Source organism: Panthera uncia, assembly GCF_023721935.1.
Source record: "Panthera uncia isolate 11264 chromosome B3 unlocalized genomic scaffold, Puncia_PCG_1.0 HiC_scaffold_1, whole genome shotgun sequence".
Classification (NCBI taxonomy): domain Eukaryota; kingdom Metazoa; phylum Chordata; class Mammalia; order Carnivora; family Felidae; genus Panthera; species Panthera uncia.
The window spans coordinates 89,263,356-89,335,444 of NW_026057582.1; the positions used below are offsets into that span (position 1 = coordinate 89,263,356).

The 72,089-nt window shown below is 41.3% G+C and overlaps 1 protein-coding gene across 1 annotated transcript; it reads left to right on the top strand.

Moving 5' to 3' along the window:
* Positions 1-21,613: 21,613 nt before the first annotated feature.
* On the top strand, positions 21,614-53,483 carry SEMA6D (semaphorin 6D). Its single transcript, XM_049613584.1, has 19 exons — positions 21,614-28,412; positions 38,782-38,944; positions 39,358-39,469; positions 40,030-40,090; positions 40,190-40,252; positions 40,361-40,462; positions 40,695-40,785; positions 41,456-41,575; positions 42,269-42,357; positions 43,094-43,311; positions 43,421-43,552; positions 43,859-44,014; positions 44,105-44,278; positions 45,076-45,216; positions 45,311-45,388; positions 45,814-45,914; positions 46,277-46,333; positions 47,795-47,962; positions 49,750-53,483. Exons 2-19 carry the CDS (start codon positions 38,836-38,838, stop codon positions 51,036-51,038), a joined length of 3,261 nt encoding a protein of 1,086 aa, XP_049469541.1. The 5' UTR covers positions 21,614-28,412; positions 38,782-38,835; the 3' UTR covers positions 51,039-53,483.
* Positions 53,484-72,089: the final 18,606 nt, after the last annotated feature.

Genomic DNA, 72,089 nt, shown 5'->3' on the forward strand with positions numbered 1-72,089 from the left:
ATAAGGAAGAGTCAATTTTGCATGAGCCCCTTCTCCGGCAGCGAGAGGCGTCCTGCAGCCGGGAGGGAGCCGCCGCTCGCGTCGGCAGGGGGATGGTGAGGAGGAAGGTAGGGAAACTTTTATTTCCCGTCTTGACAGCGATGATGTTTGTTCCTAGTCTGCAGAAACTGATATAGCAGCCGCCTTGGGTAATTTCGAAGGGCTTAAAGCTTGCTCTGTCGTGTGTAAGTGTTGGATTGAAATAAAAGGTCATAAAAGACTTGGTGTGGATGAGAACTGGGTTTTAAGAATTTCTTCTACTAAATCGACTCTCAGGACCACCTCTGTCAGGTGATTGTTTAAATACCGAACTTGTAAAGAGCTGAATGTCATGGAACTAGAGGAAAATGAAGTAGCAGTATTAATTAAGGCATTAAAGGAGCTGAGGGTAGCACTCTCTGTTTCTGAGGTGACCAGTCAGCAACCCCAGTTGCCCTCACCAGTCTCAGGCGGGTGACTTTCACAGAAGGAACAGTAGATCGTTATTATAGATATATAGACTTTGTAAACAGTAATTGGACCTCATGCCCACCACTATGGACGGCTGCTTTCTCTTTAAAATAACGGTAGTGTTTCCAGTTATTTGGGAAAAGAAAGGTCTGGGGCAATTTTCCTAAGAACTTCTGGGTACTAAGAATCTTAAGTCTGCAGTAAAAAGTCTAGGTGCTTTTTTAAGGACTGTCCTTCCCTCTGCTTGTCCTTTGGAGTAGTAAAGTGGATTATTGTGTTTATTTCAAGGCTAAAGTCCTAGGGAAAGGTTTAACACTTTTTTTTCTAAACTGTTTTCGTCTCTGCTCCTCGGAATAGGAGAAATACTTGTTTGGAGAAATTTTTCCAGGTTTCTTCCTTATAGAACTGAGAAAAACCTCAGACAGTTCAAGGTGAGGATTTCACTGTCCTTTTGGTAGTTTAAACAATAGGTTTTGATGGTGGTCTGTTCAAGTTGTTAAAAAATCCTATTGCTCTCTTAGGTGTCTAACTCGGGAAATTAAGTTGTATGTAGTTCTGTTTAACATAGTGAGTGACAGGCATATTCTGTCAGGCTGACAAATATTACACAAACATTTACCCGGCTTAGATAAATAGAAGTTGCCAAGTTAACTCTGAGATTTGGCCCCAGATTATCATGCATTTAAAACATCTTAAGGTAAATAAACTATTTACCTTAAGCCATAGCTGGGTTTTATTTTTTATAGTTAGTGTCTGTGCTTTGATTTAGGTCCCTGGCTTGTGCTGTCAGAAAGACAGTTAAGTAAATCACCCTAGGATCTCCAAAATGTGTTGTTTAGCAAACCATTTTCTTCCATTAGCACGTTTAGTTAGATTAACAGCCAGTTACTGTTTCTTACTGGATTCTGCAGAATATTGCCACCAGTCATCGCTTCTACCAGAGATGCTACATAGATTACCTTTTTTGAGGAACATTTCTGTGATGCAGGACAGTATGCCAGGAATATTGTGACTTCTCCATCACCCAACATCTGGTTAACTCCAGTTTGATTTCGATTTGTGGGCATTCTGCCCTCTTCCTTTTTTTTTCTTTCTGTCTTCTCTCTTTCTTTCGTTTTTTTTTTTTTTCTTTGTTTTTGTTTGTTTTTTGGTTTTTTGGTGGGTTTTTTTGGTGCCCACTAATAGCACCATCTGGTCATGTCTCCCCTGGTTTGATGGATTTGAAAGATGCCTGTGATGTAAACCTATTAGTCCTTAGAGTGAGGGCAACTTAGAAATCCGGTGGACTTCAGTTCACTGGCCGCTTGCAGCGCAGGAAGGATCTGTCCAGTAACTGTGCTCTGGGTAACTGGGCCCCTGCATCCTTGTGTGGTGGTTTCTACTGCTTGAAAGGCACACAGGCAAGTAAGCAGGAACCAGAGCTTTGGTTCACAAAGATGCCCATCATTGTTAAGGACTTCTTGAAACTGGAGAAGTTCTTCACTTCTTGCTGCTCCATCATAATGAACGCTGGTAATTAGCTTAGTCATTGTTCTTGCATGTGAGTTTCACTAAGATACAAAGAGTGAAAAATGCATCTGAAATGGGGTCATTTTTTACCCTTCTGATGCATTTAACACAGACTTAGGAGCCTGGCTGAGTGCCTAACCATTATTGGTGTCACCGTAGGAGGTGAACTCCCTCCCTCCCATATTGCAGGATAAAATATTACCTTTTATTCCAATTAATAGACTTTAAGGCTGAATATTCTAGGTTCATTTCTAGAGGAAGCAAGAGGTACTCGGGGTATGCCAGCCAGTCGGTGTTTATTGAGTACCTGTCATTTGCAAGGAGCTGTGCTAGCCAATGTTTCAACACCAGGTGAGGCAGACATGTTTCTGTATGTTCAACTTAAGTAAGAATGCAAAGAAATAGAGAATGGCAAAATGGATCCCTTGGCAAGAAATGTAAATATGCATCATTTTTTGAACCATGTTGTTTAATCCTAAAGATTCACACTAAGAATTCAACATCCTATTAGTGTAGTTCACGAGTTGAAACTGTCATTAGAGCAGGAGAACTCATGTGAATGGAGACTGAGCATTGAAATCTACCAAAGCCAGTGTCTTAGGTTGCTGCTTATTTCATGAACGGCTGCCTACTTCTCGTTCGGAGGGAAAAAAGTGCTCTTTGATTTGTTCCCATGACACATAGAGAGAATAAAATTCATAGGACTGTGTTAAGCATATCAGAACCCTCTTCAGTTGAGGTGGCTGTTGTTGGGCGGACTTTTTTGTCCTCAGACCTGACAACAGCTAATACGTGCAGCTGATACAAGTGGGGCCGCTTCTACTTCCCCTCGTCCAACAGGAAAACTAGGAAATGTCCTTGCTTTGAAAAGCGACCATTTATGTAACCAAGGGCGATCAAATCAGTGGTCCACATAGATACCACATGAGGTGGACTTATTTCTCAAACTTTTCGTTTCTATTAAGCTTTTGTTAGCTCACCCAGATTAGCATTTTAACAACCCTGAAGTGAACTTCTGCCATTCTCTCTACTTGGACACAGTGTGTAGATCATCCATCATCCTGTCCTTGGCTACAACAGGCTGCTGGCTCCATCACCATTTGGAGCTACACAGAATCCATCCGACTGTGAACAGCACAGCTGGCTACAGCAATTTTTTCTTCCACACCACTGGCAGCATTGTCTGGCTGTGGTAACTAAAGTTAACACCCAGAACGGGAAGTTTCCATTGTTTGGCAACCTGTGCTGGGCCCCTCGTCCAGTTCTGGGCACACACCTGCAGTAAGACTCTGCTGACTTGCAACGGTGCGCTCCACGTGAGCGAGGACGTGCCACAGCCTGGTACAGCCCAGAGCAAAGCCTCTTTGGGCTCGATACAATTACAGCACCAGAATTACAGAATTAGAAGGCTTTCAGACACCATTCTTCATTCACCGTCAGAATGCAGTCTTTTGGAAAAAGGGAAGAACAGAATGAAAGTAGCCTTTAGCCCGTGACTCCAAATGACAGAAAACAGAAAAGGACTTTGTCAAAGTTCTTTGGAGAACTGAACATGTCATTGCTTCCTCCCTTTTCCCAAAGAGCATGTGATGTAACTAAATCTGGGGCCCATGTCTAATAGAACCCAGTGCTTTCTATCACCTTTTTTTTTTTTTTTTGGCTTTCTTCTTTTTTCTAAGAAGATAACCTGTTACAGCAGTAATTGTTTGATAAAACAAGAGTGACATGAGGTGGATACGTTTGTTAAGTTATGTTGCAAAACTTTAAAAACCAACTTTTATAATTGGAAGTACTGCTTTTAGAGTTTGATGTGAGAGGGGGAGACTGCCTGGTATTTTGGTCAGGATAGTCTTCTCGCTTCTCTCCCTGATATTTGCTACTGAAATCAGCCACAGATCAGCTGGGATGATATGACAGTGATGAAGGTGATAGAGAAAGGGGAAGGGGGAAAACAGCAACAACCATAATACCTACCACTTACTGTTAGTCTTGATCTTAATTACATTGTGTAACCTTCAGTCAACTGCACTATGTGGGCTCTGTTATTATTATCACTGCTTTATCTAAAAAGAAAACTCAGGGACCTGAGAAGCCAGGTCATTTTCCTGAGGCTGTACAGCAGGGAGGTAGGAGGTAGAGTCAGGATATGAACTTAGGTCTGCCTCACATGTCAGCCCACACCCTTTAGTCACGACCCTGAATTGTTTCTGGGAACATGGACCATGCTACTATTTTGTGACTCCCTGATATTTCTGACTTTTGTTTTCAATAAAAGAGTCCTACTTTGAGGGAGAATTTTACACTGAATGAAATTATATGTACAGTGTGGCTGTCCTCTTAAATTTTAACCTTGCTCTAAACTAAATCATATTGTTGCACTCTTCTTTCACTTTTATTCCTGGTGGCCAAATAATTATGACACTCTTCTTTTCAAGTGTCCTAGAACAGCATCTTCTTCTCCCGCCATTTTTCTCCATGGTAGGCTTTCCTGTCCAAGATTACAGTGGCATAGGACAAATGGCAATATTCATCACTCTCCACCAAAAAAGTGAGTCTGCATCAGGGTGCAATTGACATTCATTTCCCTGATCTTGGCAGGTGAAGATCCATTATGTATCCCTGTCCCATTTCCCAGGAGTATTTATGGGCCCCATCAGCAAAGACAGTGAGAGGTGCAGCTGTTCACGCATTAGTGGCACCAGGATGGAAAGTGTATTATTGAAGCTTGACTATGTATTATATTGTAATACACATTTTTCTTACTTATGGCTGCAGGAGAGTCCTTTTACCTATACGAGTAATCACACACATTGTTGAGAAATTGTCACTGGTGCCTCAGCATTTCTCTGGTTGCCTTTTTTTTTTTTTTTTTTTCTTATTCAGGATTCCTATGGGAGGGAGAACAACAAATACACATTACCACTACACAGAATGCTGAAATTTAAGGTGTTCAACATATATTTACGGGAAAGAAATACGGGTTTTAAGAAGTTCAGTATGTTGGTACATGTATAATAAGGCCTCGGGAAGATCTGCAATTACTTAGCCTATTACTGGAGTCTGTATTTAAAAATAAAGTCAGGAATTTCTACTCAGACGAAGAACTGGCACATATGAACCAGAGCAGATGAAGCTCTTTGAGAAAATAACACTTCCATTCCCAGGAGCCGGCTGTCAGCAGACCAGAGACTGACTCCCCCCTGCGTCTGCGTTGGCCTAGGCACCACTTGTCATTATAGGGGTCTCTGGAAGCTTTTTTGGTCTGCAGAGTTGTCTACACCTATCAGTAAGTCCCCAAACCTCCTCCCTCTCCTCCTTCTGTAGCTTTTAAACACCTATTTACTTGATCTACCAATTACCCAGGGGAGGAGGAGAAGGAGGGGCAGAAGAAGGAATAAAGAATGTTGCAGTTGTTTCTGTTTTTGTCATTGCTGGGGTAACCATTTGTTCACTCAGTCATCTTTTACCAAGTGTCTGCTCTGACAAAGTAGGTGCCAGGGTGGGGAAATGGTTCAAAGAGGAACTGACACAGAGTTCCAGAGCTCAAGGGTCTTATTGAGTGGTATAGAAAAGACGAGGTGAACACATAGCCAAAATAAAATGGCGAGCATTGTAAGTGCCAGAAAACATGCACACAGACCTATGGAAATTGAGAGGAGTGAGAAGTTATTTCTGGCTAGGGTAGTCAGGGAAAGCTTTATGGAGCCACTGATATTTGAGCTGGTCCTTGAACTAGGTGGGATTTGGACAGGTGGACTGTGAGGGGCAGTGGGGGAGGTGGTGAGAGGGAGGGCATTCCAAGCATAGAGAACAGCTTAGGCAAAGGCCCTGGGGTGAGGGTGGGGGCAGGGATCTAGATCAGTTGTCCACATTTGAGTTATAACCTAGCACAGACTTGTCTTTCAGGTGTGAAGAGGCAGTTTGCCAGGCAATCCACAAATATTTATTGAGTATCTCTGGTCTACTCCTCTTAGTCATTCAGCAGATGGCCCCGAGGCTTAAGCCATCAGAATGAATGGGATCAATCTTGTGGCGATTCAGTAGACTGCTCTGTGATCAGTGCTAAAAACTCCATATCAACTGCCAACTGGTTCAGTGTTGCGCGAGAACATTGCAAGGGAAAATACGATTTTTGCCTCAAGATGGTTCCCCCCACGGGGTTGTGTAGCAGAGCCAAACTAGAAGGCTCCTGCCTCATTGGTTTCATCTTTTTTAACCTGGAATAACTCTAGACATAGACTCTATAAGGAATAGATTGCGTACATCTATGAGGAGGATTGGAGATGGGAAAGGGGGATATGGAGAGAGGAAGCTGAAGAGAGTAGAAATAGCATGAGCTGGACTCTAGGTGCTCAGTCCGCCCTGCAGGTCCCATGAGGCTGGATTGCCTGTTCATCCCTGAAAGGTAGCACAGCGAGTGATGTGCAACAAATATCTTAGTAAATGTGTCTATCGAGTTTAACATTTTATTACACTGCAGATGTAGCCTATCATGCCTGGTAAACTGCAAAAAATGAGGTTGGAGCTGACAGTTTTTTCCCAATAAAATGAAAACGTAGCAGTGAACAACCTGGAAAGTTACTAATGCTTCCTTTTGGAAAATCTCATCCTCCAGAGACCCTGGGGTTTCAGCTCCACTTTCTGGGTCTGAGCTTTCAAGATAAACTCAGCCCCATCGGTGGCTGCCCACAACCCCACCTTTCCAGCTCCCTCCCCACCTCCCTTCTCCCTCCTATGCCCAGCCCTACTCCAAGATAGGCTGTTGGGTATGAGGGTTTCCAAGCCATCGTTAACCCCTCAAGTTAACATAAATTGTAATCAAACCACTTAACCACAGTTAAGTTTAATGGTGGAGGTACTAAGCTTCATGGAAAGAAAGACGGGTCATTCAGTATAGTATAAGCATGCTTATTAGAACGCATAATAAAGGAAAAATAAAATGAAAACAATTACATTAGGGAATGATTAAGCCAATTACTTTGCCAAGAATTGTTCCTGTGGTTCAATTTTCCTTGGTATATTTAAGTTTTTTACAAGCTAATAGTTACGTGACAGACAGTCTGAGAGAAGACTTAGGTCTAAAGAATCACTGCCAATGAAAGATCAATCAGAAATTATAAAATAGGTCAATGGGGAAAAAGGATTAAGCATATACAAGTTCAATATCAGGAACTTTTCAGGAATATTCCAGTGACATAAAGCAAAGAACCTGTTCAGTCAAATAATTAGTCTGGCTCCCACCCAGTTATTTTTTGAAGCCAAGGACACGCTACCTCCCCCTGCATAAAAAGCACAGTTGCCTTCCAGACAGGACCTAAAATAAACTGGCCTGGCTCAACTGCGCTAATAATAGGAGCTAGCGCTTACTGTGTGCCATGGCGCTGTGCCCAGCACTCTAAATATGTTATCTAATTTAATCCTCAGGCTACCCCTGAGAGTATAGGACTGATAGGTAACCTCGAGCTAGCATCTACTGAGTGCTCACTGTGTGCCTGATACACTTTTAAGTGCATATACTAAATGATTTGATCAGCGTGCGTTGAGGGAGGTATGATTATTAATAATATCCTAGTTTTATACAGGAAACTGAAGTCGGGGAGGTTAAGTAATTTTCCTAGGGTCAAACCCCAGGGGACTTAGATCCATGAGAAAGAGCATAGCAGGGTGTTTAACACCTTGAACTCTGGAGCCAGCCTGTAGGGTGTGAGTCCTGGCTGTGAGTCCTGGCTGTTGTGACTGATCAGCTGTGATCTTGAGCAAATTATTTGACCTCTCTGAGCCTCAGTGTCACCACATAAAAGGTGGCTGATGTTGGTAGTCCCCACCTGGAAGGGTTGTTGTGGGACCTAAATGAATTAATAGTTGAACAGCAGTTAGAATAGCGCTTGGCAGGTAGTGAGTGCTATGTATACGTCAGTGTCTGTTAAACAAAAGTAAATGCAGTCTGGCTCCAGAGCCCATGCTTTTAGCCCTTATCCTGTGCTGTCTCTTCACAGGTGACTTTATCATATCTCTTAACTGATACAGAGACCTTGAGGCCAGTTTCACAACCAGCTACCCTCTACCCTCATGCACCATACTTGCTACAAATTCAGCCAGACTGGAAAGGAGAGTTTGGCTGGGGAGGTGCAGCAGCCTGGAGATTTAACCCAGACCTTGATGCCTGGTTGCATATCCCTGACCCTGATGTCAGTCATTTCAGATTCATGATGGCAGAAATCTGGCTTCTACTGTTGACTGTTTTGAAGGCTGATACAGATGATTGGTATGTGTTCTGTGCTGGTTGCCCCCTGGGCTGATGAAAAGCTGAATAACACCCCGAAAATCTAGGCACAGTCCCAGACTATTCCTGTCATTACCCACATCTTCGATCTCTACCAGTGGTCCTCTCATCAGAATCACACATGGTTAAAATGCAGATTCCCAGGGCCCCAGCACTAGGAGCTCTGTTCTGCTGGGTCTGGAGTCTGTGTTTGCAACCAACATCTCAGGTGACTCACACCCTGCAGGCCCTTGACCATGCTTTGGGAAATGATGCTGTGGTGTGCCCAGAGCATGGATCCCCACCCCGACAAAGTGCTAGACTTCAAGTCTAGTGTTGGCAGGCCACTAGGTAGCAGATCTGAAACCTCTCCCCTACAGCACGGGAAGAATGGTGATGAGCCAGAGGCATCCCAGCTAGCTCATGAAAGAGTGAAGAAAGTTATAAAATCTGCTCAAAGCTAAAGAGGCTTTTTTCCCCCTAGTTGGCAAAAAAAAAAAAACAAAAAAAAACAAAAAAACAACTTCACAGTGAGCAGAAATTAAGAAAGAAAAAGGGCACTCACTTATTTCTGCTGACTGGCCTATATCATTTCATAAATGGAGTCCTAGGCCAGTATTCATAGCAACAGTTTTTGATTTAATGATAAACTGAGATAAGGGTAATCAAACTTCATGCTTCAGGGCATAAGGTGATTGCCTGCTGCGGTCAGGATGGAATTTTTTCCCCTGTGCTTTGCACAATTGACTAGATGCATTAGACAGAGTACTCAGGCTGCACTGGAGAGCTGGGGCTGGAGGCCCTAGTGGAAACTGAGCTGGGCGAGATCATATGGGAAATGGGCTGGTATGTGATGAATAACCCCACCATCCTTTGCCTTCATCATTTTTGTTTCATGTGAGGATTCTGCATACCATGACTGTGTATTTCTGTAAACCACATGATGAGATTGGGAGTGTACTATGTTTGGAATCAGATAACCTGTGGCCAACAGAGTGCTCTCTGAGTGACTGAAGAAAGCACTGTCCCCTCGGACCCTCAGTCTCCTCCTCTGTGGACTCACAATTATAATAAGCATCACATAAGACATCAGAGGTGAATGTGCTCCATAAAAGCCAGCTAAATGCTACTCTTATGTAAGGTATTATTATGATAAAATGAATTACATTTTGTGGAATCACCATTTATTATAATCAGCAATATGTGAATCCCTAATCTACATGATGATATCAAATGCATAATCACAGTGTACATTCTTTGAGTTTTTAATCTGCCAAGCACTGAAGTGTTTTATTTATATTCTCTTAATGTAATCACCACATCAGCCCTTTGGGGCACATTATTTTTTATTCCCATTTTATAGATCAGGACACAGATGCTCGAGGAGCATCAGTTAGACTCCTATTGCTGTTATAACAAATGATCACAAATTTAGATGCTTACAACAACACAACTCTATTACCTCACAGTTCTGGAGGTGAGAAGGCCCGGATGGGTTTCACTGGGCTAAAGCAGGACTGTGTTTCTTCGGCAGGCTCTAGGGGAGAAGCCATTTCCTTGTCTTTTCCACCTTCTAGAGGCTGCCTTCATTTCTTCACTTGTGGTCCCTTCCTCCAGCTTCAAAGCCAGCCATCCCTGACTCTGACTTCTCCTTCTATGGTCACATCTCTTTCTTGGATGTATGCCTCCCCCTTCCATCTTTTAAGGACCCTTCTGATTACATTGGGCCCGCCCAGATAATCCAGGAAAATCTCCCTCTTTTAAGATCCTTTGCTTAATCACATATACAAAATCCCTCTTGCCGAGTAAAGCAGCTTCTTCACAGGTTCCAGGGATCAGGGTGTGGACGTCTTTGGGGAGGGGTTGGGACAATATTCTGTCTGCCACAGTTCAGTACCTCACTAGGAGATGGCAGAGGCAGTCAGAATTCATGCCCAAGCCTGTCTGACTTCAAAGCCCACCATCTCAGCCACTCACTATAAAACCTTCTTGAGTCAATCAATGGAAGATACAGTAAAGTCATAGAACATAAGTGCTCAGGAGGGCCCTGTTACTTTTAGAATAATCAATTGGGGGCTTTTAAAAATAATCATTATAGTAGTAACAAAACAAAAGTTAACCATACTGATCTTCATGTCCTACTTTTTACTAAGCGTACTATACATAGTCTTTCATTTATTTTGTGTGAGTTTCAGTATTATTTACCTGATTAACTGCATTTACAGAGTCCCTGAATCAAGGTGTCTTTCATGGGATGATTGAATAAAGAAGAAGAATTTAGGGGACTAGAGGACAATTTTGGAGGATTGTAAGGAAGGTGTTTTAATGGGTTTACCAGACATCTATGGGCAAGGCACTGGCCTTGCTGCCTTTAGTTCTCTCATTAGAACAAAGTGAAGTAGAAATGGGCAGCACAGAGTCTAGAGAATCTCCAAGATTCTTTCTAGTAGCAGGACCTCTTAATGCTATATTAACTTTCATATTTTAATTACCTTGGTAGTAGGATCAAATCTATTGGTGATTTTTAAAAATTTGAATTCACTTCGTAAAGAGACACATTCTAAAAATGTGTCCGCAAAAAGAGACAGACACACAGATAGTCCAACTTGCAAATTTATTATCGCCATTTATATTTTACAACACTTTGCTCTTTTCTTTTGGGATCACTTAAACTTCATCGCTGCTAATATAGTTTTTAGACTCAATTTTCAGGAATACATAGATAGTATTTTCAGTTAGCAGTAATTTCACTCATTCAGCTCTCAGGGGTTGATAAACTACCATTGCACAATTTCCCTGTAATTTCAGTTACATCCCTGAAGAGCCATCCCCCATTGAACATGTAGGACAGATAGGGCAAATGAGTTTCAAAGTAGAGAGCCAAACCTGACGGATTGGTAGTGGCTGTTGCAGCTTGCATTGTAGAAATTTGTGAGACTGCATCCAAGGTCAGAGAGAAAAGGAAAGCCTTGACTGATTAGTAAAATCTTCTGTGAAAAGGGTATGGTGAATGTTAGCCCCTTTACAGCAAATTTGCCGTCTTTGATTCAGTATTTTCTTTAGGGACACATATCTCCCTTGCAACACTCATAGTCACTAATGGTATCCATATAGGTTGATAAGTATTTAGTGCAGATGTCATCTGGCGTGATGTTGATGTCTCAGCTAGCCCCGAGAACAGAGCTTGAATTATCTGACCCATGAGAAGGAAAATAAGTAACTCCCAATGGAAAAGAAAACCTGGTAATGATTACTTTTCCCAGTTCTTGCCATTTGCTTTCTTTTGTTGCATATTCCCTCAGTAATGCCTGTGTGTAACGTTTTATGTTAAACATGTTTATGTTCAGCGTTTTAACATTTCAGACTCCAAAATGTGATAAATGATTGTGCCGCTACAGATAACACCCTCACCATAGGTATATAAACATGGATGTGTATAAAAATGGAACATCACCACACATGTACACAAACACATACAGAGATTTTAAATGATAACTTTCAAAGACACGCAGACTAGGGTTGGAATCCTGCCCTATCTGCTAACTAGATGTGAGTAATTGGGTATATCATTAGTTTCTCTAATTCCTAGTTTCCTTTTGTGTTAAGTGGAGAAAATATCACTTAGCTTAGAGATGTGAAATCAATTAGAGATATTGCATGGAAATTGGCCAGAATAGTCCTTAGAGCATAATAGGTGTTAGTCATGTTGGGTTTGGCAACCAGTAACAGAAAATCCAACTCAAAGTTGCCTCAACAATGAGGACATGTGTATATTAAGTCGCATTATAAGAAATCATGAGACAGAGTGGCTCCAGGACTGGTAACTTCTTTGGTTCAATAATGTCATCAAAGACTCAGGTGCTTTCTGTGTTCTCTGCCATTCTCAGCCTGTCATCTTGTCCTTGGTGAGCTCTTTTCATATTCCCAATAAAACTGACACATTCTATGTGAGTATCCAACAGATCAAGAGACCAAGTCTAACTAAGAAACCTTTCCTAGTAACACATTTCTCCTTGGTCTCTGTGGACAGAATCATTGACATCTTTTCATGGCTGAAGCCCAAAGTAGTCTTGGGCAGGGGGATGGGTCCACCGCAATGGACTTAGATGGGGAAGACTTTCTTATCTACAGACATGTGAACAAAATCAGCATTTTGTTACAAACTGTGTTTGTATGTATACATTGTTATATATGCATAATGTGTACACATAGTGTCTATTACATAAACATGTTCATGAGTGTGCTCAATCTATAAAATTTTGGTGTTTGGCCAAAAATATTTTTCTGCCATTATTTGAAAATTTTGCATATCTAAAGCATATATACAATGAATTTAAGGGGCATCTGAGTGGTTTAGTCAGTTTAGTGTCTGCCTTCAGCTCAATTCATGATCTCACAGCTCTTGAGCTCAAGCCCATGTCAGGCTTTGTGCTGACAGCTCAGAACCTGGAGCCTGCTGTGTCTCCCTCTCTCTCTGCCCCTCTCCCATTCATAGTTAACACCCTCTGTCTGTCTGTCTGTCTGTCTCTCTCTGTCTCAAAAATAAACATTAAAAATTTTTAATAAAAAAATGAATTTGCTTTTGCTATGCTTCTACATTTTTCCTTTATTTTCCCCCGTAGGTTGTTTTAAATAAGAAGTAAGATACCCTTGCCACTTTGAAATGTCATAATAAATACAAGCCATAATTATGAAGGCACCCTTATCACTTGAGAGGTAGATACAGAAACACTAACTGTATTTTCTTCAATTCTGAGACATTTCATGATTTTAAACTCACATTTTCTTATGGTTCCTACTTCAAAAAACCATTAGCCCCTAAATCTCTGTGAAGTTTCACGTGTTTCTGTTACACATTGTAAATCTGTATCTACTGAGGAAAGTTACCCACTTTTTTTTTTTAATCTTTCTTGTCCCTTAATGAAACAAATATACTACAAACTACCTGAGTGGAAATCTTAGCTTGGCTCTGAGCCTCCTTTCACTCTGTACTGTTAACCTCTTTTCCCGGTATAGTAACACAATAAATCAGTCCTAAGGCCCCATAAAATGTGGGCAAGGAGGCTCCTCCTTTACCTGCCTTTGTACAACTGATCTGCCTTTGTAGTAAGCTGAAAATTAACCGCCTAGATTTTCATTTCTGTTCACCAAAGTGAAACTTCACTCAGGCCTTATCAAATAAAAGTCTCATTCTTTCAAGTCAAGCAATAGCTCCTGTTCTGCTCTTCTCGGTATATCCAACCTGCACTATTTTCCTTTCAAAGAACAGTGAGTCTCCAGGAATCCAAATAGTCTAAGGTCAAATTCTGATTCCACCACTCAGCCTCTCAGAGCCTTGTTTTCCTCACTGGAAGATCAGGGTAATATATCTACCTCATAGAGATGTTATAGGGTCTTCTTCAGGAGGAAATATATTCAAAGCACTTGACATGATATCTGACATAATAAAAACTCAATATACTGTAGTAGTTTTATTGTTATTACTATTGTTTTTAAATCAAAGATGCCTGGCAATGTATGAAATATTCATATCTGAAGGGCTTGCAGATTTTGCACATGGGTAGGTTCCATAAAATATATCTGGACGGCTACTTCTAAAAGCAGAAAGAGAAAAAAAGCCAAAACCATCCTGGTAGGAAGTTGGCGTTTCTCGAGCACATAATAGCACGGTAGTGCCACCACATGGGTGCATTGCCATTCACGTCCTGGACATAGATCTGGCAAGTTATCTGTATTGGGACTGGGAAGGTTTATTATGTTATGCGGTATTTTCAGATTATGAATTGTGACACTTAAATAATGGACCAAGCACTCGCAGTGACTTGCTGTATTAACTCAGCCTGACGCTGAGTCTTAGCCGTAGTCTCCAAGATGCATTCCTTCCCTCATTTCCTTATTCACTCATTCACTTACCCACGTGACAGATAATTTTGGAGCATTTCCAGCATTCGAAGAGCCTTTCTTCCCTTTTGCCTTCCATGAGTCCAAGTCCAGTAAACAATTAAATAATCGTACCCAGGTTCAGTTTCCTGGGTGTGTTACCTGTGCAGTCACACTTGGCCCCATGCCAAGAACACTCTGCTGTAGCCATCTTAAAATTCATAATAATTTTTTAATAAGGACCTCCATGTTTTCATTTTGCACCGGACTGGCCCCTGCAGATCATGTAGCCTGTCCTGATGGCTGCTTTTCAACAATGGCATTTGTTTTGTATTGATCTGAGTAGACGGACATGAGTTGTAAAGAGTCCTGGGCTCTGGCTCTGAGTTCCTGCTGCATCATCTACTCAGACAAACCATGTAATTTCCCTGGGCCTTGGTCCTTTCAGTTGTAAACTAAGGCAGAATAGACATGGCCTCCAGGGTCACTGCCGGCAATCCTCACACTTCAGTAGACTAAAATACTAGTATAAAATTATGTCAGGCCTGCATTTGGATTGTAATTGTGATGATTACACTCTCAAGACTTCATATTAAGACATGGGGATTATGGAAGCAAAAGAAACACAAAGTGGAAATCACAACTCCTTTTGAGAATTTGAGCTGTATAGCTGAAACCTTTGACCTCTAGACTAGGCCTACAAGCTTTTGGGTGGTTTTACAACATAAAATCAAATTCATTGAGATGGGCATTATTCTGCTCATTTCATTTGGATCTGTCCTTTCCTCTCTCTAGATTTTTATGCTGATATTCCAGAGGAGACTTAACTAACTCCAGTACTTTGGCTGCACTTAAAAAGAAATCTATATCTAAGGCCTTAAAATTCTAATGCATAAATGCCGGCATCCTTGAGAATTTTCTAATTTACTATCCAAGAAGTTTGGTATATTGCAGGGTGATAGCCAAAATATTTAGCCAGCCCTCTGGCATGGGTACTGGCCAATGAAAACAGACTCCACAACGCGATACCAAGTGAACACCAGCTCAGGGTATATAGCATGTAGTCTGACACTCAGTGTTAACTGTTAGAAAGGTACCACCATACTCAGGGTGGCCTGGATGTCTGCACAGACTCGGCCTCCCCAAGGTGTAAAAAATAAGGTACCGCTATGCAATCTACATTTCCTTAGTGTGAGAACCAAGATATCTTCTGGTTCAGTCATCCTGACATCTCTGAGAGCACAGTTACAAATCCTGTATTAAAGCTTACAGCTATTTAATGGCAAGCACAGACTTAAGATGCACTCGTGTTTGTGTGTTTGTTTTTCATCAAGTTGAGGTCACCAGCAAATTGCAGTGAGTAAAGACATTTCAAAGAAAAACAGCCTTTAAATTAACTGAGATTCAGCGTCCTTGTTTTGAGATACACCTTCAGCTCTACCGGAAGCCACCTTCTACTTTAGTAAATTTTAAATCACAAGACAAGTTGATGCTCCAAGTGTGTCTAATCACCCACCTAAACGTTTGCATCATCAAGTGGGCTTCTCCACTTTATAGGCACGCTGTTGGCCTGTTTGAGCGAAGAGATGGGGTCCGTCTGCAGGGTTAAAAGCCTGCAAACAACTCTGGTGTGTAAGACTAGCAGGAGCCAATTAAGATCAAAGCCATGATGCTTAGTGCCATGGATTTCATCACTTAAATTTTAAGGAATTTTTCCTTTGGCCTTGATCAAGAAGTGTTAATGTAGATTCTTTTAAACAACTGAAATAGTTTAGGGGGTTTGTGTGTGTTTGTAAGAGAGAGAGAGAGGTAATTTTTCTACGTTCAAGAGCTACAACTATCATGTCTTAAGGCCTCCTAAAATGTATCCAGTTTAGGGGGCTGTGTATTTATTTACTTACTCTAATTTAACTTAACCTTATTTAATTTTATTTTCTCCTGATGGAAAACATCTTGACTTCTGCCTATTTTACTGTGTGCAATAGAGTGCTTCACTTAGAAGCCTTGGAACCAAATGGGAGCTCACATTTTAGCTCCCAAGAGATTTCTTCAGTCCTAATGGTTGGTGGAATGATGTGTTTACATTTGCATTAGCATTGAGTGGGCTGATTTGAAAAGGGCTGTAGAGAGAGCTGAAGTCTGACTTCTTGTTGCTCTAACAGCTAGTGACAGAGGTACAGAATTATCCTTATCTGCTGTGGTATTTATTTTATGACTAAGAAAAATGGCTCAGTGTGACGAAATTCTGAAATAGATTCAGTGTTCCAGCAGCCACTTATCTCTAAGGTAAAATATATAAACAGTTCTGCTTGGAAATTAGTTTATAAAAACATGTACTTAATGTTTTGCTACACATTCAAATGAAAGTTAATCTAACGCTTAGATTGTCACTTGGTTGGATCACGGTGAAGGAAGGTGATGACTACACAGTGAGCAAGAAAGCTGGCAGAGAAAGTGTCCTTACTTCCTGCCACTCCACTCACAGGGCTTTAAGTGGAAATTTGGGATTTGAATGAGCCAGGTCTTCCTTCTCCAATTCCCTGTGCATGATTTTAGAGTCGAGAAAGGAGACCGTAATGCCAGTGTTTGAACCGTTGGGGTAAAAATGGTTTTGGCTTTAAATATCCAAGTACTCGATGGCAATCAGTTTTCCACTTGCTTTTGCTGGTGTACATTTGACCACTAAGAAGTCGAAGCCAAGTTTTCTTTCTCCTGTGTGACTGTAATTCTTAATTTTTAATGCAAAAGACAATCACTGTATTACTAGCACCAAGAGAAGAGCAGTGATTTTGAATTGGCATGGATCTTTGTGAAAATTGGATTAAAGTTCACTCTAAAAATAGAAACTGTTGTTGCTGGTTTTATTTTGGCAGTTTATATTTTGAAAGTCTAGGAAGGGAAAAGTAGAAGGTTGGGAGGGGAGAGGAACAAAGCCAAAATTATAATGTGCTAATTTAACTTCAATTTCTGAATTACCTCCATTTTCTCTGACTGAACACCCAGAGTATAAATATGATACAAAATGATAGAGGACTTATTCTCTAGGAAGTTACTGCCTAAAATAAGCTGTTTTTCATGGGATCCAACTATCAGTTCTTGGTTTTATTCAACAGAAGGGCAATAACCATCTTGACCACAATGGTCAATTAACTGCTTAATTGAGTTGGAGGGTAATTTTAATTTGTTTAATGGCTCGTCTCTCCATCCCACCTTCTTTAAATATTAAAAAAAATACAAAGTTTTGTTTTTAAAAGGCAAAAATACTGATACAAGCTATTATATAAAATACCTTCTTTATCTTTTCCATTTTAATATTTGCTTTATATGTATCTCTGTCTTTATAAAGTTGTAGCCAGTAGATTTACAGTTTTATATTCTGATTCTTTCCCCACTTAGTATTATTACATCATAAGCCAAGGATTGCTGGTCTTCCTTACTGTCATCTTAATGGTTGCATAATATTCCACAAGGCTGATGTAATATACTTTTGATATAATTTCTTCTCCATGTTTAGAAATTTAACCTGCTTCCAGTTTTTTCACCGTGATGAATAAGACTACAGTGAACATCTTCCTCGATTAAGTTTCTTTATTTTTCCTTCTTTAGATTATTTACTTAGGATAAATCATTAGAGGTAAAATTACTGAGTCAAAGGTTAGTTTTTTCTAAATAGTTGTGCTAAGTTACCCTGCTATGTGCAATATATTGATTGAGATATATTGCAATCCCAGCTTCACTAGCATTAAATAGTATCCTTTTTTCAAAAAAAAAAAAAGCTAATTTAAGATAGTACCTCATTGATATAATTTGCTTTTCTATGATTAATAACAAGAAGACATTATCTTAAGAGACTGGGACAAAACATCTTAGGGACAAGTTTTGTACTGCTTGACACGTAGAAAAACAATCTGAAAATTGCTGCTGAGGAATTGTCATGGCATCTGCATTCTGACCAAAGGCTCCCTCTGTTTCTGCAATACCGCCAGCAGAATCTTCTGCAATATATCTGACAGCTAGCTAATTTGAGTCTTTTGCTGGTCTAAGAGGAGAAAGCAAAGAAAGCAATATTTCAAGATAGAATACTTAGAAAAGATCCAGGAAGGGATTCTCACCTAAACATGGAGTCTACAAATTATCTAGCTGCATTAGAAACCATCTCAAAACCAGGTGTTTAAAACAAAAACAATCAAGGAGCACCTGGCTGGCTCGGTCGGTGGAGCATTCTCCTCTTGATCTCGGGGTCATGAGTCCCAGCCCCACGTTGGGCACAGCATTGACTAAAAAAAAAAAAAATCATTTATTTGACTCATGGATCTGCTTTTTGGAAGACACTACTCTGCTCCACGTACGATCGTCTGGGATGGCTCAACCAGGGACTGTAGGATCCAGTTCTGAGACAGCCCATTCACATGGGGCCCAGTGGTGTTGCTCTTCAGCAGAGAGTTCAGCAAGGACTGGCCTGAGTTCCTCATTATAGGGGCCTTCTCCACGAGCAGCTTGAGCTTCCTCATACAATGGTGACTGGTCAACATCAAGTATCTGAAGAAATCGGAAGTGGAAGGTGCCCATTTATTACGTCCTGGGCCCAGAAACTGGCACATCACTTCCAGCATATTCCATTATTCAAGTAGTCATATGCCAGATTCAAGGGGAGGATATGGATGGATATATATATATATATATATATATATATCCCACTTCTAAATGGGAACAGTGTAAAAATATTTGGTTGCCATGTTTTTAAAGTGCTATACAGAATTTCTAACCCTTTGAGAGGTTGAAAATCTAGATACTTGGAACATCACGGCCTGGGATGTATTGTAGCAGTAATTCCCACTCCCTACTTTTCAGAATTCCTCAGGAGTGAGATCTCCATTGACCCCATTTACCTTTCCCACAAGGAATTCAGCCCAGCATCTCTTGGACTAACATTTCTGCTACTGGGAATCTAGCAGTATTCCTTCTATTACGCAGCCTTCTTCAGGAAGCCAGGTCTCAGTGCTATTAATCATCGGTTGTCAGGGCTCTTTTCTATTAAGATAGATATTAGAGATGGGCTTGAGTGTGTGATGTGTCTCCAGAAGAATAATGACATTAAATATATTTGGTGCATTTATACTGGCAAAATGCTTAACTTCTAATGTGCCGACAGCCATCTTTATGAGGATCTTGCCTGATTGCTGAGTGGTTGACTTAGGTGTTTCCATTGCTACTACCACGAAAAGGGAAATTTTTTGAAGTCAGTTTCTTTGTCCAGTCTTCCAAAGAATATTACAAGGGAGAATTTGGAACTGAAATCTCTAGAGTTTATATGCAGAAAAGATTAGATTATCACAGGGCAGGGAACAGAGCAGAGAGAAAACAGAGTGATGCTAATAATAATACCAACAGCAATAACCATGCTAATAGCTAGTACTCACTGCGCTTATTCACCAGGCAGTTCTAAAGGTTCGCTGTATATTAAGCCTACAACCCTCAGAACAATCCTTTAGGATAAGTGGAATCATTTTCTATTTTTCAGAGATGCAAGGTTAAGTAATTTTTCCAAGGTCACACATCTAGTGGGTGGTGGAACCAGAATATTTTTCAAATGTGTTTCCTCGTTGGATTGGATAAGAGGATTTCTTCTCAGGAGTGGTGAAAAGATGGACCATCATCCCGTTGCTCTTTCCTTGGGTTCCATGCAGCGACAGCGCATTTCCAGCCATTTTACGGGGCCGAAGTGGGAGGTGGGTGAGAACTTCCCCTTTGATGTCCTCTTATTGGTCCTTGAAGACAGAAACTTGAAAAGCGGACAAGCTCTCTAGAGGCAGAGACTACCTTGCCGCGCGCCTCCCCCTCACATCTGCTCTGCCTGGCCTGCCAGACATTTAAAGGAACAGGTTCCCAAGCCAGGCTTTCTTGAGCTTTGAAGGACCCGGGAGCAAAGAGGCCTTCCACCTTCCATCAGGCCTTCCACCCTAGTCTATGCGTACACAAGAGCACCCAAACAGGGAGATTCCCAGGTCCCGGAGGCGGGTCCCTGCTGCATCCCTGCTGTGGCATCCTTGGAAACAACTGAAAGACTGCTGATTATGTCAAGGATGGTAGGGAAGTGGCCTCTCACTGCTTCAATGGTGGAGACAGGGGGAAAAGGTGGAAGCCAGCCCCCAAGACTTAGGGAGGCAGGATCTTGGCTCTTGTCCTGCATGAAAGACCTCTTACTATTTTATGTTTTTCACAGAACCTTTATTTGCTACCATTACCTGCTATGTCATCAGGCTGAAAGAAGGGATGCAAGGGAACTAATGCAGTCCATATCTTAAAACAACAATGATAAAATCAAGCTAAAGATAGGTATTTTTCTTTTCTTAGCAAATTACAAATGCCTCTTCTCTCCTCTCCTGTCCATTTCTTCTGCCGTACCTTTTCCGGGTGTAGTGATTAAGACCACAGGCATTAGAGTCAAACTGACTTAAGCCCCGCTATTTAGTTTTGGGACTGAAGGCCGACTGCCTCTTTATTTCCTCATCGGCAAATTTGGAGAAATAGCACCAGCAACCTAGGGGGCGCTGAGCACAATGTCTCTTGCCTCCTTAGCATTCATCCATGGCTTGTCATGGATCATTACGGCCTCCACTTCTCCAGCCTCCAGCTTGTGCAGATTACACAGGACCCCAGACGCGTCGCCTGTAAACCGAAGGAGTATGTTATCGATGGCCATCTTTGCTCTCTTAGTGGGGCGGGCGTGGGCAATATCTCACGTACTGGCATACGAGCTTATTTCCACTAAGAAGTCCTACATCCTGCTTCCAGGAACTCACAGTCTAATCAGAAAGGGAGCAAGAAGGTGGCCAGTGCTACCCACCATGGCAAATCCATAGTTGAAATGGATAGGGTGTTGTGAAAGGAGACTAGAGAGAGATGGAAAGCGGCCCGAACCGGTGATGGGCCCTAAGGGATGATTAGGAACTTGCCAGTCAGAGCATCCTCACTCGGAAGGCATTCTAGGTCCAGAGAACAGCAGGAGCAAAGGGCAGGAGGCCCCGAAGGCCGGCCACTCGAGGAGCAGCTGCATCTGTGGAATGAGGAATGTTCATATTGATTTGAGCCAAAGCGTAAGCGATGTCAGTATACCGTGCTGATGCAGACTCCAACTAAATAAAGCACCGATAATAATACTACTTCTTCACACTTGTATAGCACCTTTACAGTCTACAAAGTATTTTTACTTCCATTTTCTCACTTGTCCCTTTAAAAAACTGTGGCGAGGCACTCAGCAGCAATGCTCCCTAATCTCATCTCAGAAGAGGTGACAGATCTGGCCTGGGAGCGTGGGAGGGCACAGAAGCCCACGCTGCTGGGGCCCCTTCTGTCCAGCCCTCAGGTGCTCCACAGCGCCCTTGTTTCCTCCTCTGCCTTGGAAGGTTGGGGGCTCAGAAAGACACAGGAAGCAGAGAAGGTGGTACAGGCTCTTTTGAGATACAGTTTAGGGCCTGGGAACCTTTGATCAGAATGCCTCTGAAAAGCGGTCTCCCCACCCACATTGGAGTGAGGATTGTGCCTGTGTTAATGGCCTCCTCTTCTTGGGTCCCCACTACCCCAAAAGCTCTCTGGGACCTTCAGCATGTGCAACAGGAAAGAGGCAGCGTTCCCTCTCTCCCCAGCTTGGAAGAGACACAACTTGGGAAGAAACCTACAGGTCCCTCCTGTTTGCTTTCCCTCAGTCCTGGTAGAGTTCTTTGCCTATGCTTTTTATAATCCCTCTTTGTCCCTGTATCCTTTACATAAAAGACCCCCAAACCTTCCACCTTCCTGGTTTTATAATTATTTTTACCAAGGAGCTGCAAGTCTGTAATAAGGGTAAGTGGTGAAAAGGAAAGTCAGCCACACTTTTCTCTCCAAAAGTAATTAGACTAATTTCTGTCAATCTTTCTTCTGTAATGTTCAGCCTGTTTGCATGTGGTAAGCAACACTGTGTGTGTGTGTGCGTGTGCGTGCGTGTGTGTGTGTGTGTGTGTGTACCTTCCCAGGGTGCTTCCACTTCCTATATGGCTGGGATGGAATTTGGAGCCGCAGGTCCAAGGCTCAGGTCATTGTAGAAAATGGGCCAGATAATATTACTGGAGCATTGTAACTCCGGTGTATTTATCTCCGCAATTGCAGCAATCACAACATCAGCAGGAGCCTGTGTCTTACTGTGGTCACATTCAGCAGCTATGAGCACGAGTGCCTCCCACACACATGGCCGCATAATTTCATGCCGGTGTGTATTCATTACTGGTGCATATGGGTGACCATTGCTACCGGCTCATCATTAGTGGGAAAAGTGCTCTTTGGAGATTTTTAAACTTTTTTTTTTTTTTATAAGGTACAGGGTTGCACACAACAATTCATTCAACAAACAATTATTAAAAACCTGTATCCCAACCACTTTTTAGGAATTTATTTATGGATATAAGAGACAGTCCCTGAACTCAAGGATCTTACAGCGTGGGGCTGGGGAAAAGAAAGGAAGCTGAGGAAATGAGGAAGCCTAACATTGTGTGGTATGTGTTCTTAACAAAGGCGAACTCAGATTTTGGTGGCAGAAGGCAGGAAAGGGAAAATCTTGGTGGAAAGTGACTTCTGATTAGGAGCTGGTGAGGAAAAGATAGGAAAGACATTCCAAGTGGCAGGCACAGCACATGCAAAGGCAGCGGGGCAGGGGAAGCAGGCTTATTTTGGAATTGGGTGACTCCATACACCCAGAATGTGCATGGCTAAGAGAGGCATCATCCAAATGCTGCCCGCTGCTCCCTCTTAGGCCTCGAATTTGTAAGGTCACTGCTGAATGTCCTTGTGGAACCTAGTTTTTATGTTTGTCTATGCAATTCCATTTTGAGCCTCTCTGAGATTAGCCACTGAGGTGATAGAAGGAGCAACAGACCCGGAGACAGATGATCCAGCAGCCTCTTTTTAACAGCCTAACCTCAAGCAGTTCTTTAACTTCTCATCTGTGTGGTGGAAATTCATGCACTAACTCGGTAAACATTCTGTGAGTAGGTATCTGGTACCAGATACCATGGTGGTTATAAAGATAAAAGCCAAGAACAGAACAGACGTAACTTGTGTCCTCATGAAGCTGACATGAAATTCAGTGGAGGTAATCATTTCTGTCCTAAGCCTTTAAGGACCAAAATAGACAAGGCATTTTTGTTTTAAAAGCATAAAACACAATAAAAGTGAAAGCTTCATTGGCCCAGTCCCTGGAGTAGGATGAATATCCCTGAGACCTGGGGGCTGTTCTCACACACAGAAGTTAATGAAATACCTTTGTCAGCTATGAAGTACATGTGGGGACAGAGAGAGTTGAAGAGACCTAGGGCTTCTGGGTGTATGTGAGCTAAGCTTCCCACAAGTATATCATGAAATATAAAGACATTGGAAGTGATCTGTTGACCTGTGGGAGGGCTTGCACCACCTGATCCCCAGTTCCAAAGAAGCTAGAGACAGCACTTAAAGCTAGTATTTCTCAAAGCCACGTGACAGTGAGGGAAAAAATTTACCCTCTGCCGTTGCATCTGGTACACCATCAGAATGCCACATCCCCATTCACACATGCCAGTGGAGACTCATTCCATGTTCAGCCCATCAGTTTGTACTGCGAAGCCTGTCTGTGGTTTGGCGTTACACGTCAGAGGCAGTGATCACAGCGCTCCCCAGTCCCCGGGATTCAGAAGGAGTACTTGCACTTTGTATCCTAGGCAACATCAGTGCTATAGGAAAAATTCGGAAGTGTGAATTGGGAATCATTTTGCTTTTGGTAAAGAGCCTTTCTCAAACCAGGCACATAAGATCAGAATCATAAAAGCTAATGACTTGGAGGAGTCCGTAGAGACTTTGGACATTCTAGCCCAACCCTCTCATCATCATATAGGTGAGGAAACTGAAGCCAGAGAATGTACGTTAGCTTTCTTGTGGCCTCTCAGCTAGCTCAAGCTGAATCAAAGGTAGAATCCAGGGATGCCTGGGTGGCTCAATCAGTTAAGCATCCGACTTCAGCTCAGGTCATGACCTCCTGGTGAGTTCAAGCCCCGTGTTGAGCTCTGTGCTAACAGCTCAGAGCCTGGAGTCTGCTTCAGATTCTGTGTCTCCCTCTCTCTCTGCCCCTCCCCTGCTCATGCTCTGTCTCTCCCTGTGTCTCAATAATAAATAAACATTAAAAAAAATTTTTAAAGGTAGAATCCAGATTTCCTAACTCCCTATTATCTCCAGGTGTATTTGATGTCTGGGGTAAGATTAGTACCCACCCCCCGCCACCGAGGTGATTCATAAGGTGAGGCCAGAATAGATGTAGATAGGGGTAATATAACGTTTGGAGCATAATTACCTCCAGCACTAGCACTGGAAGCACACAACCCTTTCTCAAGGCTGTGCCTTCAGCCTTGCACCATCTTCCTGGTACTCGCCCAATCACATAACATGTGCTGGGAATTCTGTATGCTGCTTTAATAACTCATTCCATCCTCAGACCAACTCTGTGAGAAAGCTGCTAACATTATTCCTGGTTTACAGGGAAGTGAGGTACAGAGTAGTTAACCACTTGCTCAAGAGCAAACAGCTAATTAAGTGGCAAAGCTGGGACTCCTACCTAGACATTGTGGCTCCAGAGTCCCTGTTCCCAACCCCCATACTTTAGTCAGGCCCCACCCTTCATAGAAGGAAGGGCCCAGCTTTTCTCATACCCTCTGGGTGTTGAGTTGAGTTAGTTAAAAATAAGGAATCAGCATCAATTTACCTAAACTCCCATTTTGTCTCTGTGGCCCCCGATGTTTCAAAAATCCACAGGTAAACTAACCCAGGCCTAGGCTGGGCCCTCACAGAGGTTGTGCCGCTCATAAAATACACTTGGGCCATTATTCTCACTCTTGATTACAACCTCTCTTTCAGTCTAGGACTTTTGGGCTAACATAAGTCACCAGGGATCTCATTTCTATCAGTAGGGCAAATGTTTATTTTTGAGAGAGAAAGAGAGAGGGAGTGGGGGTGATGGGCAGAGAGAAGGGGACAGAGGATCAGAACAGGCTCTGCGTTGACAGCAGAGAGCCCGATGTGGGGCTCGAACCCATCAACTGCAAGATCGTGACCTGAGCCGAAGTTAGACGCTCAACCAGCTGAGCCACCCAGGCTCCCTGGGACAAAATAGTTTTCTTTTAAAAAATTATTTTGAGGGGCAACAGGGTTGGTCAGTCAGTTAAGCATCTGATTTCACCTCAGGTCATGATCTCACAGTTTGTGAGTTTGAGCCCCGCGTTGGGCTCTGTGCTGACAGCTCAGAGCCTGGAGCCTGCTTCAGATTCTGTGTCTCCCTCTCCCTCTGCCCCTCCCCTGCTCATACTCACTCTCTCTCTCTCTCTATCAAAAATAAATAAACAGTTAAAAAAATCTTTAAAAAATTATTTTGAGGGGCACCTGGATGACTCAGTCCATTTAGCATCCAGCTTCAGCTGAGGTCAGGATCTTGTGGTTTGTGAGTTTGAGAGCACTGTGTCAGGTTCTGTGTTGACAGCTCAGAGCCTGAAGTCTGCTTTGGATTCTGTGTCTTCCTCCATGCCCCTCCCCTGCTTGTGCTCTCTCTCCTCTCTCTCTCTTTCTCAAAAATAAACATTTAAAAATTTTAATAAATAAATAAATAAATAATTATTTCAAAATAATTATAACCTCACAGGGAGTTGCAACAATAGTACAAAGGCCACATACTCTTGACGCAGGAAGGGCATTTTTAAAAACAAAGTGGAACTGAATTTTCTAATGGAATGTGGATAACAGTAATGCTTTAGGTCCTTTGAAACCATTAATAATCGTTCTCCACATTTGCCATGGACAAGCAACCATTACTGTTGGCTTACTCAAATGCAGAAGGCAGATAAAAGCCATGTTTTTGGCAGCTGAAAATCACAGGATTTGAACCAGGAATTTTTGACTTTTAAAATTTTAAGAAAGGCTGCTTCTCTTACTCTGGATTGTTAGAGTTTAACCCTTCTCTAAACCCTCGGACACTGTTTTAAATCATGACATCTTCTGGAAATCTCTGGTGAGGTGGTTTGCAGAATATAAAACGTGAAGACACGAGCTCTTTAATGCAGAACAATTGCTATTGTTGTTGGCAGTGGCTGTAAGCATAGATCACTGGACTCTTGTGACATCTAGGTTCTGCACTGGCTTCACCACTCTTGGAGTAGAAGTTCCTTCATTTATCTGCTTCTTCTCTCCCAGGAATAGTAGCAGCAGCTCATCCTAGTCTTTCCTTGCCTCAGTGTTGTTCATGTTCTTTGAAAAGCTGAAAAAGACACCATGGAGGATATTGAAAGCAGCATCGGAAAGTCAGTAGTGGTGGCGGCATCAGAAAGTCAGTAGAATCAGAACAAACGTGCTCTACTTCTGTCATCCTAGCCCAGAGGGCAGAAGCAGGCATGGACCCAGGCCCTTTTATCCTGAACAGAATGTCAACGCGCAGGCCATATGGCAGCCCCAGCAGGTCATCTGGTAGAATAAGCCAATGTTCCAAAGACAGGCTGAGTCCTTTGGCATCTCAGTCATCCCTTGGAACCCTGAGCTCTTCCTTTGTCTAGGATGGTTCCTCTCCTGGAGGCCCTGGGGGAGCAGCCGGGATTGGCCAGAGCTCTCTGTGTGGAGGAGATAACAAAAGAAAAGGCTTTTAATTTCTCTTGTCACCAAGTTAGCCTCGAAAGCCCCACAGTCCTCCCTGAAAAGAGAGCACACTGTTGTGTGAGTATCTGCCACAGCAATCTTCTGCTATCTAATTTGGTTTTCTTTGTCAATCATAGAAGGTTCCTATGTTTTGTATTTTCACAAAGCTAGTCCTCATCTTGATCTCTTAAGAAGCTGATGTGTTTGTCATCTGCCTGGATGGCGGGTTCTCTCTGCTTAGATGTGGGGCTCGTCCTCTCATTAGTTTCTTGTGTTACTTTCTCATTAAATGAAGATCGTTTCTAGGACAATTTTGCTTTCAAATGTTACCCAATCTGAGTTAGGGCCGACCGGCAGAACTTCTAGACAAGTTGTCACTAGAATTACATTCCCCGGAGCCATGGCTCTAATCAGAGGTCCAATTCTGAGATCCCTGTTTCTGATTCGCTCAGAATTTGGCAAAGACAGGTTAGATCCTGTTTTATGTACCTTCCTGCTCAGTTCCTTTTAAGTTCAATTCCTTTTTGAATTATTAATATTTGACCAGAAGCATTACTGATGGAGATATTGGTATGCTTTGCTTAAAAAAAAAAATTCAGACTTAAACTGAAAACCTTACATAAAAAGCTGCTTTAATTTTCAGAAAACTTTTTAAAATAGCCAGCTTTCCTCATGCATGTAAAATGAAATTAAAATAAACAAAATTGACCCAACTTTGAGGAAAGCATCAATTATAAGAGCAAGGCATTAATAAAGAACACAACAGGCTTCCGCATCCTACAGCATGCCCCTGCCTCCCTTCCATGGCATCTATTCCCACCTTTCCTTTTTCTCCTATTAGAATCTAGCCCAAAGAAAAGATCTTAGGAAGGTACTCGTCCTGATTTCTGGCTTATGCAGTGTGCTTTAGCGCTACTTACTTTATAACTGGACAAAAGGCCATCTGCCAAAGAAAAGAATTTCCCATTGCAGGATCTCAGACATCAGCCAGCCATTAGGCAGGCTAACTTTTATTTTATTTTTGTTTGTTGGGTAGTGGGGAGCCAAGCAGGCTTCTTTCTCCGCCAGTCCCATATACCCTGTTCTTTAATCTCAGGAACAGCTCTGCTTTCCTTTTCTTTGTTCTGGGGAAGCTTCAAAATGAACAGGAATTCCAGTGGAGGGGCGACGTGTGTGTGGCAGAAATCGCTTAACTCCTTTGGCCCTTGTTACCCATGGCTCCTGGATCAAAGAGCAATTTGTTAATGATGGCTAAGTGTGAAAAGAGACATCTGTTGCCGTTTGTAAAGGACCTGTTGGTTTTGCAGCACCTGGAAACTCATGGATTGGGGGCTGATGAGGATTGTGTGCTAGGAGAGCAATTGTAGGCTCAAGACTCTAGGTATTTGAGGCAATGGTAGAGAGATGTTCATGTGGCACCTGTGCCATAGCAGAGTCCTGTCACATGTACAACCTCTTTTGTAGATTTACCTCTTCCTGTATTCATTAAATACTGACTGAAGACCTCCTAGATGCCAGTTCCTGTCCTGATGCTGGGATAGAGGATGAATAAGATCTGCTCTCTCCCAGAAGCATCCCAGCAGAGAAGCTGTGAAAACAAGTAATTACTATGAAATGATAAGATCTGTAATACAAGTATTTATGTGGTACTACAGTATGATTAGCCATCATTAGGAGAGCAGTGTGGCCAGAGAAGAGGGATTAGGGGTTGGGGGGAAGAATGGCCAGAAGTAAAGGCCAGGGACAGTTTGTGGTGATAAGTAGACAATTTCCAAGATGGGCATTTGAGGGACAGAAGCTGGCAAGAATCAGCTTGTGAAGAACCTTGTAAATCTTGGAAATGAACTTGGATTTTATCATAGAGGACTTTAGAAACCATTAAACTGTTTTTAGAAAAAAAGTAACATGATATTATTTGTGCTTTGGAAAGATCATTCTAGTGGCTTTTTGGAGAATGAACTTAAGTCTAGGAGAGCAAAAACCGGTTAAGAGTGCATTCTAGAACGAGGAAGAGAAAAATCAATAGGGTGTGCTAACAGATTAGAGAGGATGAAGGGGAGAAATCTAGGATGACTCTCAAATTTAAGGCTTAAGTGATGGAGTAGGATATTTAAAATATCAATAAGAACAATACTAGTAGTTGTAATTATTGAATCCTTATCATGTACAAAAGGTTTAGTTATATGTGTTGCATAGATTATTTCATTGAGGCACTGTAATGATGTAAGTGCTACAATTATCCTCATTTTTGGTGAGAAAACTTGGGACTTTAAGAGATGAAATAATATATCCAAGGTCACGTGTTTGGAAGTTATAGTACATGAATTTGAACCCTGGCACTTTGAGCTGAGACCATGTGCTCTATAAGGTATTTAGCAGGAGGACAAGTCAGGGCAACATATATGAAGTTCAGGCTTGCCCCTTCTGAATTTAAATTGCTTATATCTTACTGAGGTCAAAATATCTGGCAAAGAATTGAACAGCTGGCTCTATAACTGAGGAATGTGGTTTGTGCTGGACATGTGGATTTGGGATTCATCAGATAATTGGTGGTAGTGAAAAAGGTGGGTGTAAGGTGAGTGAATCTCCAAAGAGCCAAGTGGAACCGTGAAGAATCCCATCTAAGAGTGAGTGTGTTGGGATGAGTTGGGGAAGTTTGCTGAATAGGAGTAGCTAGATAGATAAGGAAAAAACTATGAAGGCCAGAGGTAGACATTCAAGAACTGAGGAGAGGTCAACATGATTAAATACCTTGCGGAGATGAAAGAAGGTTTAGAATGAGGGTTGAGTTGGGTTTGCCAATTAGGTGGTTGATGGGCAAGAGTTGAAGTTAAACTGAAGTGGGTTAAAAATTTAATAAAAAGTGGAGACAAATGGGCTCAGACATCTCTTCAAAGAAACTTGGTGGAGGAGGTGAAAGACAGGGAGATAACAGAAACTGCCTCAGGATTGGGGAAAATTCTGTTTGTCTGTGATGGGAGTCACTTGGGATGCTCATACATTGAGGAGAAAGAACCTGTGGGGCAGTGGGGATTACCCCAGGACATTTATCTGAGTAGGCAGGGGAAGCAATAATCTCTCCTCCAGCCTTCAGGAGATCATGACTCTTAAGAGAAAGAAGTGTTCCTACATTTCCAACTCCCCGCCCCCTTTCTTTTTATTATATGAAGAAACCTAAGCCAGAGATGTGAAATGACTTGGCGATCACGCAGCAAGTCTGTGATCCCAAATCTCCTGGTTTCCGGTGCTTTTCCTCTCCTTCCAGTGTCAGTGGGAGAAGAATCCCCGACAGGTTCTTTGTTCCAAGTCCCCAGTTCCCCACGGGGACTCTTCCCTGCTCCTTGAAGATGCATGTCCTTCCAGATTCTAATCTGTCAGCAGGAACTCAGCTGTGTGGAGGGTGAGTCAGAGAGCTGATTTGTCATTTCCTCAACATGCCATGGGGCAGTGTTTTAAATGGTTGATTATAAAGTGACATTAACATCACAGCTCTCGAAGCCTTTTCCTCTCACCTGGGCACCCAAGTTCCCAGAAGACGGAAAGGTCTCAGACTCAAGGGCCTTTCAGCCACCTCTTCCTGGCCCAGAGTAAGAGAGGGTATATTTGTTCATATATGGCACCTGGTCCCCAAGCTTGTGTGCAAGAGAGGATTGGGTGGAGGTCAGTGGGGTAGCAGTAGAGATTCCTTAAACAAGAGACTCCAAGAGACACCATCAGTCCAGAGTCACTTGGTGAGCCTGGATTCAGGGAGCTCCTTAGAAGGTCCCAGAATACCTACCTCAACTCTGCTTAAGCGTCTTCTGGACTAATAGTGGTTCATCATCTCTTCCTCTCACTTTCTTATATTTAACAGGCTATGCTGTCAGCCTGGTTGTCATATAATTCTGACTAAACATTTACTAAAACCTACAGCCCTAACCAGGACATACTGCATAGAATCCAGACAAGTGAATGCTGTATAAACATAAGCCTTTTGTAATTGACCTTCAGTTACAACCCTGTCTTGGTTGGCTCCAAAGAATGGCAACTAATTTGCTTCTCTTTGCTCTTTTTCAGTCAACCGAAACCCGTTGCTACCTTTCCATTCTGTCCTTGGGGTGGGGGGCTGTTAGGCAGTAGACCTATAACTCCTGTAACTCCAGGAGCTGGCTATCATTCTCAGTGTGAACAGTGCCCCCTGGAATTTCATGTGCTATAGAATGAATGCTGTCCCTGGTGCTGCAGCTCTGGTTCTACCCCCATTCTTTCATTTAGCTCACAGAATATTCAACTAAAAGAAATAGTGCTATTTGGGAGTCGAACCTAGGGTTCCCTGGGTCTGCTGTTCTTTATTATACCTGTTTGTTTTTTTCAACAGTATTAAATACATTTAGATTAGATGGGAGTCCAAAATTCTGATCTTGCCCTGAGAGATTCAGCAGGGCTCATGGTGATTCAGGACACCTGATTAGTTCTTTTGTTTCTTCCTTCATTCACCTTTCATTCACAATTGTCTCAAGTATAGACAACTGTGACACATACTTATCCCCTGACACTGAGAAGAATACCCTCTAGACTCTAAAAACTTAGTAAGACTTAACTAAGCCAAAGATGAGAGACAAGAAGGGCCATCCAGACTGAAAGTAGGAACAAAGTACTTGATGGAAGTAGGTGGAATGATACATTGCAGGGCCAGACACAGGGCCAGAGTGGTAGAACACAAGTAAAGAAGGATATAGGCTCAAATTAGACTGGAGAAGGAGACAGGACTCAGAACACGGAAAGTCTTACAGCCCCATTACACAGATCAGGGCCTTCTAAGAGTAAGAGAAAGTTACTGGAGGACTGTGAAATAATAGTATGGGATTTATATTCTGAAAAGATAATGCTTGTTTCATCTAGAAATACATGAGAGACAAACGAAGGGCAGACCGAATAGGCAAGAGGTCAGAAGAATGTGATATAAGGGAAGTTGGTGTTTTAAAAAGCTGTGAACAGTCAACTGTGTCTAAAGCTACTGAGCAATCCTAGGAGACAGAACTGGAAGCATCCATTGCATTTAGCTACCTGGAGGTCATCCTGTCTTTACTGAAAGGCGTTATTGAGAGAGGAGCTAGAACAGAGAAAGTAGAAGAATGAGTGGGAGGTGAGGAAATGACAACAGTGAGAATACAAAACTTTTTTAAGTGCCCGTGAATGGAAAGAAAAAGGAAGGTGGGGGCTAGAGAAGAATCAGGGGTCACAGGAGCTTTTTTACCATTTTTTTTGAGATGAGAGAAGCTTAGACAGATTAAGCGCTGATGGATAGTATTTAATCAATGAAAAGTTAGAGAATATACCAGAGAGAGGAAAATATAATCCATGTTTTTGTCATTTTTTTTTCTATTCCAGGAAAGACAGAAAAGGTTGGGTTTAAAGCACATGGAGAGGACTTGGGAAGTGGAAGTCTCTCTTAAAACAGGACGGGAGGAAGAAACACTAGATAAGGATGCAGACAGTGAATCTGTTTGGTAATGGGAAGGGGACAGGAGAGGTAAAGAAGTTCCTATCCCATGGCTTTTACTTTCTGAGTGAGGTAGCTGTGGGGCATCTAGAAAGAGTGTAGTAAAGTGAGAAGGAACAGATGAGGGTTTTTCAGACAATAGGAAAAGCTTAAATGTATTCATTTGGGGAGCAGGCATATCTCATAGGGAAATATAGCATCCCCACAAGATGATCGTGCTAGATGTAGTGGGGGGCCAAGAATTCTGTGGTGTTACTACCAAATTGCCCCGGTGTGTGGTTGTCTTGACTGGTTCTCAGCTGTTCTGGGGCAGTGCAGAAGGTGAATGATTGACTCCATCCAAGGAAAGAAGTTTTCAACAAAGTCTGACAAGGATACAAAGGATGAAGGAGTCTAGAATATAAGCTAAAGTATTATTGAAATGATTGACTATTGCCGGTTACATCTAAGAAGGATAAGGTGATATGTCCAGATTGCAAAAGGCTATTGAATTAGAAGAAATTAGATCGGTTGGTAGACTGATGACCCTGATGAGAAGGAGGAGCAGTCACAGTGAAAGTGGTCAGACAAGCAAGCGTTAAGGACAAGAGATTGACAGCAGAGCATGCAGTGCTTGACTTAATGAGTTTTGGGGTGAAGAAGCTAAAGCTTTTGACACATGCCAAAGTGGAAGCATAGACTGAGGCTACTAAAATCTTTGAAAAGTCTGTTGGAGAAAGTGACTAGGAAGTTACCAGTTAAAAAGGAGGAGAAGAGGTAGAACCTCAAATAGAAAGTTGTTGGGTTTTTTTGTTTTCGTTTTTGTTTGTTTGTTTGTTTGTTTGCAAGAGCATGAAGGTCCAAGATCTGGAGAAGTGATTGGGAAAGTGGGAGGAACCAACTCCACTTTCAGATCCTGAGGTGTATGCAGCATGATAGCCTGAACACCTCTTCAAGAAGTGGCATCTCCAGAAGATAGCTAGGGTAGAGCTTTAAAATCAGCATGTCTCTGGTGTGTTCCTGGGGTCTTTGGGCTGGGGATAAAGTATGGCTACTTCATTCCTGAATTCTCACTTCTTTGCACAAATATAAGTTTCAAAGAGACAAGAACTCTAAACCAATTTATTTATCTGGGATTCATGAATTTCAAATTTGGCCACTATGCTATAATCATAAAAAGAACTTGTGTTAACCAACCCTATATGTTATCCTGCTTAAAGAACTCCCTTTCAGTATTCCTTTTAGTTTGGATCTGCTAACAACAAATCTCTTGACTTTTATGTGTCTAAGATGTCTTGATTTTGCCTTCATTTTTGAGGAATATTTTCACTGGTAATAGAACTCTAGCCCCCAAATTTATTTGCTTTCAGCACTTTAAAAATGTCATTCTGTGGCCTATTGGATTGTATCATTTCTATTGATAAGTCAGCTGTCAGTACTATTCTTGTTTCTTCGAAGGTAAAATGTCTTTCAGCTTCTAACATTGTTTTGGTCTTTGTTTTCAGCATCTTGACTATGATGTGTTTAACTGTGTTTTTCTTTGTATTTAGAAATTCTAGTTTCTTGAATGTGAGACTTACATGTTTGGTTTTTTTTTGTCAGTTTTGAAAAAGAATGCGGCCATTATCTGTCAAATATTGCTTTTGTCCACTTCTCTCTCTCTTTTCACTCTCAGGCACTCTAATGTTAGATGTTTTCATAAGATCCTATGTGTGTCTTACTCCCTAATCTGTATTTCCCGACCTTTTTGCTCTCCATGTTTCTATCTGATATTTTCTATTAACCCATCTTCTAGTTCACTAATCTTTTCTTCAGCTACAAGAAATGTGTTGCTAAACACATCTATTAAGATGCTTGATGACTGTGCTTTTGTGTTGTAGAATTTCCATTTAGTTCTTTTTTAATAAAGTCCAGTTCTCTGGTGAAATTATCTTGTCATCTTTTTTCTTGAACAAAATAAACAATTATTTTTTTTTAACTTATGTTTAATAACTATAACATCTGGGTACCTATGAGCCTATTTCTGTTGTTTTCTCTCTTAGTCTTAGTTATTGGAATGTTTAGTAATTGCTGTTAAGCATTTTGTATAAAAAAATGTACACTCCAGATAACATTATTTTCCTCTAGAGAGGACTCACCTCATCTTTTATGCAAGGAGCTAGAGTGGTGGGAGATTACATCTGTTCAATCCAGGATTTATTTTATTGGACCCCAAGTTGGAGTTTTTGTAGTTTGGTCTACCTCATGTTTGCTTCCTCTCCTTAGGAAGGATCTTCCTAAGATGTAGATCTTCAGAGATCCAAAAGAGAGCCTGTTGGTATTTATGGGGGCTCCTTCTTGGTCCTCAACTTGATACTGCCCAAAATCTGGCTTTTCTGGATAGCTACACTCTCCTTTTTAGATAGCTTAAGAATGAACAAATTCCATAATATAAAATCAAGTGCCAAGTGTGGATCCAATTTCCTGCCACCCTTCCTTCTCTCAAGGATTCTGCCACTCAAGCCCTTGCTATCTTGACAGCTCTGAACTGCTTTTAAGAGCTTCTCTCATTACATTTAGGCTTTAACCTCAGAAATATGTGGGAGATGCCTATGTATAATACCAAAAATATGCTTACTCAGTTTCCCCTGTTCTCTGGCTAAAGGGAAAAATCTCTTATCAGCATGTTCTTTACTGTAACCTTACGCATGAGGAAGGTGGCTTGCTCCTCTTCCTTGGAAGCATCTATGTCCATGAAGCAGTACCTTAATCCTCTAGGAGCACCCCTACCATTGTTACGATGGTATACATAAATGGTTTGTGAACAGTTGTACAAGATAAAAGAGAAAGCATTTCTTTCTCCTTCTAGGGCCATTTTTGCCCAATAATATATAACAATAATAGTCATAATGATACCTGTGAAAATCTACTAGAGGTTTACTATGGGCCAGGTTCTATGTTAGGTGTTTTATGGAGATTGTCTCATTTTATCCTCAGAAGAGCCTATGAGGTAGTAATGGCAATTTTCCTAATTTGCACTTAAGGAAACTGAGGCTTAAAGAGGTGAAGTCAACCTAAACAAGATCCCAGAGCCAGGAAGTAAATGGCACAAGCAAGTGTGAACTCAGACTTTTCAAACCCCGAGGTCTATATTCTTTTCCAGCATTTTGCCCTGCCTCTTAACTTGTCCTCCTTCAGCAAAACTAGTCTTATGATTTTCCTGGGCCCTGCAATTCTGAGATACTTCCTTAAATAAGGTAAAAGCCAGATATTCTGAGGGGTTTGCATGCAAGAAGTTCTCTTTGGTTAATTTCTCTCAGGTATTTGGTTATTTCTAGATCCGTGCCTCCCCCATTTAGTCTTACTTTGATGTATATTTTACATTAAATACTTCCATTTATAATTTCTATGGCAAATCTGAAAGTATTTTTTTTTAAATAAAGCTTTATGCAGGGACAGGAAGCAATTAGTGGTGGGGCTTTATTTTTAGAGGATGAGATGGGTGGGGGTGGGGTATGGGGAGAAATTGCTTTCTGCAGTGTCAGATGAATGAGTTATAGGAAATGATAGCTCAGCCGGCAACTTAGTGCTTGCCAGTGAGTCAGCAGTGATTTCATCCTCAGCCTCAATGCTGGAATCACAGATGTGAGAGACACCCTTCCTGGTGAGGGCCCCTCCCTGTCCTGAGGTCTGGGACATCAAGGCTCTGCCCACATGATGTGAACTTACCTGTCATGGTGGAAAAAGATTCACAGAACTATCTGCCTCTTGTTTTCACACAAATATTTCTAAGTGTCCTTAGGATGGATGGGTGTTCCTGATCTTTACCCCTGTTACCCAGCAGAAACACCCAGTGACCTTCCATCCAGAGGATGAAGTTTGGGATGCGTATCATAGCAGAATTTTCTTCTTATGGCGACATTTCATATTTTTTACTACTTCAGTTTTCCAGGGCCTGTATAAATGGCAAAACATGGAAGCATGGTGGAAAAGTGAGACAGGAAGACGCTGCTTCAGAAAAACTGGTACATTAAAAGAGGTCACCTTGTCATGATTGGAAATATGTGCATGTGGCAAGAAGGTAGAACCAAATCATTTCGTTTGTTGCATTAGGATGGTAGGATTGACAGTGATTGTTTTTTACCTTCTTTTCTAGGTTCGATAAATAGGCTCAAGTTGTACAAAATTATTCTAAACATAATATTTTTGTATTTTAAAGAAATCCTTTGAGAAAAAAAATGGCCAAATAGCTTTAATATTTTAGGACATCTTTTTCCCAGACTCTGCCCGGATTCTTAAGGTCAAGGTCATGTGATGATGTCCCCTAGGCAATGGGTGAGGAGGACTGACTATGCTCAGAATTTGAATGAAGGAGACAGTTAGTTCCTTTTCACCAACTGGATGAGGTGGTATTATCCACATGTTGCAAATAAAGACACGAATGCTCAAAGAGACTGAAGAAGCTTCCCCCGGCCAAACAGCTCGTAATGGTGGATGTCCATCCAAGCCCAAGTCCGAGTTTGCCAACGTTCACACTCTTTCGCCTTGAGTACAAAACGATGCTGCCACGGATCCCACTCCACCATGCTTTTTGCAGGGCATTTTCAGTGTGTTGACTTACTGCTGGATTCATCCTCCACTAGGAAAAAATGTATTGCAGTATTGTTCTCTCTTTTTGCAAAACTAGAATTCTAAAACTCCCATATTACTTGCCTTCTACTTTAGTTAAAAAGACCAACACTGAGAGTATTGCATAGCTTACACGCCTGTACATCTGTGTGTTTGACATTAAGATGATAGAAGAGGCATAGTAAGTACCCAGCTGAGTGGTTGGACTCACCCACAATTTGAAGTGATCTCCTAAAGTTAGGAAATGAGGGAAATGAGACTGTGACAAAGCTAAATGTTATACCATTCAGTACAGTAGCTGTGACAAGTATGGCTAAGGAAGGGGTAGTATTGTTGTAGAATAGAGCATTTATGGTCTCAAAAAAAAAAAAAAAAAACAAAAAAAAACCTATCCCATTGCCCCAACAGAGCTCTAATTTACTTTTTAAATAAATTAGTACCAGCTAAAGATTTTTTTTTAATTTTTGACAGTTAATATTATACACTTAATGCTATGAACTTTGTTGAGATACTGACATACAATATACTGCACATATGTAAATGTGCAGTTGAAATGTAACATATGCAGGGCACATGGGTGGCTCAGTTGGTTAAGCGTCAGACTAGCTCAGGTCATGATCTCGCGGTTCGTGGGTTCGAGCCCTGCATCAGACTCTGTGCTGACAGCTCAGAGCCTGGAGCCTGCTTCAGATTCTGTGTCTCCCTCTCTTTCTGTCCCTCCCCCACTCACACCCTGTCTCTCTCTCTCTCTCTGTCTCTGTCTCTCTCTCTCAAAAATAAATAAACATTAAAAAAATTAATAAAATAAAATGTAACTTATGCATACACATGTGAAACATCACTTTAACAAAGATAATGAATGTATTCATTACCCCCAAAATATTTTTTGTAATGCTGTTTTTTGAAGAGAAAAAAAAAAGTCAGTTAATTTCATCATGTAATTTGATGAAAAGAGCCCGGATGGGGACACAGGTGATGTAAGTCTATACCCTGATCATGTTCTAAATAGCTCCCTGAAATTCAGTGAGTCCCTTAATTTTTCCAGCCCTTGGCTTTCTCATCTGAAAAATGAGGGGGTTGGACTAGATGGTCCCTAAGGCCCCCTACGGTTCTAAAGTTCAATAAAGCTAAGAGGATAGGCATACTTAGGGTATTGGTTTGTGTCCAAATGGTTTTATGTAAAGAGGTAGACATCCCCAGTGGTCTGGTGTCAGCTGTGACTCCTCAGTGCTGTCCTGCTTAATTGATAGATCGTGAAATCATTTCATTTCTTTTAATTCTCTTTCACCCAGATTCAATGTCATTCATGTCATTGCCTCCATATTGGTCTTAGTAAGCTAAGGGAACTGTTCAACTTTAGGATTTAGGACGAAGGCTTGAGTAATGCTGGGAATCTGGCAATGCCTTTAGCAAAGGTCTGATGAGAGGCGACAGGACCGTCAGCTCCCTGGAAATTTGTGAGGCAGCTTGGGCATTTTATGGTGGGGGGTGGGGTGGGGTCAAGAGACAAGCTGTACTGGTTGTATTTCAGTCTGGGGGAAGGGAAGCAGATTGGAGTTTAATTAAAATTCTAATCCCAACTTAGCCCATCTTCTTGCCAAGTCAGCAGCCAGCGTTTCTGTTTGTGGTTCTGGTGATCTTGCTGCGATGACATACGTAGTTACCTCAAAAAACTCTTGCAAATGTGCCTAAACCTTCAATATGCTCACCAGATGCTTTAATCAGACCTGGCATGGTGCCATCTTTTGCCTGTATTTTCAGAGATACCTCACCCAGCCCTGCCAGGATTCCTGGCTGGAGGAGGGCCCTGGAGAGAGCTGGTGGTGCAAATGGAGCTGATTACAAATGAGAAAGTTTCATTACACCATAGAGATCTTTCCAACTTGTTTCTGGTTTCCAGGTAGCTAAGTGAGATTTCTGAGGAGGGGCTGCTCTGACTTCACCTTGGCCCACCATGAGGTGCTTCTTGCTCTGTGCCTACATGCTGCTCCTGATGATTTCCCAGCTGAGGGCAGTCAGCTTTCCCGAAGATGATGAACCCCTTAATACAGTCGACTATCACTGTAAGTAACCTTAAGAACGTTCCCCTTTTCTGAGAAGGGAGCTTTTTTGGTTTTGATTTTCTAGGTGTATTTGTTTTTAGAAAGAGAGGGGTTTTTTTTTTTGTTTTTTTTTATGTCTAATCAATGTTTTGCATATTAATTTATCCATAATCATTTCTTAGTGTTTAGAGAAAGTGGGACAGCTTTGTTGGCTGCTTTTCTAAAGCAACCCATGTATAGGTTATATATTTCCAGTTAAAAGAAAAAGACCATTTGCTCACACTCCCTGTCTTTTATTCATTTATATTCAAGACCTTAAGAGAGGAATTTAGTTAAAACCCTTCTACAACTAGTATATACAGCTAATCAATGCTGTATATTGATTCTTCAGCTCCATAATCCTGACTGATGGTTTAGCCCATTTTTACTTGCAGATTCAAGGCAATATCCGGTTTTTAGAGGACGCCCTTCGGGCAATGAATCCCAGCACAGGCTGGACTTTCAGCTGATGTTGAAAATTCGAGACACACTTTATATTGCTGGCAGGTAATTTTCCTCTGGTTGGTTTATTAGATTAAAATTCTTTTCTCTTGTGGTGCTTGCATTAATGTGTCTAGTTCATGAAAAACTAATATGTGATTGTGATCAAAAATTGCAAGTAGCCAAAAATATTCACTGAGAAGAGGCAGTGTTGTGTACCAGGAAGAAAATACAGAGCTAAAGCCTTCAGCGGTGCTATTTTATTACTGCCATCAAGAAATCATACACCATTCTTTATTCCTAAAGCAGCAGGAAAAAAAATCTTTCTTTATTCTTTTTTAACTTGGAATTATTCAAGCAAATATTAGAAGTATGTCTATGCTAATACCAAGTAGCAGCTTGACCCATGCCTGAAGAGAAGAGCGTTCTTTGCTCTCTAACCACAGCAATATATAAAAGCATCTCACTAATGAAAAAGTACTCTTTGTTGACTTTGTGGGAGACATGGAAAATCCAAATGATCTCCCAAATACAATAAAGGCAGATCTGTAAAAATAAAATAAGAAGAAGCAGCTTAACATTTTTATGCATTCACATGATTTGACGTACTGCCTTGTTTCCAACAGGGATCAAGTTTATACGGTAAACTTAAATGAAATCCCCAAAACAGAAGTCATACCAAACAAGGTGAGCGAGTGAAATTTATTTGCATTCCCTCAGAACTTGAATAATGTCCAAGATTTTTCAGTTAAAATATTGAACTTTGGTTTTGCTTGATTACTACAGAAACTGACATGGCGGTCAAGACAACAGGACCGAGAAAACTGTGCCATGAAAGGCAAACATAAAGTAAGTAAAACAGACGAGTGTCTGCCAGAGTTAGTCTTTATGTGGGCCTCATCCCACGGTGTCCACCTATGGAATGTCTAATATTAATTGAATTATTACTTTCTTTAGGATGAATGCCACAACTTTATTAAAGTATTTGTCCCAAGAAACGACGAGATGGTTTTTGTATGTGGTACCAATGCATTCAATCCCATGTGTAGATACTATAGGGTAAGTATATTTATTTCATACGGTGTGCTTTTTGTACCAACTTTTTTTTTTTTCCCCTCACTGCCATGCTTTTAGAGTTGAATCCTTTCTGCTATAACCCATTTATCTCTAATGCTATGGAATAATAAAGACAAAATTCTTCAAATAGAATTTCAGTACAAATAAAGGAGCATTGCCTTCAAACAGGTACATTGAACAGATGTGACACTGGCTATTTATTTTTCTTTTATAGTTGAATACCTTAGAGTATGACGGGGAGGAAATTAGTGGCCTGGCAAGATGCCCATTTGATGCCAGACAAACCAATGTTGCCCTTTTTGCTGGTAAGATCCTTTAGTGTAATGAATATAAATGATTAATGACATTGAAGGTAAAAAGGAATTTAAAGGAAGAAAAAAAGCTCATAACTGGGGTAGCTACCTTGATATAGGTGTTTCGAAGTCTAGGAGCTATGAAAAAAAATTTCCCAAAAACAGGGATTAAAAGTGAACATATAAGGCACCCAGGGGCACCTAGATGGCTCAGTCAGTTAAGCGTTCACCTTAAGCTCAGGTCATGATCTCACATTTCCTGGGTTCCAGCCCTCATCAGACTCTAAGCTGATAGCACAGAGCCTGCTTGGATTTCTCTCCCCCTCTCTCTCTGCCGCTCCCCACTTGTGCTGTCTCTGTCTCTCTCAAAATAAGTAAAAAACTTAAAAAAATTATTTTAAACAGTGAACATATTATAAATAGTCTCACACATGGCTCTGTTGTTAACTAGGTCAGTGACCCTGAATAAGTTGCTTAACTTATTGATACTTAGATCCCTCACCTGTAAAATTAGGTAATACCATGGGCCGACTTGTAGCAGGTTGATTATGAGCATCAGATCTAGGTTTATTTGTATACATAGGGATAACAGGTGAAAACACTCCGAAGGAAAGCACTACATAGGATAACACACTACAGGATTAGTATGGTCATCTTACCCAAATTACAACTCTGGTTTCAGATGGGAAGCTATATTCTGCCACGGTGGCTGACTTCTTGGCCAGTGATGCTGTTATTTATCGAAGCATGGGGGATGGATCTGCCCTTCGCACAATAAAATATGATTCCAAATGGATAAAAGGTACCTTTGGAAAGCAGGGTGTGCGAATGCCAAGGGTGGTGGGATGACCAAGTGGGAACAGGAGCCGTGGCATCAGGAGGTTCAGTGCATGACTTTATATTGTTTACAGAGGGCAAGTCCAAGTTGCTTCAGTTGTGAACAGGAGCATTGACAAGGAAAGAGGAGACTAGTAGCCATGTTGGGAAAGTAGATTCATCTACGATTTTATACTAGTGACTTCAAAAAAGAGAGATCTCATTTCTGTGTGCCAAAGTGCCTACCTCTAAGTGCACATATGCTCCTGGTCCACACCCACCTACCTATCCTGCAGAGTTAGTAGTGAGAATCAATTAGTTCATATCTGCAGATCCATCTTGTTCTTTGGAGTCCAGATATCAAGATTTTTTTATTCTCAGTGTAAGGAGTTTTCTTCCCCAGTTAAATAGGTTAATGAATAAATCTGTTAAAACAAAGACCTTTGCTGTAGTTCAGTTCCTGTAGGCTTTTTACAGTCCATTAGCTGACATTAAAGACTCTGGGTTCCTTGAAGCTTCCACACCCCCATACTGGCACTCCTGGAGCTCACTGGTGTATTGAAATTCACATTGGCTTGTATATAGCCATGCAGTATCTGTCAGTCATGCCTAGCAGTTGGGGTCTTATGCGAATTGGAGTATCCTTTAGAAACCAGTTTGTTTTCAATTTTTCTTTCAGAGCCACATTTTCTTCATGCCATAGAATATGGAAACTATGTGTATTTCTTCTTTCGAGAAATTGCTGTGGAACATAATAATTTAGGCAAGGCAAGTATATGCACTTGACTCATCTTATGGACTTGCCCTGCGTGGAATCGAGCCCGCTTCGGTAGAGTTATGCTCTCTGTGTATTTTCCAGCACTCAGTGCATTTAGGGTCAAGTGCAAAGAAGTGAGTTGCTTATCATGAGAATAATTGCTGGAAAACACCTGAACAACGACCAGAGTGAGAACAGCAGCCTTGGGCCTTGAGAAGGTTTCATTTTTTCTGTCACTACAGAGAGTGTTCTTCAGGCACCCTTGAGCTATGGATGCTTCTTTAACACTTTAGAAATCTGTTGGTAGTTTATTCTTTGTCAGAGTCAAAAGACAGAATGGAAAGTAGAGGCCACTTTTCAATTTTGAGTGTTTCAGCAGAAGCCCATGTAATTTGAAAGTATCACAACGTCGTTATGCCAAGTTTAAGGATGGTACATTTCATTAACAATACAAGAAACAGGGTGGGAGGCAAAGTGTGGGAATGGTTTGCATTCACTCAGGCATTTCCAGAGCTCACTTCTTGGGGAGGTTGTTTGGCAGAACAAGGAAATGGCCTTTTTTTTTCCTTACAGGTAAAACTAGTTTTACATTCTAACTGTACAAATCCCTAGAGAGAAGATTGCTAGATTCTTTGCAGCCAGACATATCTTTAGCATTTTTGTGTCCCTCCCTTAAATTGCAGCTTTTTGTTTCCATTCCCCCTCCAAGCTCATAACCCTGTTGCTTTGCTTTTGTCCCTTGGGCAGGCTGTCTATTCCCGTGTGGCCCGCATATGTAAAAATGACATGGGTGGCTCCCAGCGGGTCCTGGAGAAACACTGGACTTCATTTCTGAAGGCTCGGCTTAACTGTTCTGTCCCCGGAGATTCGTTTTTCTACTTTGATGTCCTGCAGTCTATCACAGACATAATACAAATCAATGGCATCCCCACTGTGGTCGGGGTGTTTACCACACAGCTCAACAGGTGAGGACAGATCCCTGGCACTTCAAAAGCTGTTCTGTGCTTGCCTAAGGGACCCAAGAGTGGGCCTACGATTGCCTGATGGTTTTCCTGATGGTTTCCCCCTTTTCAGCATTCCTGGTTCTGCAGTGTGTGCATTTAGCATGGATGACATTGAAAAAGTATTCAAAGGACGGTTTAAAGAACAGAAAACCCCAGATTCTGTTTGGACAGCAGTCCCTGAAGACAAAGTACCAAAGCCAAGGTAAAGAAAAAAGACAGAAAGTGTTTTTGTCTTTAACAAAACCCTCTGGTCACTGGAAGCAGCCATCCTCAGAGAGCAGAGGGGGCCAACCTCCCATGCCAGGATGGGGTCCCTGGGCAGCACTGCAGACAAAGTCAGTAAACATAGCCCTGCAGGGGTGAGTGCAGAGAACCCACTGAGTGCAGGGAGATAGCGATGCTCCTTGGTTTCGCTCATTCTCCTTTCTTCCTTGGCCTCTTCTTTCAGAATGGACACTTATTCCTTAGATAGTTTGTAAGGGGAAAAAACACACTGTTTTCCTTTCAGGCCTGGCTGTTGTGCAAAGCATGGCCTTGCTGAAGCCTATAAAACCTCCATTGATTTCCCTGATGAAACCCTGTCGTTCATCAAATCCCACCCGCTAATGGACTCTGCCGTCCCACCCATCGCCGATGAGCCCTGGTTCACAAAGACTCGGATCAGGTAAGACTGCAGGAAACAGCAGCCCACCACCCTCAAAGCCCCTCTCTTCCTGTCGGCCTCCCCTCTGACTTGGCACACCTCCTCTGGCAGGTACAGACTGACGGCCATCGCTGTTGACCATTCTGCTGGGCCCCACCGGAACTATACAGTCATCTTTGTTGGCTCTGAAGCTGGCGTGGTGCTTAAAGTTTTGGCAAAGACCAGTCCTTTCTCTTTGAATGACAGTGTATTACTGGAAGAGATTGAAGCGTACAACCACGCAAAGTAGGTGTATTTTACGAGAATGCTTTTCAGCACTGCTCAAAGCTTTCCGGTGTGTGTTTCATCCAGCAATTTCCTTTTAGTCCTTGAAATTAGCAGTGGTTTGGCATATTAAGTGTTTTGGGTTTTTTTTCCCCCTCCCTGAAATAAATCCTGAGTTTGTTGTGCTTCCTGAGTCCACTGGGGCTAAAATGGTGGACAGTTGACGAGTTTAAAATAACTCACCCCATGTTGTTCACCTGTGGGCAATGAGAACATGTTAGCACCACCCCTGACACCTTCAGGTATGTTTCAGGACGTCACCTGCTGCAGACAGTAGGTAGTAAGTATGCACACACACACACACGCAATACCACTCTTCCAACCTCGGATATAAAAAAATAATGGCCACTAAAACAAAGAAGAAATAGGTGATGGAAATGGAGCAAAGGAGACTAAAGAGAGACCCAGAAACATCTAGCGCAGCGAAATTTAAGTGCATTGAAACACTGTCCTTTTTCTTCCCTGTAGTCCAACGTGGTCTTCACAAACATAGTTCCCTTCGGTCACCAGAATAAGAAAGCGATCTTAAAAAAACTCTTTGTCCAACCTGAAATTGAACCAACCGTGCAGAGCATCAGAAGTTGAACCACAGATTTATTACTTCCCAAACTCTGTACCTACCTGGTTTGCTACCAGGAATATTCCTTAAGATACCTCAGCTCTTAGTAATTGTACAACCAAACCCCACTTGTCTTGTACATTTCATGTAGCTTTTGATTTACTAAACATATGGCTTCAAAATGCATCCCAAAATATAGGTGTAATGCTGAGAATGAGGAGGACAGAAAGGTCATCTCATTACAGTTGGATAAAGATCATCACGCTGTGTATGTGGCGTTCTCTAGCTGCGTTATTCGCCTCCCCCTCAGTCGCTGTGAGCGTTACGGATCCTGTAAAAAGTAAGCTGAGGGTCTTTACTTACCATGAGTCTTGCAGCATCTTGACCTTCAATGATGAGAAAATCCAAGTTATGTTCTGTTTGTTTTTATATAGGTCTTGTATTGCATCTCGGGACCCATACTGTGGCTGGTTAAGCCAGGGGGCTTGTGGCAGAGTGACCCCAGGGATGCTGTAAGTGTGTTTTGTTACATTAGCTGAGAGCTTCTGAGAGCTGCCTCTGTCTTCTCTAGGGTCTCTAAAGCTAGAAATGTTAGAAAAATTCCAATAATACTACTTTTGTTTTTTTTTCTTCCTTTCTTTTCTTCATTTTCTTTTCTTTCTTTCTTTCTTTCTTTCTTTCTTTCTTTCTTTCTTTTTTATGGGAGAAATAAACAAGAAAATCGGGAGTTGTAAGAAGGAAGGGAGATTGTAGACAGTAGCCTAAGGGAAATGGATGGAGAGAAAAAACAATTCTCTCCCCTGTCTTAAACATTTTAGTGGCCAGATGTTGAACAGGAATCCTCGTTTTAGCAAGCTGTGTTGAAATGTCCATTTTTTCTTACTAATCAGTCTGTGTTCTTGATTCTGCTCTGGTTGTCACTTGTGTCCCTATGAAGGCTGTTAACCGAAGACTTCTTTGCTTTCCATAACCACAGTGCTGGAGGATATGAACAAGACACAGAATACGGCAACACGGCCCACCTAGGGGACTGCCACGGTAAGACCGGATCTTCCTTTCCCTCCTGGCAATTCTTTTTAACCACATTTGCACGTGAACATTATTTTACAATCAGCCTTTTAATGACTCAGGACACATAACCACATAGCATTTAACTTAAACTTCGCAAAAGCTGAGCTGTTTGGTCATGGGGATACATTAGAGAAGAGTCTTACCTTTTTTTTTTTTTTCCTTCACCATTTACAATTTGGTAGAAAATCTAGAGAAAGGTAGTCTAACCAGTAGGTTAATCTTTTTATTTATAGTCTTTTCTTTTGACTTTTTTAGTTAATTGGAATTCATAAATTTTTGCTTTCTTTTGGTTACTTTTTACTGATTACTTGTTCCTTTAATTCTTTTAGAAATTTTGCCTACTTCAACTACACCAGATTACAAAATATTTGGCGGTCCAACATCTGGTTAGTTTTTTTTAATTTTTTTGAATTAACAACCTTTTCTTTCCTTCAGTTCAGCATTTTCAGCCCCTTCTCCCCTCCTTTTGCGCAGTTTGGCAGCCCTTCATGTTTCTGCTTTGACTCATAATCCCACTGATGGTACTGAAAGACTTTTTCTTACTCAGCACTCCACCTCTGTGTAGCATGTTAACAGTTCATCATTGACCAAGGCACATCCCCTACGAAAAATCAAATGGATTCACATAGACTGCATTCCAGCTGCACGCCTGCCCACCCAAGCTTCCTTCTCTCTCACCCTTGTGCATTGTGGATGTTCCCTCTGGCCATCTATATCCAATGGATGGCAGAATTTCATTATTTTCCCCTTCTTTCCTTACCTTTCCTAAGACCTAGTAAACAAATACACATTTCCCCAAAATGTGTATTTATACATTTTAGACATCTTTTTTGAATGGTTTGTGGGGATCCCGGGAATCTTTGAATGTTGTGGTCTCAGTGTTGTGAAAAAGGCTCCTGTTGAAGGAAGCCGGTATCTGATGTATTAAGGTGTTCAACGACCCGCTGTCTGTATCTGTTCTGGAGCCTTCGTCTGTGACCATCGTGCCACTCTGAACGGGGGTCTCCAGAGTTTTAATCTAAAACCGTATGCTTACATTCTGAGGGCAAAGCTACTTTGTGGAAATCAGTAACACACGTGCTAAGAGGTTAAGTTCCTTCTGGTCCGATTGCTGCTTCCAAAACTCACAGCAGTTTCATTCTTCAGAAGGGAGAAAAGGATGGCAGGTCTTATGTATCAGAACATCCTTATCTGGCTTATGAATGCCATTTCTTTTGCATGAGTTGCTGCTAATTCTTTGGAATAAATTCCCCGAGCATTTTGAAGGGTACAGGCAAGGTTCATCCATGCTTCGGTGCTTTACCATGGATGGTGTGAGGCCTCAGTGCACAGATGGATGGGGAGTCCGTGGTAAAGCAGAGCAACCTGCTTTATCAGGTCAAAACCCAAGTGTTGACACGGACATAACCAGGTGTTTCCTGATGGAGTTACACTGTAGGTTCCCCAGTGAAGGATACATCTCTAACAGTCCATGGAAATGCTTTTAAACATATACACAAAAAGAAAGGAAATGATGCTGTCTCACAAAATGACGAGAAAAAAGCAATTAATCTCTGGGATTTGTGTTACCCATTCCATGAGGGTCATTAATCACCTGAGGGGCTTCGGTAGGAGTGTTTTGAATGTCTTTAATTTTGAAATATGCTTAATACGTCTCTTTTGTTCATTTTTAGTTTTTTCTTTTCCCTTGCAAGAAAGCAATTTGGTGTAGTCTCTTTGGATGTGTTTTTATGAAATCATAGAATAGGATTTCTCATAAAATTGACTTAAACTTTACTTAAAAATGCAACAGACCAGTCAGAAAAAAAAATCTACCCACGTTAATAAAAATCTGTTTGCCACCACAGACATGGAGGTATCTTCATCATCTGTTACCACAATGGCAAGTATCCCAGAAATTACACCTAAAGTGATTGATACCTGGAGACCTAAACTGACGAGCTCCCGGAAATTTGTAGTTCAAGATGACCCAAACACTTCTGATTTTACTGATCCTTTATCAGGTATCCCAAAGGGTAAGGCCTCACCAGGGAACTCATCTCTCGCTGAGTGGAAACCTGATTCCTGATATCTCTGAGGAGCTAGTGGACTTAGGGTTTCCCAGAGGTGAACCAAAACAGAGCCCTGCTGTTGTTCACGCCACCTCCGCTGGCTGCCTCACTCTGCTTTCTGTGCTTGTATCGGAGTGCATTCCTTCACAGATGAAAGAGGTGGGAAGCTGTGAAAGAAAGAGGTGATGACGTAGCCACTCAGACAATCTCATCTGTGTTGGTTTCTGCCCGAAGACACTGAGAGTCTGCTCAATGGCAGAGAATTTCCAGGGCCACCCCAACAACATCAAAACACAAAACTCATTAATTGCAAATATCCTGATATCAGATGTTTTGTCTAAAAGCCTTTCCCAGCCTTCTGTTTAACTTCAATTCCGAATGCAATATGAAAAGGATATATGAGGTGCTAGTAAGTTGCTTGAATGTCACAAGCAATAAAACATAACAGAGCACTTATCCCTAACTATCATTTTCTGCCCTTAATAGAAGCAGTTATACAACAGTTGCCTGGATGAGGTAGCTTATTAGACATCTTACTCTGGGGGGAAAAAAAATCTATTCTTTGGTGCTTAGTAAACTATGGTATCAGGTTTCCAATCAGTTTTTATGCCAGTGCATTGTCATTTATGATTTACATCTGTTGATTTGGGTTTTATATGTTTCCATTGTAAGCAATTTTATAATCATTCTTTCTGTTTTGTTTTCCTTAGTAATATCATTTCTTTCTGCTTTCCCTTCTTTGTCTTTTCCAATGACACTGAATGCCATAATCCCGAACAGTGATTAAAAACAACTAATGACCAAAGGCCTTAGTACTAACCTAAAACAACAGAATCTTCAGAATTCTTCTGACTTACCTTATACTGGGATAACTGTGCTTATAGCATGTAACAGACTTGGATACCTCTTAAACTAACATTTCTTTGATTGACTGTTAGATGTCTGTGGTTGCATTGAAAATCCCAATAATTATAAACTAATTCACTCTTCGTCTGGTCTAACTTAAATATTTCTTAAATAGCTCAAGACAATTGGATAATATTACTTAACTGATACATATTAAACTTCTTTAGACTGTCTGGATTTCTTTCATAGCAGGCAATTCAAGAGTACTTCACCTGAAGGTGGAATGAAAAAAATTAGCAAAGTAAACATGAAAGTCCGTATTTGTAGCTAACAGTGACCAAGAAGGTGCTTTTAGTTTGTGAACCAATTGTGTGTCTTTATTCTAGTTAAGATTGCATAAGTTTATCTGCTTAATTATTTTAGCATAATGGACATTCATGCCAATCCATACGTTTTCCTAATTCCAGCAGTTGCCCTTTAATCCTGATTTATGAATTAGGAGAAAATCATGAGACAAAACATTTCTTGAATTTAAAGTTGGCCATTTAGAAAATACCTACTTTCTAACTCTTAATTTTTAGGCAAAAAAACAAAAACAAAAAACCTTGGAGTTTTGGATGTTAGATAACAACTACTTACAAGAGATTTTGGGGGGAAAGACAGGCACGTAGGAATCAGTGGGAGATCAGAGTTATCCTGGCATTTGCAGCAATCCTATATGTCTCTGGGGATCTGATCGCGATTAAAGAAAAATGTGTAGGTGGACTTTTAGAGTCTCCCTGACCCTCCAAGCTAAGCATATGGACCATGTGAAGGTAGTGCTGGCTCACAGGAAGCCATTTGCTGGCTGATACTGTCTGAAAGAAGCACCTCACTCAGACTTTTTTCCTGTGTATCTGTTGCAGGTGTACGATGGGAAGTCCAGTCTGGAGAGTCCAACCAGATGGTCCACATGAATGTCCTCATCACCTGTGTCTTTGCCGCTTTTGTTTTGGGTGCGTTCATTGCAGGGGTGGCAGTATACTGCTATCGCGACATGTTCGTTCGGAAAAACAGAAAGATTCATAAAGATGCAGAATCTGCCCAGTCGTGCACAGACTCCAGTGGAAGCTTTGCCAAACTGAATGGTCTCTTTGACAGCCCAGTCAAGGAATATCAACAGAATATTGATTCTCCCAAATTGTATAGTAACCTGTTGACCAGTCGGAAAGAGCTGCCACCCAGTGGAGATACCAAATCCATGGTAATGGACCATCGGGGCCAACCTCCCGAACTGGCTGCTCTCCCCACGCCTGAGTCTACACCTGTGCTTCACCAGAAGACCCTGCAGGCCATGAAGAGCCACTCAGACAAGGCCCACGGCCATGGGGCTTCAAGGAAAGAAACCCCCCAGTTTTTTCCTTCTAGTCCACCACCCCATTCCCCATTAAGTCATGGGCATATCCCCAGTGCCATTGTTCTTCCTAATGCCACTCATGACTACAACACGTCTTTCTCAAACTCCAATGCTCACAAAGCTGAAAAGAAGCTTCAGAACATTGACCACCCACTTACAAAGTCATCCAGCAAAAGAGATCACCGGCGTTCTGTGGATTCCAGAAATACCCTCAATGATCTCCTGAAGCATCTAAATGACCCAAATAGCAACCCCAAAGCCATCATGGGAGACATCCAGATGGCCCACCAGACCCTAATGCTGGATCCTGTGGGACCTATGTCAGAGGTCCCACCCAAGGTCCCTAACCGGGAAGCATCGCTGTACTCTCCTCCTTCAACTCTCCCCAGAAACAGCCCAACCAAGCGAGTGGACGTCCCCACCACTCCTGGAGTCCCAATGACTTCTCTGGAAAGACAAAGGGGTTATCACAAAAATTCCTCCCAGAGGCACTCTATATCTGCTATGCCTAAAAACTTAAACTCACCAAATGGTGTTTTGTTATCTAGACAGCCGAGTATGAACCGTGGAGGGTACCTGCCCACCTCCACAGGGGCAAAGGTGGACTATATTCAGGGAACACCAGTGAGTGTTCATCTGCAGCCTTCCCTCTCCAGACAGAGCAGCTATACCAGTAATGGCACCCTTCCTAGGACGGGACTAAAGAGGACACCGTCCTTAAAACCTGATGTGCCACCAAAGCCTTCCTTTGTTCCTCAAACCACATCTGTCAGACCACTGAACAAATACACTTACTAGGCCTCAAGTGTGTGCTATTCTCCGTGTGGCTTTATCCTGTCCATGTTGTTGAGAGGATGATGTTGTAAGGGTACCTTAAGACAAGAGACTCCCTTGTATTTTAAGAGAACCAAGTGGCCAAAGAAACTCTTTCTAACTTTGGCAACATCAGAACTTGCCACATGTAGCTACTACAGCAAAGCTTCTGTGTACTTGCCTGAAAACAAAGGAAGGTGCTGGTCATTCCATTTCTTTTGTTTGAAGCTAAAGAGATGTGTAGCACCCAGGGGGCTACCTTACCAGTATAGAGAGCTGATACAGTACTCAGAAGAGTCTGTAAGCAAATACTTGAAAATGGGTTCAACTTAGACTACCATGATGTGTGGTCTTCCCATTAAATGTGAACATTTTAATTGTATGCATTCACCTTGCCTCTTGCACAAATGTCAAAAAACAATGGTAATGTCTCAAAGAAATGAACTTGTAGATTACCAAACAATTTGCTAAAACTCCAGTCTTTGACCCAAACTGTAGCATTTTTTTCAAAGGGTGGCATTTTTTTTCATGCCACCAATGGACTGTGTTGCCTGTGTGTGTGTGTGTGTGTGTGTGTGTGTGTGCGTGCGTGTGTGCGTGTTTGTGTTCTGTACCCATGAGGATTTGTTCTGGTGCCCATTGCATCTTTTTGTGCTATGGACTTGTTTACATTGCGCATGACTGAACAAGAGACAATAACTTCTTCCCACAGCAGTCCATTGGGTTCAGCTTTGAGAAAGAAATAAAATCAAGGCTGATCTGACCATCAAAATGATTAACTTGACTTACATGGTCCCCAATGCCAGAATGTAAGAGTTCTAAGTAATTTTGTGCTGCTATTCATTAAAACTTCTATTACAGTCTTGCCAGCTTAAGGAGATAGAGATGTTAAGAGGGATCCTTCATTTATCCACCAGTATTCAGTAGTAAAATTTACCTGTCCACTGTGAATCCAAGCCTGACTCACTGTATTTAACCTTGGACACACTAATAAGGTTTTATTTTGATGTTGTTTGGTTTCTCCCATGTAGTACAATTTCTCTTCCTTTAACTCCTCCTACCCCCAAGATAAATGAACAAAACAGAAGACAGAGGAAGGAAGTATGAAAGCGATTATAATTGGCCTAACAGAGAGTGTCTATGAAAACCGAACAGTGGTGCAATCATGTTGTCTATGTTGTGTTAATATGAGAGTTTTCTTTGAAGTCATGCAGGTAATGACAATATACTGTAAATATTACATGTGAGTTTACCTGAATCTGTGCATTTTGTGCCTTATTCATGAGAATGATAGAAGTACTAAAATATGTCAAGTGTTTTCAGTAGAGCACATCATTTGCCGAGTGCCAGTTGTAAATGTTTTTCAACCAGCACCTGAAAAGACTTTTAAAAAATCGTTAAAACAACCTAGAACAATTAATTGTGAAACAATCCACTCAAATAGCAGCATTACATCCTTTGCCATGCTAAACATTCCACTCCTGCTTTCCTAAGGATGAAACAGTGATAATGTGAAGTCAAATGAGGTTTCTCGGGTAATGTGACACCTGTGGAAACCATAGAGTCATTTATTGGTAGTTTTGCAGAAGCCACTTACAGCTGATGATGTGTAACCCTGATGCAGTTAATATGCTGCACACCACACCATGGTTTATTGAACCTAATCTAGAAAGTATCCAGGCAGAGGAATGCTCCTGACTTAAGTCAGACAAATAAGTTCAACCGATTTCTTGGGATAACACTGATGATACATATGACTTGGGGGAGGATGGGTTGCAGAAGACCAGAGCATTTTTATACAGATTGTAGAATACTGATAGAGTTATTCTTTTCCTTTGAGAATATTGCTTTCTAAAGAATGTGATTCCCTGAGATCTGTGGAAGCTCAAAATCTAGAACTTCTGTTCTCGAAACACTTCAGCTTTGCAACTAAAATGTTACAGATTAATCGTAAATTAAACCAACCAACGGTAAACACTACTCAGTCCACCGCCAACAAATGCGTTTGAGTTCACCTTACTGATATTAATCCCGGCGTGCAGAAAACAGAACAGTAACTCTATGTGAACCCAGATAACATTTTGTAACATTGTGCTGCCTTGTAGTTTGTAATGTGAGTTCGATCAGTATTTATGTTGAAATTTCTAACATAAAATCTAGTCTCTATCCTGTTAATTTAATTTTTAAATGCTTTATCCATTTGTGCAAAGGTAAACACAGATTGTATCTTTTTTAATGGTACGGCATAAAAAGTAACCCTAAAGTGAAGTGGCTCTATACTGTTTTATAGAGTACTTTAACATGTATAGATATCTTGTAAACTTGTATTGTGGATGTGTAAATAATATGTACTTTGGGTTTTTAACACCGCATGTAAAGTCAAAATAAAATATACAAATCATTACACCCTGCCTCTTGGTATTGAAGAGATTTATGACTTAACCATGTTTTAAAAATATTTTATAGTCCATCAGCACCAGTGAGAGTTTCTTTTAAAATGTACCAGAATATTCTTATCTGCAATGTTTGCTATTTGGTAATGGTTATACCACCATTCTCTTTGTGGAAAGCTGATACTGAAAAACTGAGACACGAGTCAGAAAACCAGATGAATTATGCTGATCAGCAGTCAAATGCGTGAGGCAGGCGTACCAGTGACTCACCTTGTCCGCGTATCTAGTTCAGCAGACATTTTTTAAATCCGTGATTTGTATTCCCCCATGAAAATTTTAATGTCATTTTAGTCCAGAATCATAGCTGACAAACCAGGTTCCTGTGAACATTTCTTGCTGTTTGGTATCTGGCATTTCTCGATTCCATTGTTTTCATTGAATAGAACATATTAAGAGGTACATTCCCCCCGTACTGAAATGGAAGATAAAATTACGATTCCATTTGCTCCTTCGCTTGGCATGGAATGAGTTGGCAGCCGCTGTCGTGGCCTCTTGTGGGTGTTGAATGTGTCGCGAAATTTCTGGGAGAGACAATGAGCGTGTTTGTAGCAGCCTCTGTGCTCTGGCTTCCAGCTGCTGCTCCTGACCGAAGCCCATGTCTGCCTCCTCCCAGGCCAGGTTTTCTCCAAGAGCCCCAGCAGTATTTCTACACATTCCTGCTGGGGACTTGCTCTCTTTCATGATGTCCTTTAATTTGGGGGCTGTATTTCAACATTAGTTCAGTGTATCAGGGGTCGTTTTTCACTCCCATCATGGCACACTGTCATCTAAAGATGTGAGGAAGGGTATGCAAGGATCCTATCATGACAGGTAAAGTACGTGGGATGGCGATTTGCCCCTTTTTACAGCTGGTAGGCAGCAAGGCAGTGCCACCGGTCATGGAGCCCGACTTGGCACCCTGAACCCTGCCTTACCGTTGCAGGCAGTCTGGGTCAACCTGGACCCTCAGGGTGTGGTGCTGGAGAAGAAGGTGGAAGGTGTTTTCCTATCCCACTTACTTGCAGAAGTGGATTTGTAGCTCAGCTCTTGGACAAATGAAGGAAGGTAGAGACAAGGGAACTGTGTCTTCAACCTTGTTTCTTCCGGGGATTCTTAAGCATTGGACTCCCTTTTCATTCACATTGCCTGTTTCTATTAAATTGATGTTTATTAGACCTTTTGGTCATCATGCTGTTTTCCTGGGTTCAGTGATTTTTTTTTTCCTTCTAGAAAGTGCATCTTTCTCCTCTCCCTTTATAGCAGATCTTTTTGGACCTTTTGCAGTCATGGATATCTTTGATAATTTAATGAATACTATAGACTGGGAGCTGAATTTCACTTGCCTTTTCGGGGGATTTACGGGCCCCTAAAACCACACCTATTAAACCTCAAGGTAAATGCTTAGATGCCATTTTAGAGAAGTGGGATTAGAGAACTTGGAGCTTTTCATAAGTAAGACCTAGTAAAGGCACGCTCAAAAATTTAACTAACCAGGACAGACCACCTGTACTCTGGTTCCAGAAATCCCATTGATTGGCATTTAGGTTACTCTGGGAAATGGCGGTTTTGAAGGCAAGTGGCGTACTTGAGAATGCCTGTATGGGCTAAGAAGAAAGAGTGTCTCCCAGCCACGTGTCTCCCATAGTGGGCCTTGTGTGGCCTAGGTGCTGGCCAGGTGCCAGGAGGACTCGCCTTCCTGCCATCTGAGAGTGGCCATCTTTCTGCGTTTCCCTCCCAGCTCATCATCTTCATCCCCTTGGTCAGAGCAGGGCGACAAAGAGGTGCCCAAAATAACTCTGGCTCCACATGTGGGAGCTGGGTTCTAATTCTGACTCCGTCACTCAGCAAGTAACTTTGTGGCACTGCACTGCTCTCAATTTCAGTTTTCTCATTTTTGAAAGGAGATGGCTCAGAATCCATTTTGTTGACAGTTCCATGATATCTGTCAACGCTACAATTCCATTACGTACTTTATGAATGCCATGCTTAAATATTACTCTTTCAATAGCTTGGTTTGTAGGCTTTTTATGGGTGTGTGAGGCCTGTTCCCTGTTAGATGTGAGATATATGTGAGATTAGCAATAAAATAAGGCATGATAAACAATGCACTTTAAGCCATTTAGCTCCGGTCTATATTTGATGTTTACCCTTTTTGCATATATAACATGCAAAACACTTAAATCTCTGCCAGTGTTGCATTCTTTATCAAATAGATGTGATACCATAAACAAGAAGGAAATGGGCCTATAATAAAATCAATCTTTAATTCACAGAGGAATGGGGGAGGTGAGAGGAATGGGGGGGGCAGTCAAATCCTGGATATTCAGACCATGAATCAATTGGGATTCACACATAAAAGAAAATAGAATATTTCTAGTCCCTGGCCTGTGATATAATTCTTTTTTAAAATTAAATATTGATTAATGGTTGATAAATCTCTTTGTAATATGCCCTTTGGTTTATCTTACCCTCTTACACTGAATGAAGGAAATTATGAAAACATGGCATTCGTTGCCTATGCACTGTTGCTTAGGAGTTTTCTTCATTTGTATGAGATGGAACCAGGTGATGCTACTGTAAATATGGACTTGAGGCTAGTTAGCGTAGTGGTGAGAGGACAGATTTGTCAGTGTCAAGAAGCACTGTCCAGTGGAACCTTCTGTACCGGTAGAGATGTTCCGTATATGTGCTGTCCACTATTGTAGCCACTGGCATGCAGTGTATGGCTTCTGAGCATGTGGAATATAGCCAGTGCCATTGAGATGCTATATTGGACAGCACTGGTCCAGAAAGCCACTGCTTCTGCTGCCACAACTGTCAGAGGTCAGACTGCTGCTCTGAATACAGCAATTCCAAGGGGTATTGGACTCTGATTAAAAGGTAAGATACACCTTGTGCCTTTTGTATATTGACCCTTGTCCTTCCCAGTGATCTGGGCTCACAATTAATCACCCAATCACAGATCTAGTTTGAGGATGTGGTGTTTGTTTTTCTTTTTTCTTATTTAGAAACTGCGGCGAGCCCATCCATTGGTACCTGCGAGATTCAGCAGGTTGGGAGGACAGACTTCTCTTGGTTTTTCTGAGTGCTCTTGAGCCCTATGTAGTTGAAACAGGACAAGATTTGTCATTCCCATTTTCAAGGCATAGAAGTTGAGGTCAACGGAGCTGACAACTATGGAAACATAGATGACAGCCGATTCACAAATCAGGGCTAATTCACATGTTCTCAGACTCATGCCCTGTGCATAAACCAAAACACCCTTCACGAAAGGGCTGACAGGGAATATCAGTGTTCAATCAGGAAGGATGGCCTCTCTCCAACACTTCATGCATAGTGAGGCGAAACAAAAAAGGTAGGATAATTACAGTATCCAGGAGTACGTGCCAAGCATCCAGTGAAAAATGAAACATTCAGTGAATCAGTCACATGCTGGGCCATCTTAATGAACACGCCAAGTCAATTATTTGGAAAAAAATCCATGGATTGAGTTGACACAGTGTAGGCTGAAAGCAACCAAAGAGGATGAGTGCAGAGCTGTTGAAAGAAACCAACCTGATGTGTCCAAGTTGTACCCATCTAAGTCTCTGGGCATCCTGCCAGATCGACATCTGTGCACTGTCGGTGTCTCAGGGGAGCATTCATTTTATTTCTTATTTTGGAATTTCTTCATATTGAGCTGGGGTTACATGTTGGGAGTTAAATACGGTTGTAATTTTTTGACTGCTTCTTCTAGTTGGGGAGCTAGAGCAGTGAGATGAAGGAGAAGGTTTCCTGATGACCTGAGCTGCCTGGCCTCCATGAGGCACAGAGTAAGCACACAGAAAATGTCTGTTGAAGGACCAAATTTAATGATGACTCCAGAGTTTATCCTGTCAGGTAGCACAGCCTCGCCGGACATTTGCAACTGTTAATGCTAATAAGCACAGTAGAAGCATATTACCCACCCCCACCTTAGAATTTGTAAAATCGGGTTCCCAAATAAAAGGATTATAGAATTCTTTAAACATTCTGGGAAAGGAGCATTCCATGGGTTTGGGGAAGTGGAACCCACGGAGTACTTTCACAGATGTGAAAACCTCCAGTGCTAGTGAACATTTGGAATTTCAGTCAGGCTCCAAAGCTCAATAACATCTCAGGGTGAAAAATAGGACCATTTGCTGGCCCAGGCAACTGGATGTTTGTTGGTCTTTATGTACCTGCAGCAACTCATAAAATTAAAGTCAAAACTTTAGATTCAACATGACTTGATGATGGTCTCTTCAGTTAAGGCTGCCCCTTCATTAACTCCATCTGATTGCCAGGATTTACTCAGAGATTATTTCCAATTACCTTTGCAACCCACCTCCAGAGAGGTATAAACAGTTGAACTCTTGATGTTTGCTTAATTTACATAAATATTTATTAGAAATCTATTCAATGAAAATAGCAAAATGCCAAACTGAAGAATGCAATAGCATTCAAATCATTTTACATATAGAAAGGAGTCTAGAAAGGAACATACATGGGGCACCTGTATGGCTGGTGGCTCACATGTGGCTCAGTCGGTTAAGCATCCGACTTAGGCTCAAGGTCATGATCTTGCGTTTCGTGGGTTCAAGCCCCGTGTCAAGCTCTGTGCTGACAGCTAGGAGCCTGGAGCCTGTTTCTAATTCTGTGTCTCCCTTTCTCTCTACCCCTGCCCCACTCACGTGTTCTCTCTCTCACTCTCTCTCCAAACTAAATAAACATTTAAAAAAAAGAAAAGAAAAAGAAAAAGAAACAGAGGTGCCTGAGTGGCTCAGTCGGTTAAACATCCGATTTCAGCTTAGGTCATGATATCACAGTTCATGAGTTTGAGCCTGTCATCCAGCTCTGTCCTGGTGGCTCAGAGCATGGAGCCCGTTTAGAGCCAATTCTGTGTCTCCCTCTCTCTCTGCCCCTGCCCTCTTGCTCATGTTCTCTCTCTCTCTCTCAAAAATAAACATTTAAATAAATAAACAAACAAATAAGAAACATACAAAAATATTGAAAACTGGTTATAATCAGTAAAATTGACATATCTTTTTTTGAAATGTAGCTTCACTCAAACATATATTTTGCAAAAGTTTCTTTAAGTTTGATTCTAAGCAAGAAAAAACCTTGGAAACAGACTCTGGCTTTGCTTGTTTATCTGGTCTCAAGAAAGGATGAAGTCTATTGGTGGCCAAAACCAAACTCCTAGAAGGTATAATTTAGCTACAAGGGAGAGGTCTGTGATCTCCTTTGGTTTCTAAAGTGTCTACACAGTATTTCTTTTTTAGTTGGAGATGCTAAGACTGAACTGATGAAATATGGAAACTTTGAAAATACTGAAAGGCGGAAGGAAAAGAGGCTTCCAAGGGACAGAACCATGACTGCGACAGATTAGCTGGGGCAGCAGTGGCTGAGCAGGCTGAGAGGAACCCAGAGTGGAGAAGCTGAGTCAGCTTCAAAGAGCAAGGACACAAAACCCTGTAAAGCCCCATTTTCTCCTTTGTCTTCTTGTCCCTGGCCTCCAGGATAACAAAAACAAGGAAGCTGATGAATGGAGAGCAGGTAGCTCTGAGGACAATGAGACTGTTATAATACTGATAACTTGTGAAAATACGAAATAATTAGTAGAGCAAAATCCTCTCCTCTGTGGCTATCAGGAAAGCCACACCCCCTTCCAAAAGTCCCTGAGTTTCCTCCCCTCCACCTACTTCTTAAAAAATGAATTTTAGGGGCGCCTGGGTGTCTCAGTCAGTGAAGCACTCGACTTCAGCTCAGGTCATCATCTCACGGTTCTTGGGTTCGAGCCCCGAGTCAGGCTCTGTGCTCACAGCCCAGAACCCGGAGCCCTCCTGGATTCTGTGTCTCCCTCTCTCTCTGCCCCTCCCCCACTTACACCCTGTCTCTCTCTTTCTCAAAAATAAATAAACATTTAAAAATAAATAAATTTTAGAGCACCTGACCGGCTCTGTTGGAGGAGTGTGAAACTCGTGACCTCAGGTGTCATGGGTTAAAGTCTCACACTGGGTGTAGAGATTCCTTAAATAAATAAAACTTTGAAAAAGGACTCAATTTTCTCAATTTAACAGGCTCTCCCTTTGAAGAAGGGCTTTGCTCTTCCTATCTATTGAAGCAGTGGACCACAGAGATTAAAGGTGTTTGGATTATCTTAACCAGGATAGCCAGCCAAAGTGGAATTCAGGAGCCTAGCTGTATGTAGTCATATTTTTTCTTTTTTTTTCATTGAAGAATAATTAACATACAGTGTTACATTAGTTTCAAGCATATTATATAATGATTCAATAATTTTATAGGTTACTCAGTGCTCCTCATGATAAATGTACACAATCCCCTTCACCTATTTCACCCATCCCCCCATTTACCTTCGCTTTGGAGGCCACTAGTTTGTTCTCTGTATTCAAGAGTCTGGTTTGTTTGTCTCTTTTATCATTCGTTTATTTGTGTGTTTTTTTTTTCTTAAATTCCACATATGAGTGAAATCATATAGTATTTGTCTTTTTCTGACTTATTTCACTTAGCATAATACTCTCTAGCCCCATCCATATTGCCCCAAATGGCAAGATTTCATTCTTTTTGATGGCTGAGCAATATTCCTATATATATATATATATATATGCCACTATTTCTTTATCCATTCATCTATCCATAGACACTTTGGTTGCTTCCATATCTTGGCTATTGTAAATAATGCTACAATAAACATAAGGGTGAATATGTCTTTTCAAAGTAGTGTTTTCAATTTTTTCTTTTTTTTTTTGGTGGGGGTAAATACCTAGCAGTTGAATTACTGAATCATATGATAATTCTATTTTTAATTTTTTAAGGAGCCTCCATATTGCTTTCTTCAGTGGTTGCACCAGCTTGCATTCCTACCAACAGTGCACAGCCTTACCAGCACTTGTGTTTTCTTGTCTTTTTGATTCTAGCCATTCTGGCAGGTGTAAGGTGATATCTCATTGTGCTTTTGATTTGCATTTCCCTGTTGCTAAGTGATTTGTATTATATTTTTTCATTGGTATTTCCTCTGTTCTAACTTGCATCAAGATTATCAATTACCAAGACAATTCAATTTCTTTTTCTCTGAAAATAAGCTTGGGATATAAAAGGAAGAATGCAGCCACTGTATAGAAAATTACCCTCTGTATGAAAAACATTTTAATTAGTCACATAACTGGACTTGTCTCTTGGTTTTAGACTGGTCACCTACTACCAGGGAATTAAGAGATCTCTCTCAAGAGAGTACTTTTCCCATATTTACATATGAAATCACCCCAACAGAATAATTTTAATTTCTCAATCCCCAATACCGAAAAATAGTTGGCCTGGGTACACTAAAGACACATCAGTTACAACTTTTCTAGACCCCTGCTGCTCTTGGATCATTCATGTTTGATTAAAATCTGGTCAGATTCTAATACGACAAAGCCCTGTCCCTGAACTGAAGGTGGCCAGGAATCCCAATTTTGTTGGAATCTTTTTTGAATGTGTTATGTCTTTTCCACTGATCGGGTCTTTTGCTTCTTTTCTTCTCTTCTCAGACACTGTATATTGAGGGAGTGGTTTGGAAGAAACATATCATTCAGGCTAACTGTGTTTGACAGAAATCTATAACATAACTCCTATATAAATGTTTCTAACAACTGTTTGGTTTTGTTCACATCTAACTAAAAAATAACTGAAAACCCATAGCTCCTAAAAACAAATAACAGTAAAACAAAACAAAAACCCTTGGCAGAACAGTTGAATTTTAGAGCTTTGTGAAGAAACTCTCCTTTGGAATAAACATGGGAAAAGAAGGAAAAGGGTCTGAAAGAACAAATTCCTTTCCAGCCTGCAATAGGAAACTTCAACCATTTGGGCAGCAAAAGTCATGGGAAAATGTGGCATGTTTAGAAATGCAAAAATTCATCCCAAGTTCTTATATTCCCCTAGGAGAGAATGTAGCTTCTAGAAGCTTAGGATGGACAAAATTGATGGCAGGAGACCCAGAAAACTTCTCTGCATGTGAGCAGTTAGTCAGATGAAGTTAGTTAATGAGAGCCAGTTGAAGCTAGAGGAATACATCGAGGACCCTTGGCTTCATAATACTGTTGCCCTGACATCCCAAACAACAAAGTAGGAGTTAGGCTAGAGAGCTCCATACTCAGTCTTAATTGGGCTCTTTGATAAAAGCTGAAGGAAGTGGAGAGTTGAATCAGAGGAAACAGGGAAAAGTTGAGAACTAATGGGTAACATTTAGAGATTAGAAAGCAAGATACCTAAGTGTATATACTTGACTTGAAAAAATTGCCATAAGGTGCTACATGATCCTATTGTGTTAAATAAATGACACCCCCCCACCTCCATCACATAACTATATGCATTTTTTTATGCTTTATATAAGCCCTGAGAAAAGCACTGAAGGATAGGTGTGAACATTTGTTACTGGGGTTATGTGCAGTGAGTCAAAACTATAATAATAATAGCACAATGTGAGAGGGAGAATGACTACAGTGAAGAACATCTATGATATAATCCCATTCATGTGTGTGTATCTATATATGCAAACATAAATAAATGTTTTTATGTGAGCATAAGGAGATGTGTGAAAGAATTGACATGGTTGTTAATCTACCCAGTAACTATCCACCCACCTTCTCCTGCTTCTAACTTGCTGGGAAAGCCCACTCACCTCCCACTATAGAAGCTAAAAATGTCAAATACTTCTTTTCTATTCTCTCTTGCAGTGAGGACATGAATATAACCCAATTCTGGCCAGTAGAACCTAAATGAAACCATGGGAAAGTTTTGGAGGAAGGTGTTCCTTCCCTAATAGAGAATACATGAGGAGAAACTTCATCTCTTTGGATGATGCCATAACATACATTCCATGGATCAGTAGCCACTATATTGGTACTATAAAGGCAAACTAGGAGAAAGACCATATGCTGAAAATGGCAGACCAAAGAGATGGAAAGCCCTTAAGTCCTTGGTGGCTGTGTAGAGCTCCTGAACTAGTCAACATTAAAGCCCCTCATATCTGGATTTGCTATTAAGGGATAGATTAATGTTCTTGTCCCATTGCCAAAAGTGCTCTAACTGATAGAGGCATTGTGATACTGTGGTTTCTCATAAGAAATATGTATGTGGTCATCCAACTCCTGGCACAAAGCTCCTAAAACCCTAGGAACTTCCAGTGATGAGAAAGATGAAGATGTTTTTTTTTATGTTAATGAGGCAGCCTTGGGAAAGCCCTAGAACCTAAGGATGGGAATCAGTTGCCAGTGGAGTCAACCATGATTAGAGGGTTAGATCTTTCCATCTTGCGCCACGGCAGGGTTTCCAAGTAGGGTAGAGGGATTAGAGGTTTCACTGGTGGCCAACGGTTGATTATCTGGTCAGTTTTGCTAATGTAATGAAGCTTCTATAAAAACCTGACAGGGTAGGGTTCAGAGAGCTTCCAGGTTGGTTAACACATGGAGGTACAGGGAGAGGGGCACGCCTGGAGAGGGCGGAAGTCCCACATCCTTTCCCCAGACTTTGCCCTGTGCATCTCTTTTATCTTGCTGTTCCCGAGTTAAACCCTTTTATAATAAACACATAACCTACTAAGCAAAATGTTTCTCTGAGTTCTATAAGCCACTCTAGTGAATTCATTGAACCCAAGAAGAGGGGTTGTTCGAACCTCCAATCTATAGCCAGTCAGAATCACAGGCAACAACCTGAACTTGTAACTGGCAACTGAAGAAGAGGGATGAAGAGCAGTTTTGTAGGACCAAATAACTTAACCTGTGGAATCTGGTACTACCTTCAAGTAGGTAGTGTCAGAACTGAGGTGAATTGTAGGACACCCTGCCAGTGTCTGAGAATTGCTGGGTATGGGGAAGAAACCCTCGTATTAGAATTCATAGTAGAATGTTAGTCACCAGCATGTTCTTAAGATGGTTATGTCAGTGTGGAGGGTGATGGGAGCTGATGGGGTGACAATCTTCCTCTCCCATCTATCTGTCCATATATATTTTGTTCTATATTAGTGGTTTTCAAGTCTAGCTGGATGTTAGAATCACCTGGGGAGCTTTTCAAAAATACCAATGCCTGGGCCACATCCCAGAACAATTAAATCAATTAAATCAGCATCTCTGGGGTGGGCCCAGGCATTAATATTTTTGGAGTGCTTTCCACAAGATTTCAATGTGCAGCCAGAATGGAAATCCCCTACTTTGTGTTGTGTGTTTCCATGTGTTGTAAAAAAAAAAAAAAAAAAATGTTAGTGTGTGTGTTTGTCATCCAGGACTATAAAATAAACTGTATAAATTTTCTACTGTTGAATAACAAATTAGCATAGATATAGAGACTTATTAGCACACCATTATGTAGGTCAGAGATAATGTGGGCAGGTTTGACTGGGTTCTCTGCTCAGGGTCTCACAAGGCTGAAATCAAGGTCTTGGCTAAACCAGGCTCTTATGTGGATGTTCTGGACAAGAATCTGCTTTTAACTCTTTTTAGGCTCTGTAGGATTCCATTTCTTGTGGTTGTCTGACTGAGATCCCACTTCTCTTGTTAGGCAGCAGCTGACTCTGCTCGGAGCTTCTAGAGGCTCCTATATTTCTTGTCACGTGGCCCCTTCTATCTGTGAACCAGCAAAGGTACAACAACTCCTTCTCATTCTTTGAATCTTTTTGATGTACCCTTCTGTAACAAGTCAGAAAAAAACTCGCTGCTTTTGAAGTGTTCATCTCAGCGTTTTAAATGATCATGTCAAGGCCATATCACCAGGTCAGCTGACTTGGGGCTTTAATTATATTGAAAACTCTGTTCACAGCAGTCCCTACTTTAGTATTTGATTGAATAACAAGAGAAGGAGAATCTTGGCAGGAGGGCATCTTTAGAATTCTGTCTGCCACAATACTCCAAAATTTCCTGGCTGACAACAATAACCATTTATTTCTCACAATTCTGTAGGTTGGCAGTCGGGCTCAGCGAGGACAGCTCACCTCTGCTCCACATGGGGTGAGCGGGGCTCACTCATGTATTTGCAGTCAGTTGGTAGAGCTGACTGTGATACTGGCTGGTCCTTGATTACTTCACATACCTTGGGCCTCAGCTGGTATGTCTGGGATGGCCTCGCCTCAATTATCACATGGTCTTTGTTTTGCTCTCACCCCACAGGTTCTTTATCTTCAAAGAGGCTAGCCTGGGCTTGCTTCAAGATGTAGAGGTCCAAGAGAGTGAGAGTGGAAGCTCTAAGATCTCTTTTGAAAATCGCACAAAATCACGTCTGCCACTTCCTTTTGGTCAAAGCAAGTCATGAGGCCACTTGAGACTCGGGAAGTAGGGGAGACAGACTCCACTACTTGACAGAAGGAGCAGTAAAACATTTATAGCCGTGTATAACATATCATAGTGAGTAATCGGTATTTATGATGATATGTTAACAAAAGAGTGTTGGGTGTGGTTTTAGAGGCACAGAGAGCACAAGTAGATGGATCTGAGCTTTTCTCAGCTAGAGCCCAAAATATTTCAGGTCGCTCTGAGAAAATCCCAAGTGACTGACCAAAACTATGTGAAGGTATGACCATCAGGTGCAAGCTACTCAGATGGCAGAAACAATCAGCTGCTCCAAGTCTAAGCTTTCAAATCTTAGTGACGACATTGTGCAACTTGCTGTACAGCTCTTGAAAGAGCCAAAAGAAAGAATTCTCTTTCCCAGATGAATGTCAAATAGTGAGAAGAGGAGCATTTCTCTCCATTAGTTTGAGGAGACCCTTGTTGCCATTAAGGATTTAGGAGTCTCTCCTAACCTTATAACTTTGCTGAAATGATAAATAATTGAACATATTTAGTTAACATTTGTTTCATGAGGACATGTTGTCTTCCACAACTATACAACACTCTTCGACCATGAAAGGCGAATAAAGTATATTTATTTCCATTACTTGAAAGGTGGGTAAAGTGCTTTTATTTCCATTAATAGACAATAGAGTCAAGGCAGCCACATCTGTTAAACTAAAAAGTCCTTTGTTCACTGAAATTTCCATTGTCACATTTGGAAATCAACAGTAGCTTGGATGTTGTTGCTCCACAGCAATTGATCTTTTACATCACCATCAGAATGATTTTTCTAAATGGCCTTGGTCACTAAATTACTCCCTTATTGCTTAAAAAAGCTTCCATCATTGCCTGTAGCAAAAAAAAAAATAAAAAATAAATCCCAACTTCCTTAGTCTTGTATACAAGGCCTTTGCCAAAATGGCCTCAACGATGGGACCTTATCATCTCCCGTTATTTCTCTAAATCATGCTTGGAAGCCAGGATTGTTCATTCATTAATTTAGTTATTCATTCATTCACACAAGTATGCTTTGAGGGCCTATTGTGAGCCATAGATAGTCATCCAGTTCCTAGAGATTCAAAGATGAACAAAGTATTGTTTCTTTTCCCAATCCGGATGAGGCTTACTGGAGAAAATAACAAAGATAATAAATGACAATTAAAGTGGACACAGTGTGGTAATTATGATGGTTCTTCAACCTAGATACCCTTTTGCAAACATTCCTTTATTCAATGTACATTTGGTGAGTGCCTACTGCTGAGCATTGTGAAAGTACCTAGAGAAACTAGTGGGAAGACATTGAGCTTTAATTGGACCTCCATGGTGAATGAAGAAACAAACCAGAAGGAGGAGGAGGAGGAGGAAGAGAAGGAGAAGTAGGAGGAAGGGTAGTAGGAGGGGGAGGGGTAGGAGGAGGATGGGAAGAAAGTGTATAAAGGTAGATTCAGGAGAGCTTATCTGTCTTTCCTTGGGCAGCACTGTCCTGTGACAGGAAGAACCTCTAGTCTGGGTGATTGTAGAGCATGTTAGAAAATGCTGCTGCCCTGTGACCCATGAGAAAGCATGTGACTCAAGTACTGACCTGGTTGTCCACATTGGTGGGGTTGTGACATGAAAATGTTTTCCCTGAAAGTGTCAGTGGCAGACTTGGGACAAAGGACAGGCTAACATTCTCTCTCAAATCTGTTTCCCTTCTGTTCTCCCAAGTTTTCTGATTGTGGTTCTTGGAAAATGGGGAGAGAAACAGAGGAATTGGGTTAAAGAGATAAAGTAAATTGCCTTCATTCTGGGGTTGTTTTGTATCTTGTCCCGATTATTTCCCATCCTGTCAAGTGATGGGAAGTCTGGACTAGGACTGAGCTGGAGCCTGGGAAATCCAGGCATAGCCTGCCATCTGATACTGCATGGAGCCCCCCTTCACTCCCATCTGCCCTTCCACCCAAAGCTTTCTCATAAGGAAAATGAGAACGTCAATGTAAGACAGAACGAGTAGGTGTAGGTTGAAAGAGGAAAGGAGAAGGGCAAGAGGGTGAAGATTCGACAGATTCACAGAAATGATAAATCTAAATCCCCTTTTAATGCCCGGGGCTCCTATCAAACCAAACTTCCTATTGCCTGCATAGGTAGGGTTTTGTCATTGTCTTCACTGCTACATGTGTGAATCCTGTCCCTGCTTTAAGGTCCAGGGCAAGCACAGCCACCTCTTCGCTGACATTTCCTCTGATGTGCTGACTGGAAGCAGTCTAGCCCCTGATCTCCTTGGTCTCCCTATGAACTCCTTTGATGGCTTTATTATTGTCTACATCACAATCAGATCTCAGGTGCATGCCATTTCCCATTCTTGAGTGTGATCTTAAATCGGTGGCAGACTCCAATAGCTAGCACACCTTTGTAATTCTCCCCAACAATTCCTAACCTAATCCTGCATGTAATTAGACACTTATACGTCTCAGGGCCATGAAACTGAAGTTTTAGCTCATTCTGGCTGCCTGCTCCACACAGCCCTCTCTGCCTCTGAGTGACTAACCATGCTCTGTTGCCTCCTGTGGGTCTAGAGTTGATGATCATGTTTGCTCTTACTAGACCCCAGACACTGGACTTCTCTTCTCGTTTCCCCACACCTTACTCACAGTTTGTAAATTCTGCCTCTGTGAGACTCTACTCAGATTATCCTAATATGAGTGTGTTGTCCGTTTCTTCCTCAGACCCTAACTGACATAGTATTTTGTCAACGACAGTAATAACAGCTACTATTTGTGGGACCACTTTATATATATATTTTCCCTCTCCTTTGTTCTTATAATAAACTAAAAGTTGGATAATTTTAACCTAATTTTACCCTCCAGGGATTCAGTAAAGTTAAGTAATTTATCTGAAGTTATCTAAAGTTGTAAGGTCTCAATTCATGTTGCCTTCTTACAGGAGTTCTTAGTACTTGAAATATCCCCTTCCTCCTGAGCTCTACCTTGACTTTTTTATCCCTTTTATAACACCATCAGATATTCTCTAACTTGTTGGTGTATTATTGACTTGTCTCATCCAATCAGAATGTGTGCTCTGCAGAAGCAGGACTTCATTTCATTCAGGGCTTTACCCTCTGGAACATACTTGATACTCAGTAACTATATGTTGAATGAATGAGAGACACTCTTCAATCCTGTAAACCTTCCTTTACACTAGGAGTAGCCTGGGATTGTGTCCTTTCCATTTGCATCAAGATCTTCAAACCCAGAGGTTAAATTATGAAATTATATCCACATCCACTCTTTGGGCCCAAAATAGGGAATCTCAAGTTGATTTTGATACTGTAACAGAAAAATTAAAAAGCCAATCAAGAAAAAGCAGAGTTGAGAGACAGGTGGGGGTGGGAAATAAGAGGTAGGGTGGTGCAAAGACTTCAAAGGTTGTTGACATTGCACCTTAAAGCAACAGCAAAGTAAAAATAGTCACAATTTAATAAATAAATAAATAAATAAAATTGAATAAACAATTTAATAAATAAGTAACCCCTGTAGAATTTCAAAACCAAACAATCCACTCTTTTGAAAAAAAAATCAATTGAGAATAGAGTATGTAGTATATATTCTGTAAATACTCTGCAATCTATTCCCTGTGGAAAAAAATTTCCACATGCTCTACTAAATTTATTGCTAGTGACTATTGTATACACCTACACAATGTCACATTTAAAATATTTTAAAATTTCAAATGAAAATATTTCAAATCCATATGATCCTTCCATACATATAAGTAGTCATCTCCCCCCACCCAAACCAATTTTGGTCTTAAAAAATTCTTGACAATCCTTTCATTTTGTCCCATAACCAGTCTCTCTGCATAGAGCTGGCCCTGTCTGATGGATGTACACATGAACCTTTATTCTGGGCTTTTTTTTTTTTTTTTTTTTTTTTTTTTGTCTAGGAAGGACAGGAATAAGTTAAACTCTCATTTCTCCATCATGTTGTTAGAGGCAGTTAGGTTCTAACCGGATGCCTGGAGGCCAGCAGGGAGGAAGTCATGGCCAGCTACCGGGAAAGTCAGAGGCCTGTCCTGGCAGCATTCCAAAATAAAGCCACAAGAAGCCAGATCAAACCACGCAGGCCCAAGATGGCTGACCAAGGCAGCCGGAAACCCCTGACCAAATAAGGAAGAAAAAGCAGGAAACCTTGCTTCCAAGAAATCTCTGCCCCAAGTAATGATTATTCCAGTCCCTTGTTAACAACTCTCGATAAAAGACAGAAACCAAACCCCAGCATGCAGCTCTCTCTGGAGCTTGCCTGCCCTCACATCGTGAGAGTGTACTTTTGCTATAATAAACTTTCCTGCTTGTACTGCTTATCCTCTGTGTTTTGTCTGTCCTTGAATTCCTTCTCATGATGAGAACAGGAGCTTTGGACAGGCTAATTCAAGGTCTCCTTGGGACCTCCTCAATCCACCAGTCAACACTGTGTTCCCTGCTCCCCACTGCAAATTCCTCACAGACATCACTGCAAGGACATCCCTGGGAGCTTCCCCAAAACTATAGTCTGTAGTTCTCCAGGCTGTAAATCCTTGAGCCTGGGAACCTAGTACTGTGCTTGGCACATAAATGGAACGATTCGGTCGGCTACCTGGAGGAACTTAGGGCTTCCTCAAAAGAATAAATAACTTACGGCTATCATGTTTTTTCCTTTCCATATAAGTTATTGCTCTATTAGAAGTCTCTGTTTTGATACTATATTAACTGGTTAGATATAAAGGCCTTTGCTCCTTAAAAACTGTTCCTGAGTGAATTCAAAAGGAGCCTTAAAATCCCTGGCATTGGCACGGAGCAGCATGAACGTCTGCAGAAAAGCACTGCAGTTTAGGATAAGAATAGTGTACAGATGACACCATGGGACAGGGACAAGCCTGAGTGACTCCCTTGCTGGCTAGTCTTAACTGGACCCAAAGGCTCCGGTCCCTGCTGACATCAAACAAAGGCTGCAAATAAAGACCACATCCATGCAAGTCATAAGCAAACCTAGATAACTTGTGTGAAGTATTTACCGTTTTTTTTTTCTTGTCAGATAGTTTTCTGTATCTAAAATCCTTGTAAACTCCATAGACACACCGTGAAGAAATCCTTGCCATCACTGTCCTGTTACCTGACCGCACACCATCACTTCTGGAGAAGAAAATCCATGCATCCTATGTCCCAAAGGTGAACCATGGCTTCTGCCCATCTCCATGACTGTGAGGACACAATCTGTGGACAGCACATGCAGCTGCGACCAACTTGACTTTCAGACTTGTCCCTTGGCTTAGCACATCTGTGTTAGCACCTCTGGAGCTTAGCGGGTTCTCCAAAGGTGGTTTTGCATATACATGCAGCAGCAGTACAAAATCTGCATAAAAATTGTGAATTGTCAGTGACCCACAGTTCCTTGAATCAATCTGACTTTTGGCCAATAAAATTTATATTTCTTTCAGAAAATACACATAGTGGTACGTTTTGGGCTGTCCTCATATACATTTTTTCAAGCAAATTGTCATTGTCTTGAGATGAATGAGCTTTAACGGCTGCTGTTCCAAACAAAAGTTACAAAAAGGCAGAGGGAGAGGGCAGGGAGTGTTATACAGAACATCTAGCTTAAAGAGTTTTAGGGGCACTTGGGTGGTTCAGTCAGTTAAGCCTCAGGTCGTGATCTCACTGCTCAGTGGATTTGGGCCCCACATAGGGCTCTGTGCTGACAGCTGGAGCCTGCTTCAGACTCTGGGTCTCCCTCTGTCTCTGACCCCTCCTCCTCCCCCTGCTAGCGTTCTCTTTCTCTCTCTCTCTCAAAAATTAAAAAAAAGGCATCAAAGAGTTTTGCTGTTTTTGTTTTTCAGCTATTTTTGCTGTGCCATCTATGCTGTGTGAGTTCAAATCCTCAATTTCCTAAGTAACAAGATTATATCAACCAAGATCTAACATGTTTCAAGTCTAACTTTATACTGCAGAAGCCGGTTGACCTGGGGTTGCCCCATGATCTCGGCGATTTACGAGCCTATATGCCGTGCAAATTTGCCCTTCTCCAAAAAATAAACTAACCAGTTTCTTCATCTGTTAAATGGGTATGATAATAGCGTACATCCTTCTTAGAGAGTTTATGGAGATTAAATGAGTTTCTATGTATAAAGTGTTCAGGCAGCATTGGCACCAAGAAATACACTCTATATATTAGCTATTAGCTAAATATTTTAATTTTTATTATTGTTCTGTCTTCATTGAGGAAAGCTAATCCAAAGTTTCTCATTGCCAGGGGTAATGCAGGCCCAGTGATTGTGTGACTGTTCTTGTAGGCATGCATTTGAGTAGCAAAGATTTGTGGAGGGGCTTCAGTTTTATGATATATGGATGAAAGAGATGTGAATGTCCTTGAAACTCTGCAAAAATAGTCACAAATGTGAACCTTTTCCCAGTGACGTTACTTCTTTCTGGATAAACAAGTCAAGACCCCTTCCAGTGAAATCATTCTAAGTGAAGACTATCTTTTTTGTGTGTGTGTGATAGGAGTCTGAAATAAGCATTTCAATTAGATTCATTAAGACAGTTATTACTTGGTAATTGAATAGCAACAGATTGCAAAGGAATACTTATTGAGGTCTAATAAGTATGTAGGAGAGAAATCTTCTCCTGCTGTAATTCCATCAGCTATAAACCAGTGTAATTAGATTCTTACTAACACATTTAAATTGAAGGGAATGTTGAGGCATATAATTGGCACTTAGGAAGATACCTGTATTACGTTAAGGTGCTTTCCATTTACATACTTATTAAGTGTCAGTTTAAGTTGTTGAATAATTGAGACTAGTGGACAATGGTAGGTCAAGTGGTTAAGCAAGAATTAAGTTATTACACGTATTAATAAATTGGGGTCAGATAATTTTAAAATATAAAATGCAAGTTTGTTGTGTTCATAAATTTGCATCAATACCAATAAAATTTCAGTGCAACTCATGGACAAATTCAGAACTCAAATTCATGAATTATTTTCTCAAGTATAATAGATTTATTCATTCACTTACACTCATCTTTTGAGAAACTACTACTTAAAAAAAAGCATGTTACTTACAATCAGTTTGATAATGGAGATAAGTTCGTTGTATAAAAAATCCATAATTTGAGACACGAGTATGCTGGGAGAGCAAAACAGAAGAAAAAAAACGAATTATTTTCATGGCACACAATCCTATTTAGGATTTCAATTTTCTACCAGCGATACAACTAGATATTTCTTTTCCCAAATCAATGTACAAATTTCAGAGGCAGACCTCTA

Bases quoted from the DNA above. Each gene is read 5' to 3' on its own strand.
- SEMA6D (XM_049613584.1), top strand. From the start codon at position 38,836: ATGAGGTGCTTCTTGCTCTGTGCCTACATGCTGCTCCTGATGATTTCC. The intron at 41,576-42,268 runs GTACCTTTGGAA...TTTTTCTTTCAG, and splicing joins TGATTCCAAATGGATAAAAG to AGCCACATTTTCTTCATGCC. The intron at 43,312-43,420 runs GTGAGGACAGAT...CCCCCTTTTCAG, and splicing joins TTTACCACACAGCTCAACAG to CATTCCTGGTTCTGCAGTGT.